This window comes from Pectinophora gossypiella, chromosome 12 (genome assembly GCF_024362695.1).
Source record: "Pectinophora gossypiella chromosome 12, ilPecGoss1.1, whole genome shotgun sequence".
NCBI classification, from domain to species: Eukaryota; Metazoa; Arthropoda; class Insecta; order Lepidoptera; family Gelechiidae; genus Pectinophora; species Pectinophora gossypiella.
The window spans coordinates 11,624,083-11,696,171 of record NC_065415.1 but is presented as its reverse complement, the minus strand read 5'-3'; the positions used below and the strand labels follow the sequence as shown (position 1 = coordinate 11,696,171).

The 72,089-nt window shown below is 36.3% G+C and overlaps 5 protein-coding genes across 5 annotated transcripts in view; all 5 read left to right on the top strand.

Annotated features, from left to right (window-relative positions):
• Window positions 1–27,378: 27,378 nt before the first annotated feature.
• Window positions 27,379–33,323, top strand: LOC126371627 (uncharacterized). The gene is made up of 10 exons (XM_050016942.1): window positions 27,379–27,491; window positions 27,894–28,113; window positions 28,371–28,504; window positions 29,040–29,195; window positions 29,729–29,868; window positions 31,338–31,416; window positions 31,509–31,719; window positions 32,025–32,158; window positions 32,603–32,758; window positions 33,143–33,323. Exons 1-10 carry the CDS (start codon window positions 27,431–27,433, stop codon window positions 33,292–33,294), a joined length of 1,443 nt encoding a protein of 480 aa, XP_049872899.1. The 5' UTR covers window positions 27,379–27,430; the 3' UTR covers window positions 33,295–33,323.
• A 657-nt stretch (window positions 33,324–33,980) lies between these two features.
• Window positions 33,981–37,281, top strand: LOC126371626 (circadian clock-controlled protein daywake-like). The gene is made up of 5 exons (XM_050016941.1): window positions 33,981–34,032; window positions 34,455–34,674; window positions 35,272–35,405; window positions 35,970–36,125; window positions 37,130–37,281. The coding sequence occupies exons 1-5, from the start codon at window positions 33,981–33,983 to the stop codon at window positions 37,279–37,281; spliced, it is 714 nt and encodes a 237-aa protein (XP_049872898.1).
• A 2,969-nt stretch (window positions 37,282–40,250) lies between these two features.
• On the top strand, window positions 40,251–45,534 carry LOC126371327 (circadian clock-controlled protein daywake-like). The gene is made up of 5 exons (XM_050016634.1): window positions 40,251–40,409; window positions 41,619–41,838; window positions 43,052–43,185; window positions 44,440–44,595; window positions 45,233–45,534. The coding sequence occupies exons 1-5, from the start codon at window positions 40,349–40,351 to the stop codon at window positions 45,382–45,384; spliced, it is 723 nt and encodes a 240-aa protein (XP_049872591.1). The 5' UTR covers window positions 40,251–40,348; the 3' UTR covers window positions 45,385–45,534.
• A 3,703-nt stretch (window positions 45,535–49,237) lies between these two features.
• On the top strand, window positions 49,238–56,277 carry LOC126371325 (circadian clock-controlled protein daywake-like). The gene is made up of 5 exons (XM_050016631.1): window positions 49,238–49,401; window positions 50,081–50,300; window positions 53,308–53,438; window positions 53,819–53,974; window positions 55,961–56,277. The coding sequence occupies exons 1-5, from the start codon at window positions 49,332–49,334 to the stop codon at window positions 56,110–56,112; spliced, it is 729 nt and encodes a 242-aa protein (XP_049872588.1). The 5' UTR covers window positions 49,238–49,331; the 3' UTR covers window positions 56,113–56,277.
• A 12,736-nt stretch (window positions 56,278–69,013) lies between these two features.
• LOC126371326 (circadian clock-controlled protein daywake-like) overlaps window positions 69,014–72,089 on the top strand; it is an 11,532-nt gene continuing 8,456 nt past the window's right edge. The window contains exons 1-2 of the mRNA XM_050016633.1: window positions 69,014–69,182; window positions 71,449–71,668. Of these exons, the coding sequence (XP_049872590.1) occupies window positions 69,116–69,182; window positions 71,449–71,668 (287 nt within the window). The 5' untranslated portion in view covers window positions 69,014–69,115. The remainder of the gene's footprint in view (window positions 69,183–71,448; window positions 71,669–72,089) is intronic.

Genomic DNA, 72,089 nt, shown 5'->3' with positions numbered 1-72,089 from the left:
TTATGTTGTGTTGTGTTTTATACCGTTTGTCGATAATAAACGTTAATTTTTCTTTAAAAAAATATGATGTCAGCTAATCCTATGCCAGTTCAGTCCATCAGTGTGTTTTGACTACATATCTTTCGGTGACAGTTTATCCAGTCAACTAATGAATGTTATCCGAAGTAAAGCTACTATAGGTCTATATAAAACCAATCTGTGACAAGAGCTCAGACACATTAATCATCTAACTTTTAATAATTTTACGTGCACACAAAAATGGTATGACATGTGCCCCGCACACCTAGCAATAAATGTCCAGTCATGAGCAATATCATGTAACCACTTTAGAACCCTGTCGCACTATCATATTTGACATTTAGTGAGACTTACTGTTTAATTTGTCAAAAAAGTTAATGTGACATGGTATCAAAGAGTATACATATTAATGCTCGTGGCCGTCCATGGCGAGGCAACACATGCAGCGCATTACATCTCCCAGTAACGCAGCAGCAATGTTTTCTAGAATATTCGAAAACAGAAAGAGTTCTTTAACTTTCGGCTGTTTCATCGACTGTTATCGACATCAAATCTGAACCCTACTTGCAGCTAAATTCGCAAGCACTTGTCGTGTCAAAGAACAGCTTCATAGCGCGTGCGGTTGCCTGCTATTACACGGTGTTGTTGGCGATTCCTTCTATTTTCGATTAGTTCTACCTGATAGGTAATTTTGAGGTGGTACCTCAAAAATAAATTCAAATTTCAACTATGGACGTAAAAAAAACCTAAATGTTTGAATTTGAATTTGAAAAGTTGAATATTGGAAAACTGTTCTTTTAAATTAACACTCTCCCTGTGACATTTGAAATCAAACAAATATAATTTAGTTCAAGTGTCAGATACACAGATTTCTTGCGGGAATGAGTAAAAACATAAAACATTACTCAATATAATTATAGAATATTCTGAGACATGGAAATTGAAGCAATGAACTGGAAACACTGAAATTTAAGAGACAAAGAACTCATAACAATTAAGTAAGTACAAATAAAATAAGATTTACTTCGACGCTAAAGTACATATTAAAACTAAAGGCTTAGAAATGTTCCAAGCGAACAATAGCGGTGCACATGATTCATTACAATAATCATTACGTACTCTACATTCAAAGGAACCCCACCATAAACCACTTTGGCCCGTAAAATCATTATAAATAAGCCCCAGCTTGTAACGATGGCAGTAAAAAATGACTAAGCTAGACTTATACGCTAATGAGAGTATACAGCTCAAGCCACAAGGTTTATTCTCTTCAATAAAGATACACAATATGCAATACTGATTGCGCTATAAAACATTCCTCGGCCTTTATAAGGTCACGCCGAATGAAGGGACTCGAAATCATAGGTACCTACATACATAAGTCTGAAGGGAATACAAGATTTAGGTCTTTTAAACTCCATATTCCCATTACATTTCACGCTGAGCTTCTCAGTGGAAAACTTTTAGCCAGATCAGACAAAAATTCAGGGAGACAAAAACGACCACAATGTTATTGCCTTTCCGCCAGAATAACATACCCGTGCACATTTAATAATACATCATATCATTCATCTCTTCAGAACAGTAATCAGAATCATTTATTCAACGTAGTTATCATAGATAAACTTATTGAAGGTCAATGTAACATTTTTGAATTTACGTCATTTCGCAAGGTGTTATTGCTAAGGAGAAGAAATGATAAGAACTGCAACGGCAACACATCTTTAGGGTATACATTACATGTTATTTAATAACTAGAGGAACACATTTAATACCAGACATTTTTATCATTTAGGTACCTAATCATTTATCTTATATAATAAGGTTTTTCAAATCCTCGACATTTCCACTTAAACATTTCCAAACTTTTAATTAACAAAACGTAAAAATAAATTAGCCAAGGTCTAACTGCTCATTTTGTTACACTATATCTCATAATATTACTAGGTATGTATCATGTTAACTTAGACGATCTAACAACAAAAGACATAAAGAGAGCCATAAAGCTCGACCCACACGATCTTTTTTCTTCTAAGATATGAAGACATTGACTCGGCCATTCATACTGGCTTGAAATAAAGGAATGTAGACGAAATGAAAAGGATTATTGTTTTACTTTTATCTTAATCTAACGATATAAGTGTTCGGTGTGGGATGGCGACAGACGTGTGAAAGGTATGGAGATTCATTGTATATTTTTATTTCTTTGTTTGTCTTCTACAAAGAAAAGCTATGTTGTTATTGAAGTCATAGTCTTCTGGGGCAGTCAAATAAAAACAGATAAGTAAAATGACTGTTATATTATGAATCAAGATTTTTATTATGAAAATGATGTTCATTCTACTTACGTATTATCTATCTTCGACCGATGACTTATGGCTCTGCCTACCCCAATATTATTTCTGTTTTATTAAGCACTGGACCCATCAGCATCTAAGCGTGTGCCATTATGGTTTATTCTAGTTTTAAGTAGGTACCTACCAATTTGATTTTATTTTCTTTTGTGTTTTATGTTTGTCAGCAGTATGGATGTAAAATTGTCCGAAATAAAGTTTTTTTTTATATAATTATTGCGAAACTGTAACTAAACCTACGTAGGTATATCTAAAGAGCATCCAAGAGACTCAGAGAAACATTTCTCACAAGAAAACTCAACCTGTTTAAAACAAAATATTAGAAAGAAAGAAAGAAACATTTATTACTTCCGGACACCACAGACACCGACAGACAGGTACATTACATTCAACACAGGACAGAAACCACACGGAAATCAATAAGTACGGTCACGAGCATTAATATGTATTATGTATATACACTTTGGTACCATGTCACATTAACTTTGGTACCATGCCACATTAACTTTTTTGACAAATTGAACTGTAAGTCTCACTAAATGTCAAATATGTTAGTGCGACAGAGTCCTAAAGTGGGTACATTATATTGCTCATGACTGTACACAGAAAAAAAAAACAAAATTAAAAAGAAAAACAAACCTAAATCATAAAAACAATAAATATATTAGACCCACTCCACACCTTCCTTAGCCTGTCGTTACTTCATCGTCAGAGTAAGACGACATTTCGTGGACTCTGTCATTAATTATACGTAGCTCTTTGTCCCACAGGCTCTCGGGTCCATTGTGACAATATTTGGGTCGCGCCTTTCAAACACAACCAACAATAAGCGTTGCATAGACAGATCATCACCGATGGGAAGGCAGGTAACTACACTTAATAAGATTAGAGCGCGCTTTGATTTCAGGATTTATTATAAGAAATGTTATTTTCTTTTAAGACGAATAAATCTGAAATAACGGCCTCCGTGGTCCAATGGTTGAGCATTGTGCTCACGATTCGGCAGTGCCGGGTTCTAATCCCGGTGGGGACAAATCACAAAAACCACTTTGTGATCCCTAGTTTGGTCAGGACATTAGGTACAGGCTGATCACCTGATTGTCCAAAAGTAAGAACGTGCTTCGGAAGGCGCGTTAAGCCGTTGATCCCGGTTATTACTTACTGATGTAAGTGCGTAGTCGTTACATGAGTCATGTCAAGTGTAATCCACCTCACAATCCATACGATAGAAGAAGAATCTGAAATAAAAAAGAAATATAAGTCACACCGGTGCTCAAACGGGGAGCGTTGCTTCGAACCCCGGTACTGGTACCGGACTTGCACCATTGAGTTATTAATTTATCTTAAGTGCAATTTTCAGACGTCGATGCGGCTCACTACCTATCAAATTGGTCGAACAGAAACTTCTTAACTTTCTACTTGTGATCTGTGCTGGAAGTAAGAAAAAGCACACGCTGTGTTCAGCTGTTCATCGTCTACAAGATAATTAAAATAACGTCCACTCCGCTACGATACGTAAGACTGAAACTGAAATAACAAGTCAAATGTTACCAAATAATCATAATAAATAACAATAAAGAATTCCTATTTTCCTGTTGTTCAAACACTTTGTCGTGATTACAGAATAGCAATCAGAACTTTCTGTTATTATACGGAAGATTACAGAAGAGGAATTTCGGAAGTTCCAGACTAAGTAAATAGACATTCTGAATTTAAGACGTGTTTTACAAAAGTATCCGTTTATTTTGAAGTATAAATATGTTTCGAATGGCATTAGTGCTTTACATATTCTTACTTAGCAGTTCAAGCATTAAAAAACAAATTGGCTCGGCTTCAGTCTTAATTCTGTAAAATTACGCCAGACATTAATGTAGATATCATAAGTTGACGCCAGACCATATTTCGGTCTATTAGTAAATATAACTAGCTGTTATCCACGACTTCGTTCGCGTGTAACCATAGCATTAAAACTAAATATAAAAGAATTTCATGCCAGCTTTGCCACTCGCTTATAGTTGAATTTCGAAAAATCCTGTCCTATTGAGCTCCTACGTCCTAAAAGCAAACCTTGTCCAAAATTTGAGACTCTCAGCACTTGTAGTTTCTAAGTTTTTTTCAATGAGTGAGCCAGTCAGTGACCTTTCGCTTTTATATACAGGGTGTTAGTGACATCGTACCGAATACTAAGCGGGATGATTCAAACCATAATTATGAGATAATATTACATGGAATTTTCCGCCGCAAAATTTACGTCTTTTTTATTATTTTCAATTCTATACTTTCGACTTGAAATCATCTCAGAATCATGGTCTGAATCATGTCTGAAAGTTTTCGTTACGATGTCACTAACATCCTGTATATACATAAGCAAACACTTTTGAAAAGTGTCATTACACAACTCGTGACCTTTAATTTATTAGTATAGAATAATTCTTAAACGTATGCCATGTAGGTGGTGTATGGTGGCTCAATAATATCCATCTTCTCTTCTCCTATCGTGTGGGTTGCGAGGCGGAGTACCAACCTCATCAACCCTGGTGTCAGGGTTACTATTGAGCCGCCGAAGGCCCCTGACATGGCTCATGTAACGACTACTTACTTACAGCAGTATGTAACCGGGACCAACGGCTTAACGTGCCAGGTGATCAGCACGTGATAATCATTTATGATCCGAACATGAATTCTAAAACAACTTCGACAATCATTGGTTTAGGCCTGTGCTGTATTCGAACCTGCGACCTCAAAGTGAGAGGCAAGCGTTACCAACTGGGTTACCACGGCTTACATCCGTCTGCATCCAGAGCATTTATAGCTTATAGTAGAATGTGGAGGTGTGTTGTTGTGTGGGTGGCAGCTATTAGCCGTAAAAACACCTCCACCAACCCGCAGTGGAGCAGCGTGGTGGAGTATGCTCCATACCCCTGAATTGAATGTATTCCTGTTTCCATTGAATGTGTTCCTCTAGTTATTAAATAACTTGTAATGTACCCTCATTGATTTAAAAGATGTGTTGCTGTTGCAGTTTCTTGTCATTTCTTCTCCTCAGCCATAACACCTTGCGAAATGACGTAAATTCAAAAATGTTACATTGACCTTCAACAAGTTTATCCATGATAATTACGTTGAATAAATGATTCTGATTCTGATTCCCCTCCGGTTGATTGAGGGGAGGCCTGTGCCCAGCAGTGGGACGTATATAGGCAGTTTATGTTATGTTATGTAGTAGAATGTGTAACATTACTAGTCAAACCATTTTGAACATGGACACTATCTGAATTCAGTATTACGTGCATGTACAATTAATTAAATGAATGAATAGGTCAGTGCAATAGCACTAATGAACTGGACAGTTTCAACTCGAATTAATAGTGATACGTGCCTCGAATAACAACGTGTCCATTTTTATTAGACCCCTCAAGTCCTTCTCTTCATCTCCTATTATGTATAATTTTCTATGAAACGAATGAGACAGAATATATCATTTAGAACTGGTAGTCACACATAACGCACATTTAGGTTAATATAATGTCAATGCAGCAATGGTAGCTGAAAACAAAATGGTTGATATAACAGTATTCCAGTTCTGTAATATAAAAAAGAGAGGAGCTCGGTGGCGCAGCGGTAAACGCGCTCGGTCTGCGATTGTTGAAGTTAAGCAACTTTCGCAAAGGCCGGTCATAGGATGGGTGACCACAAAAAAAAAGTTTTCATCTCGAGCTCCTCCGTGCTTCGGAAGGCACGTTAAGCCGTTGGTCCCGGTTGCATTAGCAGTCGTTAATAACCACCAATCCGCACTGGGCCCGCGTGGTGGTTTAAGGCCCGATCTCCCTATCCGTCCATAGGGAAGGCCCGTGCCCCTGCAGTGGGGACGTTAATGGGCTGGTGATGATGAATATAAAGAAAATAGATAAGTAATTTCACATTTTTATGACTTTATGTGAGATAGTGGTCGTACTTAAATACTATGCAAAGGAACCAATGTCAATATGGGACTGCCCAGGCTACGTTCCTCGAAAAAATTATAGATGGCGCTGTAAAAGAAATCCTTCGTTTAATCTTCTCAATTCATGGATAACGTATATACCATAGGTCCCCGATACCGACCCCGCCGGCGTGGTCGACGATTTCCCTCATTCAGCGCTTATCGCTATCGACCCACTAGGGTCGATTAATTCTTTCAAATATTTTTCCTCTCAGACGACGCCCTGAGCCGAGGTTCGCGCCCAACTGGGCACCCTCAGGCCTGTTGTCTTAAACGTTGTACCGGGTGAGAGCCTTCAGCGCTCCCCATTTGTCCGGCCAAGTAGTTAATGCCATCTGCGGCAAATCTACAATAAGTCACGTCATGACCGGATCTACCTATGGGCTGATTGGGCTGCAGCCCAGGGCCCCGGGGTTACAAGGGGCCCCAGATCCCGCTAAAAAGTAGACCATAATTTGAAAAAAAAAAGTCTGTCAAAATATTTTTTGCTATTAGTTGAGTATTAAGATAGGCCCCAAAGTAGTTAGCCCAGGGCCCCACAAATTCACGATCCGGCCATGTATATACGCATCTTTTATCATGGTTTTTGGGTATAAATGATGTCAATTTTTATTACCCAGTCACAATTACATCTTCCTGCCATTATCAATTGTTTGTTTATTTAAATTGAGTAACACTTACGGCCAACAAAAAAAGATATTTTTTTAAATAATTACGAGTACTTACATGATAATATCTAAGTTAGTATAGTCTAATTACAAGTCTCCACCTAATTGTAGTTAACTTCCCCATAATAAGTTAAATTATAAGTATTAAATGTTGCTGGCTCGACCATTATAGGCGGCGATACAGTTCACCACCTATCATGTTGGTCTAACAGAAAGCTTGGTAAGGTGTGGGTACTTAATTTCCATCTGCCATAGAGGCGCTCAATTAGCTCGCGGCACCAAACACTTGGACCCCGATACCGACTCCGCCGGCGTAGTCGACGATTTCCCTCAATCAGCGCATATCACTATCGACCCTCTAGGGTCGATTAATTCTTTCAAATATTTTTCCACTGACGACGCGACGCCTTGGGCAAGTTCGCGCCCAACTGGGCACCCTCAGGCCTGTTGTCTTAAACGTTGTACCAGGTAAAGCCTTCAGCGCTGCTCATTTGTCCGGCCAAGTAGTTAATGCCATCTGCCGGATCTCCAACAAGTCACGTCAAAAAAAAATAGTTTACTTACATCTGACTACCACATTCGGATATAGTTATGAGCTTTATGTTTATGTTACGAGTATTAAATGTTGTTAAAAAAGAATGTTTTAGTAAGTAAGGTACCTACTTGAGTATCTAAGGAGATATATCAAAGAAACTTCTCGTACACTTAAAAACAACATAAAATAAACCCGTTGCGCATTAAATTTGTTTAAAAAATGATTTCTATCATTAAAGCCGGGTGCATAATAAAAAAAATCTGAAATCTTTTTCCAAGTCACGTAGAAACGTAGCGTGCAAGACGGCGGGCGGCGGCATTAAAACTAGGTCGAGTGGACGTTATAGCGGAATATACTTTTATTTAAGGCTCATTAAAAAATGTACTGAGCGCGCCAAAATAAACCAAGTTGCCTGGTTATATGGGATGATATTTAATTCAAATTATTTATATTCCGTTTCTATTTCTTTCTACGGATCTATATGAGTGTGGGGAGTGTGTTTTACAGTTCGCTTATTCTCTCTGGTGACAACTCACAACCAGGGTCGAGTTCTCAGACGGCATTTTCAGCTCCCGTATAAGTAAGTCAGAATCAGAATCAGAATAATTTATTCAACGTAATTACCATGGATAAACTTGTTGAAGGTCAATGTAACATTTTGAATTTACGTCACTTCGTAAGGTGTTATGGCTGAGGAGAAGAAATGACAAGAAACTGCAAGTGTTAATATTTACACATAAAAACTCTTTAATGCGTACATTTTTAGTTTATTTAAAGATTTTATGTTCACAATAAAGTAAGTATAATAATTTATTTAGCGTTCGTGCAGATTGTAATCTTTATTTTTGTTCTCTGCTACGTCCTTTATGTGCAATTGTAAGCCATAAGGTGTGGACGTGTCAAGTAGTCTAGTACCACAGTAAACTTAAAACAATTTTAAGCGTTTCTTTACGTTTCTACGTAGCCGGACAAACGGAGAAGCATTGTAGGTAAAAAGCCTTAAGGCTTTTTACCGGCCATTACAATTTTAGGCTACTCAACTTTTTTATTGTAACTTATTGTAGAAAAGAAAATGTCTAGTGACAAACACTAAACGTCACTTATAGGGAAGTAATGATTGAGCACCATTTCAAATTTTATTTAAATCGCCGAGTGACCGATCATTCTGACGCTCACAATTCGGTCGTGTACTAATATGTATACACTTTGAAACCATGTCACATTAACATTTTTGCCAAATTAATCTTTAAGTCTCGTTAAATGTCAAATATGACAGTGCGACAGGGTTCTAAAGTGGGCAAGATAAATTATGAAATTCTGAATAATAAATAAAGTCAGATCTAAAACAAATGAAAAACATTTTCTTTTTTCTATTTAAATTATTTATGAATTTTAATCAAGAAAAACGTAATAATAAGTCCGACATTTTGTCACGTTTTTCTATGACGTCTCGAATTTTGTGTTTTGACGTTTAGTAAAAAGCAACCGATTTGACTAGTTGGAAACTAGCCTGTTCTAGACGATGCGTTTCAGTATATTTTTCAATTCGTTGCGTCGACGCAGCGGAGCCAAAACACCTGGTGGTCTCTCTTTAATCAGATACTTTTTTACGTGACTTATAGATTTGCCGCAAATGGCATTAACTACATGGTCGGACAAATGTGAGCGCTGAAGGCTCTCAACCGGTATAAAAGGCAACAGGCCTGAGGGTGCCCAGCTGGGCGCGAACCTTGGCTCAAACGTCATCTGAGAGGATTACCACTACAAAATGCCGAAAGTGTTGCTACCCATTGCTTTATAGAAAGGCTTGCATGGATTCTGAAAATGAATTAAGGTAATGTACGTCATAAAATTAATCTCAAACTTGTAAACTGCCAAACAATAAAACCATATCGGAATCACCTCTTGCGGTAACCGAAACTATTTCCTAAAACACAGGAATTTAATCATTATTTCGTAGAGGCATTCTGTGAAATGAAGGTGTATCGGTTCAACGATCTAACATGCGAAGGTAGTTTCATAGTTAGGTGAAATCGTACATGAAATCTATTTCCATTTTATTGAAATATATATAGTAGGATAACAGTGGTTACAGCCTGGGGGATTAATAAAGCCTCCTTGGAGCAATAAGACACGACGAATTCACTAAAAACATCATAGAAGGAAAGCTAGAAGGAAAGAGAGGAAGGGGAAGACCAAGAAGAGCTTACATGGAACAGATAAAAGAAAAGGTTAACGTCGTGTCTTATAGGGAAGTCAAGGAACTGGCCTTTGATAGACTGGAATGGAAAATGCTATACCGACAAGAGCGTGGCTCTTGAATTGATGATGATGATGGAGCAATGAGGGACATTCCAGGCTACGATCTCCAAAAACAATATAAATGGCGTTGTTCAAATTCAACGTTATAATTAGGTATATTCTTATTGCTCGGGTATAGAAAAATAATTGTCGCTTGATATTTGTATCAGATACGTATGGAATGAGGAGCTCGGTGGCGCAGCGGTAAACGCACTCGGTCTGCGATTGTTGAAGTTAAGCAACTTTCGCAAAGGCCGGTCATAGGATGGGTGACCACAAAAAAAGTTTTCATCTCGAGCTCCTCCGTGCTTCGGAAGGCACGTTAAGCCGTTGGTCCCGGCTGCATTAGCAGTCGTTAATAACCATCAATCCGCACTGGGCCCGCGTGATGGTTTAAGGCCCGATCTCCCTATCCATCCATAGGGAAGGCCCGTGCCCCAGCAGTGGGGACGTTAATGGGCTGATGATGATGACGTATGGAATTACGTTGCTATATATTGGTTTAAAACACATAATAACGGGTTCTTACCGCGTTTGAAATAGAGATATGAGACTCCCGATATTTCACAGTGTCGAAATATCGGGAGTCTCATATCCCTGTTTCAAACGCGGTTAGAACCCGTTATTTATGTGTTTTAATTATGATAATAACCGCGTAAACTTTAAACAATATATTGGTATATTTTGATCATAATAATAATGTTTGCAAAATGTGTTGTGCCTTTGTGTAATGACAAGGGTCATCATTACCCAAAAACAGAAAAAGACGCATAATATTTCTATTATCCATGAAATTATAAGGTTAAACGAAGGGAAGTCGGTACCAGCTATATTCTTTTGGGAGAACGTAGACTAGAAAGTCTCTCATTCATCTAAAAAACAATATTTATACACATAAGTAAAGTTCCCGCATGCCTACCTATAACATGACATAAACTGCCTATATACGTCCCACTGCTGGGCACAGGCCTCCCCTCAATCAACCGGAGGGGGTATGGAGTATACTCCACCACCCTGCTCCAATGCGGGTTGGTGGAGGTGTTTTTACGGCTAATAGCCGGAACCAACGGCTTAACGTGCACTCCGAAACACGGAATCATCTTACTTTTTCGGACAATCAGGTGATTCAAGCCTGAAAAGTCCTTACCAAACAAAGGACAGTCTCGCAAAGTGATTTCGACAATGTCCCCATCGGGAATCGAACCTGGACCTCCAGATCGTGAGCCTAACGCTCTAACCACTAGACCACGGAGGCTGTTCCTATAAATACAGGTTTTTATTTTATAAATAGCAACACAAGCTATGTGGAAACGACCTGAATGTATTTGAAGTGAAATACGGAAAATAGACACAGACGAAAACTAGGTTAAACTTACTTGTTTAATACCAATAACTGAAACCGACTATTTTACGTGACTCTCAAACTTCAGATGAACTAAAATGGAAAAGGTCAGAAAGGCCAAATAGTGTAACAACGTAGACCATTTCCAATATACAAATGGAAATCTTCAAGCTTAATAGCAGTGGAGCTGGCATGTTTTAAAAATAAAAGTTCCTAAAAATAAAGAGAAAAAGCTTGATAGCAAAACGAATGCTAAAGCTTCATTTCCTTGAAGGATACCCAAACAGGACGTCTTATGATTTTAATGTTATCTCTGTGTACTCTGTAAGAATACTCGAAATGAAACAGACGATTGAGTAAACAACGATGACAATAATAGTCCATAACAATTCGTGCGAAATTGTTTTCAACAGATTAAAGGACTGCTCCGTCTAATGCCGTCGACAAAGGCCTGAGGCTCTGTTTGTATAAATACTCTGTCAACCGCACGAATATTCCGACAATGAGCCGCTTTTGTGGGGTAAAAGTGAATATTACGGGGAATAAAGGAGAAACTATTGAATCTTTTAGTTTTCGTATGTGTGAGATTTTGAAATCAGAATCAATGGAATCAAAATCTCAATAGTAACTACAATAGGCGTACCATCATTGATTTATCAAAAAGCACAATAGGCGGCCTTATTGCTAAACAGCAATTTCTGCCAGACAACCTTAGGGTAAAAGAAGACATCAGAAATCTAAATCAGAATCATTTATCATGGATAAACTTGTTGAAGGTCAATGTAACATTTTTAAATTTTCGTCATTTCGCAAGGTGTTATGGCTGAGGAGAAGAAATGACAAGAAACTGCAACAGCAACACATCTTTTAAATCAATGAGGGTGTACATTACTAGTTATTAACTAGAGCAACACATTCTCTACCAGACATTTTTATCATTTAGGTAATCATTAATCTTATAATAAGCTTTTTTAGATAAAGTAAACTTCACATGAGCTTTAAATTTATTTTCTGACAAATTAAAATATTATCTGGTATTTTATTGCCAAAAAACGTAACGTTGAGTTATGTAGTTACGAAATACAAATTTGCTTTCATAGCCATTCAACGGTGATTTTTTGAATCTATACCTACCGTAATATTGAAATTTCTGTTAGCTTAAATGATAAAGTATATAACATTCTATCTTCACAATTATTTGATAAAATGAGCATTGCAATCATGTACTATTTTGTGGTACATTCCGAAACTAAAAGCTATATCAATATCCGATATTTTAAAGTTCATTATAAATTTGCTAAAAATAATGTGCAAATTATTACAAATTACTGAAATCAAATCATGCTTTTCACGTAAAATATTGAATTATATTATAAATTTGCATTTGAAGTTGTGCTTTGTCTTATAAAACCGTTCTCAGTCTACAATAATCCAGTCCTTTTGCCCAAAAATGAGGTTTGCCGAATCACAATGACGACTCTGACAAGATGAGTATTGAGGAAGTCGTTTCATACAAATCGGCCTATTTGCTCTGATAATGTTATTTTAGGATAACAATGCGTCGAATTATTATCCGGAGATACCACAGATTTTTGCCTTGTTTACCTACGCAGATATAGGTATTTAGATGTACAGAGGAGCTCGGTGGCGCAGCGGTAAACGCGCTCGGTCTGCGATTGTTGAAGTTAAGCAACTTTCGCAAAGGCCGGTCATAGGATGGGTGACCACAAAAAAAAATGTTTTCATCTCGAGCTCCTCCGTGCTTCGGAAGGCACGTTAAGCCGTTGGTCCCGGCTGCACTAGCAGTCGTTAATAACCACCAATCCGCATTGGGCCCGCGTGGTGGTTTAAGGCCCGATCTCCCTATCCATCCATAGGGAAGGCCCGTGCCCCAGCAGTGGGGACGTTAATGGGCTGGTGATGATGATGATGAGATGTACAGAACGGAAAATGATTGAATGAAAATAACAGATTCTTAATCTTCTTCTATCGTGTAGGTTGTGAGGTGGGAATACCAACCTCATCAACCCTGGTGGCAGGGTTATTAATGAGCGGCCAAAGGCCCCTGATATGGCTCATGTAACGAGTACTTACTTTAATCAGTAAGTAGTAACCGGGACCAATGGCTTAACGTGCCTTCCGAAGCACGGATCATATTACTTTTTGGACAATCAGGTGATCAAAGTGATTTTTGTGATATGTCCCTACCGGGATTCGAACCCGGGACCTCCGGATCGTGAGCCCAACGCTGAACCACTGGACCACGGAAGGCGTTACTCCGCTGATACTTAATATGTTCATAGTTTTTTAAATGGTATAGGTTACTTAGAAACAGTATCTGAGTCCTTAGGGTAACGCTATAGAGATTATGAGCTCTTTACAGTAAATTAAATTAACTGAAATAATATAATTAGGTACTCTACAAATATTATATTTAAAAATGTGTGTTATATCTATAAATTAAAGGCAGGCAAGTTATCTTTAGTTAGGTAATATTGATTGAAGCATAAATGTATAAGTAGTTTACATTCCATACAGTGTCAGGGATGAAACGAAAACATAGAACGTATATATGCCATTAATTTATCACAGAATATAATATAATATTATGTCTGTCTTTATAACACATAACTACATTTATTATATACTTATATTAACATTAATATTATACTGTATATTTCATATTCTTTATATCACGTAGGCGTGGGTCAGTTGGAAATATATTCATTAGATATAAGCTTAGCTGTGTACCACCTGTTTCACCCTTGCTTACAAATTAAAGAAGTAATGAAATCTGGCATATGGCTGCTTTGTCTATGCAGTCCTCAATGGTAACAACAATGAGCGTATCATCATGTGTTTACTTGTTTTATCAAACAATCAATCATTCAATCAATAATTCTTTACTGCACGAAACATATATTATAATATTATACATACGAATAAAAAAGCACAATAGGTGGCCTTATTGCTAAACTACAATTTTTGCCAGGCAACCTTAGGGTAAAAGAAGTTTATAAAATATCATATAAGTATATCAGAAAATACACCTCTATATAAGCGTCTACGTACTTGTTTCTGAATGGAGTATATCCATCGTAATGGGGCCAACGAGTAATATAGCTGCCTGCCTAGCCGGTGCATCTCACAAAAGGGATGTGAGCACTTAATCTATTTATCTCATACAATGAACAATTAGGGACATGAATGTCTAATCCTTTGTAGGAAGACGTTTAGATTATCAAACTGATGTGACAAAAGCTGGAATGAAGCGTAGAAATGTTGCGTTTGGTATAGAAATGTTTATGAATGTACTGTGTCGTAATGGACAGCCTCGTTGGTCTAGTGGTTAGAGCGTTAGGCTCACGATCTGGAGGTCCGGCTTCAATTCCCGATGGGGATATTGTCGAAAACACTTTGTGAGACTGTCCTTTGTTTGGTAAGGACTTTTCGGGCGTTAAGCCGTTGGTCCCGGCTATTAGCCGTAAAAACACCTCCACCAACCCGCATTGGAGCAGCGTGGTGGAGAATGCTCCATACCCCCTCCGGTTGATTGTGGGAGGTCTGTGCCCAGCAGTGGGACGTATATAGGCTGTTTATGTTATGTTATGTGCCGGCAAAAATAATATGTTAGCCAAGAAACATTTTATAGGTATATCTACTTTCTGGTCTTCAGACCTTTATTGTTAGACAGCTATCAACCCAACCTCTTTTTATAAATTACGAGTACGTAAACTTTACTTTCCTGTAAAGCAATAAAGCCGCCAATTGTGCTATTATCTTTCTTGATCTTCTATCGTGTGGGTTGTGAGGTGGATTACCAACCTCATCAACCCTCGTGTCAGAGTTATTATAGAGCGGCCAAAGGCCCCTGACATGACTCATGTAACGCCTACATACTTACATCAGTAAGTAATAACCGAGACCAGCGGCTTAACGTGCCTTCCGAAGCACGGATCATCTTACTTTCGTACAATCAGGTGATCAGCCTGTAATGTTCTAACTTAACTAGGGATCACAAAGTAATTTTTGTGATATGTCCCCACCGGGATTTGAACCCGGGGCCTCTGGATCGTGAGTTCAACGCTCAACCACTGGACCACAGAGGCCCTTATATATCTTGATTAAAATGTTTCTTATATTTTGTGTGTGCAATATAATGTAAGTATTTGATTTTCTTTTTCCCAAAAATGACACGATTCCAACTCAACACATATTCTACCAATGACCTCGGCGTTTCCTTTCTACACGCTAGACAAGGTAATGACATCGTGAGTAAAGGCGTAGGAATTTTATATCGTCCACTAAGTTTTGACTACATTATCGTGATTTTGATCTGTGGTGTAAAGGACACCACACACGACGCTGTCCTTCATCAATTAATCTATCTATCTATCTCATTTTATTCACTTTCATACCTGTGTAAGCACGACCTTTAAAATGCTTGTTCTGGGAAATAAAAGCCTGTCGTGAGCCTTTTTTGATGTTCACTTAATGAGTTCTTATGAATTTTTGTTTGTATGTTCCTCAAAGATCTGTTTACTTGCGTTTTAATGATGTTATTTCTTAAGATTACAGGTATTTTTGTATCATTTTCACGTGTAAAATTATATTGAATATAAAATACTTTAAAAATATTTTATTATTTACATTATATACATTTCTAGTTACATTTAGAGTTCCTACTAGCTCTGGTCATCGGTTTTATATTAAAAATTGTTAGGTGCTTACATAACAGCTAATATAGAATTTATTTCAATTAATAGTCGGTTACGTAACTCTGGAAACCGACTATTTATTGAATAAGTCGATGTAGCCAGTCTCTTCCTACCAGCAGATGTCATTCTAATCGGTAACCTCAAACACAACCGGATAACATCTTAACAAAACGCAAATAATACAACCCACCCCAACAGCCAAACTCTCTAATCACTATTTTCGGCTACAGCTGAAAGTCAGCCCCGTAATCGCTAGGCTATGGCTTTCGCTAAACTGCAACCGTTTCGGCATTATTTATAATTCAATTGTTAATTACTACCTCTAAACAATGTGTAAATATGTATTTTTTTGCCGAAATTTTTATATCTTACTTTCTATCTAGAACACGTGCTTAAAAAATTTACTCTGTCAATTTCTGGTGATTCTGTGTTGTGAATTTGCAGCCAGCTGGTAGTAGGTTTAAGAAGCAAAAATTTTCGCCATCTCACTCTTAAAATATTATTTACAAATATTTTAGCTATTATTTTGCCTTTTAAGCTTTAACATATTTATCTATGCACTAAGAATATATACGAGTATACGATTATGTATGCACTGAGAATATATAAGAGCTAATTGCAGAGGATCCTTTTCGGCTTAACTTATTGTATAAGATTAACTTCAAATAGCTTTCAAATAGTTTTCGTTAATGATTAAAACGTACTTAATTTTAAAACCAATTAATTTCTTTCGAAAGATATCATTCGTTACCAAAGACATGACTGGCAGTGCTGATAGACACATCTTTGTATCGTCAGACCTCGGACTTTCAGTCCTCCAAGCTAGGAGTTGTCATCAGATAACCAGACAATTGAAATCAGCCGCCGTGTACCCGCAAACTGCCAAATTGTTGGTCCGAACACGTGCGCAAAGAATCAGCGCCCTTAAGATCCTTGATAACTCCATGTTACGGGTAAACTGGAGAATATGCAGCATTGAAGCTTAGTTCCAACTTATTTGAAATATTGATATAGTCCGGCAATCTCGTGCGCGACCCTCCTGCGGGGCGACAGACGATGGCGGGGACGGGGTAGCTAAGATGTCAGCGGGTAGCAGGTGGTGTAGCGGGGAAGGGAAACGCGTGCATCTGCGCGTCAAGTACGGCAGTCTCGGCCGCGCAGTCGAAGCGGCAACACGTGCTTGATAATCTGTTTTACTTTGAGGGCGACGCACACGAGATTACTATCTGAGGATGAGTAAGGCTATCTCAAGACAACTGAAGGAGATTGTACATAAAGTGTACCAATTTTTTGAAAGGCGAAAAAATGACCGAACGTCGGCCGAATACGTAAACGACATTAATTTAGCATGGAAATGAAACATGGAAATTGATTTATAATAAAACAATCTATTAATATTTAATTTTTAGTTTTCCTAATAGTTGGTCCTCAAGCATTTTCCATATGACATGTAATATAACTATTACGAAATAAATGAATATGAATATGAATATGCATAATAATAAAAATAAAATAAAATAGTTCTATCTTTTTATTCACTCCTACATATATTACGTCACAAGTAAGTACAACTTATCGCAAGATTTATCCTGGCACACTTCTCTACGTGTGCAGCCGTGTTCTAGAATGTCAAGATGATGACGCGCTACCCCGTCCCCGCCACCGTCTGTCGCCCCGCAGGAGGGTCGCGCACGAGATTGCCGGACTATAGCAGTAATTTATTACTGCAGAGAAAACCCACCATATTGAAGAGAAAAGTCCTTTATAGGTTGTTAAACGTTGGATTTAAATAAGAACTTCGATTTTTATAAGCCACTATGGTCCTATGCCTATGGTATACCGACTTGCTTCTCACGTTGGTCGAACAGAAAGCTCTGTAAGGTATTTAGTTCATTTTACAATGGATTTACCTATGACTACCCCATTAGGATATAGTTGTAAGGTTATGTTATGTATTTTTTTAATGTATTGCGGCCCTGGTTATTGTACCATTGTTCGAAAAGTGGTATCTAAATAACAAAATTGAGGAAATTATGAAAACTAGACTACTAATAAAGAACTTAAAAAATATAACTGATGTTTAAAATTAGGTTTTTTTTGTACTTCCAGCAGAGCGAGTTAATATTTTGAAACAGTTGCATCATCCAAATCAAGTAATTACAACTTTAAACTGTTCTTAAACAGTGCATCCTTATCTTTCTCTCCAGTAGTTTAATCCTCAACTTATTGACCTAGATTACTGAGCGTGAAACTGACTAAATCAGACACTTTGAGAACCTCCCTAAATCCAAACTTGTGCTGTGTCTGCACAAAAACTTTTCTTACCTCAAAAGGGAGTTTATCGGCTTTCGATCTGAAATCTGTTCGGCACACATTTGTAGAACTGCGGTCTTATCGTTTGGATTAATCATTGAAAAAACGCAGAATCCTGGTAGTACGAGCAGCATTTTTTTTTAACTCACAGTTTCCTAAAACTTCACAATGTTTGTACAAGTAGAATAGATGTTATTGTTGGTTTCCAAGTACAATTGAGAATGGATTTTGCAAAGTTGACCTGCCTTTGACAAATGGTCGGATGAAATTGACGTTTCTATTGCTTTTAAATAAACTGTTTTTGTTAACACGGGTGCGAGCATATTTCGAGAAAGTTTTGTTAATTTATAATTATATTTGTTCTATTTCACGAAACGTTTGCTTCAGCTTTTCTTGTGGGTTGCAAGGTCGACAGACCTAACCAATCCTGGTGACGTCAGGGTAATGGGAAGTATGGGCAGTAGCTTATTTACCTGTTTCATTAAATGTTCCTTGTTTTCAACGCCCTGTGTTTATATAACAAAAAACACGGTGATGGCTGTGAAATTGTTGGTATTATTTTTTCTGGACAATGCGAGTCAGAAGTAGGCGTGTTTTATTTATACTGAGTGATCGTTGCACAATTGTGGATCCAAACAAAAAAAGCTTTGTGCTATTTTTGCGAGAGGCTGGTTTGTATCAAAACTAAAATAACTCAGACCACAAATTTGATTGAATGTTCTCATGATTGTAAATGAATTTAAGAATATTATGTTGCAACGTCTGAACAAGAAAGTATTCGATTACTGAATGTTATGACAATGTGCTACGAATATGTTAGGAAATTCGATATTCTATTCTGAAGTCCCGTGCCTTTATTGAAGTTATCAGGAATGATAAAAATGTGTTCCATCGATGTAACACTTATTTGAAATTGGAAGATGAGACGACGGTCGTGATGAAGTTCGACCATGTCTTTCAGTTGACAAAATATTAATCCAATAACAAAATTAGTTGAAACCCAAAATGCATCCATCAAAAGACTTAACTTTTTCCTTAATACCAAAAGGCACGTACGAACCATAATAATTCAAATGTATCGATAACAAAAACGGGACCTCACGTGCAATTCACAAATTCTAATTCGTTTTAGACCTCACAATACCCATTTCTCGTTACGCAAGTCTATTCAATAAACGCCTCTTGGGTCTATCATTTAATAGAGCGGGTCTTGCAACGTTAATAATGGCTATTTGCCATGCTTTGTAGATCTGGCTGAATGGCGAACGGAGGTGGGCGCGTCTGTCAGGCAAATCGATGCTTTTGGGGTTGGTAGTGTTGGGTTGCAGTGGGCTGTGAATATCGATAGACGGTTTTTGGGAGTTTCGGTGAGTGTTATATTTCTATACTTTACATGGAAAGATTATTGATATTTTATATATTAACATCATCACCATCATCAGCCCATTAACGTCCCCACTGCTGGGGCACGGGCCTTCCCTTTGGATGGGTATGGAGATCGATTGATGGTTATTAACGACTGCTAATGCAGCCGGGACCAACGGCTTATCGTGCCTTCCGAAGCACGGAGGAGCTCGAGATGAAAACTGTTTTTTTTTGTGGTCACCCATCCAATGACCGGCCTTTGCGAAAGTTGCTTTACTTCAACAATCGCAGACCGAACGCGTTAACCGCTGCGCTACCGAGCTCCTCAAACTTCCTTAAAAATTTAACATAACATAAAAACATAAACTGCCTATATACGTCCCACTGCTGGGCACAGGCCTCTCCTCAATCAACAGGAGGGGGTATGGAGCATACTCCACCACGCTACTCCAATGCGGGTTGGTTACATACTCGAAGTTAATACGGATATATACATAAAAATGATCGCTCGAATACTTAATAATTATATAATTTCAGAAAAGCCTGTACTTACCTTTGTTGCTATGAAATCAATACAGTTTTGGTAAAATTATACATTTCTACATAATTATACACAGTAAATTGTGTAATTACCAGTGAAGTATTTTCTCTATACTTCTTTTGCCAATTCAACAAAATGTAACTTAAAACGCATTCAATAAAGATAACGACCTCCGTGGTTCAATGGTTGAGCGTTGGGCTCACGATCCGGAGATCCCGGATTCGATTCCCGGTGGGGACATATCACAAAAATTACTTTATGGTCCGGTTTGGTTAGGAAAATACTGGCTGATCACCAGATAGTCCGAAAGTAAGATGATCCGTGCTTCGGAAGGCACGTTAAGCCGTTGGTCCCGGTTACTACTTACTGATGTAAAAAAGTAGTCGTTACATGAGCCATGTCAGGGGCCTTTGGCGGCCCTTACACCAGGATTAATGAGTTTGGTACTCCACCTCACAACCCACACGATAGAAGAAGAAGAACAAAGATACGTTCATTGCGTATGGCCTATATGTTATTTTTAACTGTATCTTGCCGCAATAAAATAAATCGTATTATTGTACTGTACCAAAATTACGCAACTATCATTTTCAAAAAGGAGTTTGAACAATTAAAAAATAAATCCACACAAATCTTACTAATATTATAAATGTGAAAGTTTGTGAGTATAGATGTTTGTTACTCTTTCACGCAAAAACTACTGAATGGATTTTAATGAAACTTCACAATGCTTATGCATCAAAACAACATACAGGCTTTAAAAATTCTAAAAAATTGGAAATTCTTACCGCGGAAACCGAAATCCACAAGGACGAAGTCGCGGCCGGCCGCTAGATAGACATATAAAGACTTGGAATAGTATGGATGAAGCGAAAGTGGTGTGTCAGGAACGTAGTAATTGGGATTCCGTGATCTCTGTCTTCACCAACGAGAAATAGGCGTTATCTTACGTATGTATGTTATAATTTCTAACAGATTCATAGCGAAGTCAATGAAGGGTTTCACTTCCAACTAGCCAAGGACAGGTCCGATTTTGATGATTTTTTTCGTTTGTAGGGGTAGTTTTTTTTTATATCATTAAAAATTAGAAACATCTTGATCGGCGCAAATAAATATTTCTTTTTTTTTCGAACAAAAAATAGACTTAAAGTACTTTTCAAATTCTATGCAGAGACTGCTTCCGATTAGTAGCCCTAAACCTCTGTCTCTGTCTGTCATGATATAAAAAAAAAACTATCCCTACAAAAGAAAAAAAACATCAAACCGGACCTGTCTCTGGCAAATTAGAAGTTAGTTAAGAAGCTCCGGCTTATTTGACGCCACTATCAAACATTTTTTTTTTATTTAGATAGGTATACCAACAGTACACATATTGTAAAGTTATAAAATGCAAGTCTTAAATTAGTTTTTGACAACAACATTTCGTCACAAATGTCCCTCGACCATCGACAGAAGCGCTACCCCTCCCTAACCTGCAGTATACTGTTCCCACATTTTTTGCAGCGCACAGGGATTAGCAAACAATGTTTATGGCCACACATCATCTCGCAAAGAGAAATCAGTTTTTGCCGGCAAGTTTAATGTGATTTCGCAATTTATTGTGAAATGCTTTTATACTCGTAAATAAACGATACCAATTTTATACACAGCATACAGCAAATGTGTTGATTGAGAATAACTGAGGTCGGAATATGCGTGGATTTAGCTTTGGAGGTAATAAAGTTTAGTGCTTTTGAACCTTTAGTATGTATAATATATGTTTAAAGCCGTGATAGCCCAGTTGGTAGGACGCTTGCCTCTCACTTTGAAGTCACAGGTTCGAATCCAGCGCAGACCTATGCCAATGATTGGCGAATTTGTTCTTGAATTCATGTTTGAGTCATAAATGATTATCATGCTCTCAGCAGTGAAGGAAAACATCGTGAGAAAATAATTTTCGGAGGTATGTGATAAATTATTATCATGCGCTCAGCAGTGAAGGAAAACATCGTGAGGAAACCCACATTCCCGAGAAATTAATTTTCGGAGGTATGTGACGTAACCTGTATTGGGCTTTTCTCTTCGCGTGTTGGAAGGTGAGACAGGCAGTCGCTTCTGTAAAAAACCGGACGTGTCAAATCGTCAGGTTAGGTGAGCGGACCCTGTCAAAAACGGGTTAATGCTAGGGAAATAATGTTGACTATATATATATATATATATATATATATATATATATATATATATATATATATATATATATATATATATATATATATATATATAGTATATATATATATATTATATAGCTCATCGGTATTAATGCTCTAGACCAGATCCTATACATATTTGGCCTACATTCCATTATTCTTTTTTTACTTTTATACCACCCCACGAGTTAAACATTTTGTCGTCATAAAAAAATAAAGTAAGTATACGAAGTATTGATATATGGCTTGTCAGTATCCTGTGAAAGCATAGAAAAACGTGTCTGTTTTGTGTCACCTTAAGACCTATCTACTATATTCAGTAACCTGAATTTCATAATTTATCATTGACCTATGAAACGACCTAGTTGTAAGTTTTATGACGTTATGTTACACTTATTTAGATTTTTCCTTTACTCTCACTCCTTAAATTGTTATGCAGGTATGTACGTATGTATGAATGTTATGTTTGTTCATACCTTTATTAGCATGTGTAAAGTAAACGCCTGATAAAGTAATCAAAAGTTTACGCAAAATTAAACCAGTTAACGATTCGACAAAGCGCCTTGTGAAACTTTACCGCAATGGAATAAGGTTGTGAATATTGATTTTCTTAGCGCCTTAAATTTTGCGTAAAGAATGTGTCCCGTAGAAACCTTCCGTGCGTCGTAGTTTAGCGGTTTTCTAACAGATGGCGTTAGGCTGCAGTTTATTCTTATTTAAAACGGTGGAAAGCAAAGGTCACTAGAATGTAAACAAAATTCAAAAATCTGTACTTATTTTTACGGATTAAGTATACGTTTTTTAAAGAACGATTGTATAGGAGTTGGCCTACCTTTCAATACTTACGCCTTCTGTGCTAATGAAAAGTTTATATTATGTTAATAAACTAATAACGAATGGTACAAAAGTACCTACTAGGGTGTGGAAGGATTAAGAAAAACGCAAACGAAATATTAAAATTCATGTTTGGATCATAAATGATCACGTGCTCAGCGGTGAAGGAAAACTCCGCGAGGAAACCCACATTTCCGAGAAATGTATTTTCGAAGGTATGTGACCTAACCTGTATTAGGCTGGATTTCCGTTCGCGGGTTGGAAGGTCAGACAGGCAGTCGCTTCTGTAAAAAACCAAACCTGTCAAATCTTCAGTTTAGGTAAGCGGACCCTGTGAAAAACGGGATAATGCTAGGGGGATGATGATGCAGCTCATCGGTAATAAAAATAATGCTCTGGACCAGATTCTATACATATTTGGTCTACATTCCCGGCCAAGTAGTTAATGCCATCTGCGGCAAATCTACAATAAGTCACGTCAAAAAAAAATCCACTATTATTATTTTTCTTTTACACAACGCACCCCACGAGTTAAACATTTTGTCGTCATACAAAAAAATAAAATAAGTATACAAAGTATCCTATTGATTGATATATGGCTTGTCAGTATTGAGTAGATAGACCCTTTCTCTTTTTTTATTATTTCTTTTTTCTCTTAAAGATGCTAATAAGTAAGTACCTAATCACTAAGAAAGTATTGCTTAGGTATCTCACTTACATCAAACAGCTAACATATTTTATCAAATGTCTAAAAGTCCCCGCAATCTTTGAGAAAATCTAAATCAAATATAAGAAGTCCGCTCTGAAATGGGTTAAAAGATTTAAACTTTTTCGACCTCTGGTCACATTAGTCTGTCCGATTCACCTTTGAAAGTATTTTGAAGTATAAAAAGTTAAATTGAGATGATTATAGTCTGGTTTCGACTAATCAAATACCTATTAAAATATAAACTTTGGGTGTTATTGTTCAGCGGTAAATTATTCATATTCTAGAAAGGGGACTACTCGTACTTGTGCAAAATATAACAGCCTCCGTGGTCTAGTGGTTAGACCGTCAGGCTCACGATTTGGAGGTCCGGGTTCGATTCACGATAGGGACATTGTCAAAATCACTTTGTGAGACTGTCCTTTGTTTGGTAAGGACGTAGCAGGCTTGAATCACCTGATTGTTCGAAAAGTTAGATGATTCCATGCTTCGGAGGGCACGTTAAGCTGTTGGTCTCGGCCTTTGGCTGTATGTTCATTACAGCTAGCTCGCAGTTGCGCAGCGTGATGGAGTATGCTACAAATCCTCTCCAGTTGATTGAGCGGAGGCCTGTGGACATTATAGGCTGTTTATGTTATGTGCAAAATATATAGAAACAACCTGGTATCGGGCGCACGTCATCAATGTCATAAGATATTGATGGACAAAAATACCTTTAAACTAACGCGCCCGCCAGCCAAAATGATGTGCTTAGAAGAGGTTACATCATCACAAGACATATAAAAAATATACGATAGCAAAGTCAGGAGTAACCACAAATTTCAAAGAAAATCAGGTTGGCATAATATATTATAAGGAACATCTCGTACCAAACTTCCAAGGTAAACATTTTTGCTAAATTAATTCGTAACGCTAAGTAATTTCAATTTGATTTTATGAGATACAGCTGGAGCGATAACTAATTAAAAACCAGTGGTTTACATAAAGGGAAAAGTTAAAGATAACACCCCTAATGTATTTCGCGTAACAAATTCCCGGGAAATCTGATAAAAGTCTCGATCCATTTTGTCGGAACTTTCGTTTTATCTCACCGAGTGGGTTAGCCGACATTTGGACCTACACGACTTCTGCTCGCCCCCAATGCTTTTCTTCTTTATGCCTGCTGCTGAATTTAGCATAATGTTGTACTTTTTGTTTTTTTTTTTCCTCTTTTTTTTAATAAAGGCAAACGACAGACGATTCGAACGGCAGACGATATAGTGACTAAGATTGAGAAGGGAATGTTAAGTTGGTTTCGACACAGAGCGGATGAAGGATAATAGGATTACGAAAGCGGTATATAAAGCAAAGGTTGGTGGTGGGCTGGCAGAGGAAGACCAAGAAGGACATACATTGACCTGGTGTGCGTGTATGAAACGATTGATGAATATGGAGGAAGCAAGAGAAATACTTCTCTTCAGGTCGAAGCAAATGGAATTCCATAATCTCTGCTTACCCCGGTGGGAAATAGGCGCGAGTTTATGTATGTATGTATAAATGCAAAATGGGTTATTTTCTAATCATTCCGAACAGGTCGAAAAAGCCATCTTCAACTGAATTGGCTATCTGTATGAAAGATCGGCTGATGACATTCCTGTTAAGGTTTATCAATTCCACTTAGATATAACATAATATAAGTCCACGGTTATATCTCCAATAAATACCAAGTGTGGCTTAATGGTTGTATAGTGGCATCTCTTCGATAAGATTTGTGGGTGTGATATTTGTCTACTGTTTATCTATCAAAACTCTGATAAATAAAATTAAAAAGTTGTATTAAACTACTAAGCTAATATTTGTTTGTCTTTAATATGTCTGTAATTAACATTACCATGTAAGTTATTTTAATTTGAAGGGAGTTTATTAGTTTTAGTTTGAACATGATTAAATAATGTGTAATTGACAAGAATTATTATGTTAAGTCATAAAAACATTATTATTTTTATTTTAACCTTATTAACCTCAGTTATTTTTATATATAAAAATTTAACAAACACAAAAATAAAATATAAAAATGAGATAAAAATAGCGATAAAGCTATTGCATACATAGCATTTTTATCAACTTATGCAATTATAATTATTTATTTATTTTATTTATGCAGTATTTTTTTTCTTTTTTTTTCGTCGATATTAATTCAAGTTTCATCATCATCATCACTTCTTCCAGCGCGCCACACTGAGGCAGAGCGCTCAAAACGCTGGCAGCATTTCCCCTCTGAACTGCCAGGCCTATCCTCTGCGCAAAAAAGCTGCCAACTCTTGGATCGCAGTTTGACCTTGACTTTGATCGAAAATATGCGTGTTATGTTTTTTTACTAAAGGCAAGCTGTAGTTTTCCGTTTAGGTCGTCTATAGTATGAAGAAACAGATATATAAAATATACCTACATTTTATCGCCGGCAACTTTGCCAGGTCCTATTTTATATTCAATCTTTCTCCAATGTACATAGCAGATAAGAAAAAGTAATTTTCTTATAATTATATTTCCACATAAAAATTGTTTGAAGGATACATTTAAGTTGTTTGTTTTTATTTAATGCTTTGAATGTTATAATTAAAAAAATATATATATGTGCAGAATTTTTCGACCTTCTTTCTCATTCTGCTCGTCCAAACTTTATCACATTAGTGAAAATTCGCTAAGCTTATAATCATCCCCCAAACATTATCCCGTTTTTCACAGGGTCCACTTCCCTAACCTGACGATTTGACAGGTCCGGTTTTTTACAGAAGCGACTACCCGTCTGACCTTGCAACCCACGAAGAGAAAACCAGCCCAATACAGGTTAGGTCACATTATACCTCCGAAAATGCATTTCTCAGGAATATGTTTGCCTTCACCACTGAGCACGTGATAATCATTTATGATCCAAACATGAATTCGAAAACAAATTCGACAATCATTAGTTTAGACCTGTGCTGGATTCGAACCAGCGGCTTCAGTGTGAGAGGCAAGCGTTCTACCAACGGGGCTACCACTGCTTGTTAAGCTAAAAAATTCGCTAAGTTAAATTGGCAAAATACTTACTTACGTATACTTAAAAAAGGTAACAAATTAAACTCATAAATGTTGAATACAAAGACCCCAACGCACCTCTTTAACCTTGTTGCATGACTCTGATTATGTGTCGATTACTTTATAACGCATGTATAAATAAAAAATCTGGAAAAAAAACATCCATTTTATGAAATTAAATGTGACTTTGTTTGATATATGTGAAGTTAAGTTCTTTAATTATTCTAAAATTAAAACACTTAAGATCCTTTTGGCTATTCATGTATATATGCAGGTAATAAAAGTCTTATTCCTTTTACAGTAGGTAGGTACTATTTTTGTTTTTGCTGACTTACCCATGTTATATTATATTCTCTCGTACCAGTTTTATTTCTGGTTCAATGTCAAATCTTATATGAATAACTATAACTTTGTCAAACAAATTCTATAAAAGGAGCATCTGGCAATATTTTTGGTAATCTAATCTAGATTTTCAAACAGAAATCATCTACAGTGAGTTGCAATACGAACATGTTTTTAGTAAACACTTTTGTCCTTGTTTTGTGCATCGGTGCTTCCTTTTCTGATCCCAGTAAGTGCTTACACTTACCATTACACTAACACTTACTTTAGCATAAAGATTTTTCATAGAGGCGGCCAATCAGCTTGCGACAAATAACTTCAGGATCACGACTACGACGCCGCTGGCATGATTGACGTGTTTCCTCATTCAGCTTATCGCTATTGGCCCACTAGAGTCAATCGATTCCTTCAAATATAATCCTCTCCAACGTCGTCTTGAAGTTTGCGCCCTACTGGATAACTTCAAGCCTGTTGTAACAAAACATAAGCTCACAACTATAGTTGGCTTTTATGACATATCTGGGACGAAGAGCGGCTGAACGCCTTTCATTCTTTTTATTTCAAATTTCTTTAGATACTTACTACGCTAATTTATTAGTCACCAATTTAAAGAGTTACGTATTTTTTTCAGTTCAATCAATAGTACCGTGCCATAAGAATGACCACGCTTGCATGACAACATCGGCTAAGGCAACCCTGCCCATATTTGCCACTGGATTTCCAGACTTTGGAGTGGAATCCTCAGATCCTCTGATCCTGAACGAGATTATCGGAGACTTGTCCACTTTGAAGTATAAGTTCACTGATACCATTGTCACTGGACTCAAAAACTGCGATGTTCATGATGTAAAGTAAGTCTATTCAGACGCTTGGTTCTTTTAAGTTTTTAGCTTATGCTACGTTATTAATACAGATCATCTAAACTGACTTATACAGTTCGAACTCCACCAGTAAGTTATTGTTTTCGCTAACACAGTTGGCTCGACTACCATAGACGGTGATACGGCTCATCACCTATCACGTTGGTGTAACAAAAAGCTCGGCGAGGTGTGGGTACATTGGGATATACTTAGTCGTGAACTTATGTTATAATGATATTACTTTTTAGGTTGAACTTAGACAACTCACATCTACACTACGAATTGACGTGCAAAAATGTTGTGATGCGAGGCCAGTACATCATAGGGGGTAAACTCTTCGTTTTACCCGTAGAAGGAAAAGGCGCGTATGAAATACATTGCAGTGAGTGCACCATTATATTATGACACATGCATATAATAGCATATTTTAGGGTAGTAGGCACATTCTGCTGTTATTTTCTCCTTAACGTCATCTGCAATCAAGTCATTACATACTAGTTTTTCACTGCGTGGAAACGGCCTCCATGGTTTCTCGATCTGGAAGTTCCTGTGGCGATTCCTGGTGAAGACATATCACAAAAATCACTTCATAAAAATCATTTTATCTGTGATCCCTAGTTTGCGAAGGATATTGCAGGCTAACCACCATACAATCACCAGAGATACGGGTATGGGTACTAAGTAAGTAAGTGTGTAGTCGTAACAAGAGCCATGTCACGGGCCTTTAGTGGATCAATAGTAACCTTGATTCCAGGGTTTATGACGTTGATAATTGAACTCACAACCCAAAGGATAGAAGAAGGAGTTACGCCTCTTACAGTACTTGCTGAATAGATCCAACTGATAGCAGCTGTCAAACGCTGTCGACTGTTGTTAGTATTAATGGATTTAAGCTAACATTCAAATGTTTATTTCAGAAAAATACGAATTTGTAATAGACGCTGATGTAAAACTAGTAAAAGGAAATGACGGCACACAACACCTAGCGATAAAGAAGTACAAATTCACCTCTGACGCTCAAGAGGGCATCGTCTACGACTTTAAAAACTTGTTCAACGGACAAAAGGACTTAGGTAAGACTGCTTTTTAATCATTTTATAAGTCCTCTTTATTTATTTGTCACAAAAAATATATATGAGTCATTATTCATCAAACATTGATATTTCATATCTATGAGAAAGAAAAACAATAGTTAGCAAACAACTGCGATCAAAAAAAATCCAGGATGTCTAAGGCTAATCCCACATAACGCGATGCGTCGCGAGGCGAGGCGTGTCCGTGTGTTAGTCATCAGCGGATTAATTACATAATACAAGTCAGAGCGATCATGCCGACCGCTTCATCAAACGCGTTTGCGTTTGCAATGTCGTGTGAGAATCGAATTATAAACCGGCGAGCATGCATAAAGATTTTGATGAAAGAGAAAAGAAGCGAAAGTGGTGTGTCAGGGTCGTAGTAAGTAGAATTTCGAAGTTTCTGCCTACCTCAATTGAAAAGAAGCTTTATCCTACGGAAATATCTGTGAATTTAATTACCATGATGACTTGAGTTATCTGATATCGATTTGATTTTTCTGATTTGATTTGATCTTTTCTTTTATTTTTAGCTGAAACAGTTCTGAAGTTTGCCAACCAAAACTGGAAAGAAGTTGCTAACTTTGTTCAAGAGCCAGCAGTAGTAGCTGTAATAAAGAAAATTACCGAAAACCTTAACAAGTTCCTGAAAATCATACCAGTTGACAACTTAGTTTTGAATTAAATTGGAGATTGAAAATAAGTAACGTATTTACTTTCTTATGGATCCAATGTGGGTAAAGACTGCATATTTCTCCTATCAAGTGTCGCTGCTGTTGAGTGTTCTTACATTTTGACAGTTTCCCATACTATTTGAGTAAACAAACTTATTGTTTAGTAATATTTTTACAATATAACTCTTAGCGCAGCGTTTAACTTCAAAATGATAGATCGGAAAGAAGAAACCTTAGAAAAACTTGTTTTCAATCAAAACTGGTGGCTTTAGTTTTTTGTAACTCATCATTCAGACGAGATACACTGCACTTTGATCCACATTTTATAGCAACTTATCGCGAATTTTAACTGGACAATATTATTATGAAGAACTGTCAAAATATAGGAACAATCGACAATGCTGCTTCCTATATTTGAGCTTCAAGTTTCTATAATCATTCCAAACATACACTTTAACGATACTTTTGTATCGTTGACTTGGCTTATTTTTACAAATTAAAAACCAAAAAACAATAATTTACGTCGCCAAAGTACTGGGATCCAATCTTATCTTGGTGAAATCCAAAAATATGCGTTTCCAGATTTTTTCAAAGTCGGTTTTTGAATCATAATTATATAAGTACAGAATTTTCGGGCCTTTAAAACATGGCACGTGTATTAATACTAGGTCACAGTTTCTAATTTGGCAAAATATAAGAAAGTAACGGTTGACAGCAAGGTTTGCTGAACTCTTGTGATAAATGATAACCTAAAAACTACTAAATATTTAGATGCTATAATGAAGAAGACAACCAGGAAGTAAAGATAAAAATTACACTTTATTATTTTTATAACGGCGCATATAATAATTCAGAGGCTTTTTTTATAATTTGACCATGGTTTGATTCAGTATGGCGTGCTAACATGTTGTTAAGTTAAAACTCAGCTAACTTGCAGCTGTTACTATCGAGATAGTATTTTTTATTCCATATAATTTTCACATAATTAATTTTGAATAGATTATTATAGATTGTTTATTAAACGTTTCCTTATTAGTTTGGTACTTAGTGCATAAAAATAAAAAAAAAACATTTAAAAAATCGTCTTAGAATATTATTAATAAATTAGATAGGTAAAACTTTTCCATAGTTGAACAAATAAATTATTTGTCCTGCAGCTTTGTCAGCAAAAAATCTGGGATATTCATTTTTAATTTCCTAAGAGAACTGTTATATTTTACATGGGAAATCCAATATTTATTTAATATAATCGATCAGCAGTATCCTAGCAGTGAAATTATTATCAAAATCTGTTTGTTAATGTAGGAGACGCGCTCAAACGAACAAACATTTTATTTAATCCTTAGTATGTATGTTATAAGACAGATTTCAATCGAGATTTCGTCGTTTATCATTATGAGAAAGTATAACTGTATTTTTAGTGCAAAATATTTAAATAAAAGCTGCGTTCACTTTTTTTTCGTGTCAGTTTAGTTTGGTCAAAAAGACGCCCACCATGTTCCTCTTGAAATTGTGTTTTGCTATCATTTGTGTGACTAGTATAAAAGGTAAGTTTAATCAAATACATTTTAACTTCTATAAACGCTCCCATTACAGCTCCTATCGGTAACTTTATAACTATACTAGTATTTTTTTCTAGCCCAACCATGCAACGTTTATGACCAGGGATGCATCACCAGATCGGCAAACAGGGCGTATGCAAAGATAATAGCTGGTATACCTTCAGCGGGTGTGAAAGTTTTAGACCCAATGTATCACGAGATGATAGAGGGTGACTTGTCAGTCTTGAAGTTCAAGCTCACCAACAGTACAGTCCGAGGATTTAAAGATTGCTTTTTAAATAATGTGAAGTGAGTATCTTCATTCCCTATACAGCGCAGAATTGGGATAGTCTACCATAGTCCACAGACAAGCTTCAAAGCTTCGAGACCATTCAAATGACAACAAGACAATACAAAAATCATAATTGTTCAATGATAAACACAACAAATAGAAAATTACATAACAGACAGAAGAAGTAGAATCAGTGGCCTTCCTTAAAATACATTTCTTCCAAGTAACCTTATGGTAAAATAAGTATAAACTGGAATACGGAACGGAGTATTCCTATTCAAGCAGAATTTAAGAAGTAATGAACTTAGTTTTGAAATTTCAGGATGGACATGAATAAAATGAACACGCAAATTGACATGACGTGTCCGTGGATTCAAATTTCTGGACAATATGTGATAAACGGACGCCTCATCATGCTCGATGTTCAAGGAGATGGAGACTACAGCATGAAATCTGGTGAGACTCGTATAAACGCTGTCACAGTACATTCATTCATATTATTCATCTTTGGATTACGTATCAAGAGTGGCAGGTTGTTTTTTAATTACTTATGGCTCTATCTAGGGGTCAGAGGTAGGTACAAGTCGTCGTGAGTCTAGATAAACTATTCTAGAAGATTTTCGTTCAATGGCAATTCAAACAAATGTATTTCTCAGAGATTTCATTCTGAATCTATAATGATTAAAGTGTTTACTAGGAACGTTTGAGAATGTGGTCAAATGCACCACATGAATCAAAAACGTTCATGTGCTGAACATTTTTAATTTGAAAATAATTATGACTATTGTACTTAGTACAGTTATATTTAAAAAAAAATAGGTAATTCGAATTTAAAAAGTTAGTTTGCACATAAATTATGTGGTAAATATATTGAAATAATTATTTAAAATATTTCTACAGGACGGTACCGTATAGGATTGGACTGTGATATCAAAAAAGTGAAATGCAAGGACGGGAAGGATCATCTCAAAATAAAAAATTTCAAATCGAAATACGTTGCTGAAGAAAGAGTCGAATTTGATTTCAAAAACTTGTTCAATGGAAATAAGTTGCTAGGTGAGTTTTATTTTATTTGACATAATTTAGTATTTAACTTCCAAAAGGATGATCATTACTTCAGTAAGAACGGACTAAGGGCCACATCTAACTAAGACACCATGGTGACGCCATCATGCCTGGGCGTAACCTGGAAGCGTATAATTTATAAATTACCTTATCAATTAGCAAGTAGGTACGCAGTATCAAGACGTGCCGAAGTATATGTGTTGCCTATTCCAATCCTGGCACTTTCACAAGTCGGCTTAATTTTAGGAAGTATCTAAAAATTTAAAATATACCTCGTCAGGATTATGCCCTCGGCATCACGCAATACTTTTATAAGAGAAAGGTTAGGAAAAATCAAATTACAGATTCTTAAAAGTTTTTTTTTTACTTTTTCAGGTGATACTGTTCTTAAGTTTGCAAACGGAAACTGGAAGGAAGTTTCTGAATTCCTGCAAAGCCCAGTCATGAACGCACACATCAAGAAAATTATGTCCAACGCCAATAAATACTTCAAGACGGTTCCCTTGGAAAACATGATTACATATTAATCTATTACCTAACAAGTCAAACGGGTCTAAAAAGGCCATACTGAAGCAATGCAAAAGGCAATATTGCTTTTTTAGATAAATTAATTCAATGTTGTCTGTTCTAGGACAATGCTAATAAAGAATATAATAATGTAATATTTATTTTTTATTTATTGGATAAATTAAGAAATGAAATAATAATGCCTTGTTTATTATTTATTCTCACATGAATTAAATTATCCTTCAATGCAAATAAAATATATAGAGGTATTCTTGCAATAAAGACCTACTGCTTCTTATGGCATAGGATTGTTTTTACTTACGAGGTGCGTGTTGATTTTTCAAACTTCCCTTTCTCTCTCTCTCTCTCTGTCTCTCTTAAACGGTCGAGTTTTTGTTTCAAAAATTTACTTGAAGTTTCCTGCAACATCTTAAATAATATACACGGCAGATTGCATGAGTTTTTATCTTTTTTATAAATTCATTGTTAACAGTCGCGTCGTGATGTTTAAATTTATTTTAATATTTGCTTTTTGCATCTTTATTACTTATCTTAAATCTGCCCTTCATATCACGTATATTTTTTAATCCTGCCGTCTTAATAATTTTTCAACATTTTGTTTTTTTTTCTCTTATCTTATTCAAATAAAAACCTAGTTTGGTTTATTGGACGTGTCAGTTCAGTTTTGGTCGAAAAGACGTTGAACATGTTTCTGTTGAAGGTGATTTTCGTCGTTATTTCAATAATACGTTTAAAAGGTAAGGCTAATAATACTATGCCAAAGAAAAATAACGTAGACCTTGAAAACCACCTTGTTGAAAAATCTGATAAAACCTAAATGTACTTATTCGTACCAATGATTGAGCCAATTGTGTTATTAATAACTCATGGATGCAAGTCCGGTGCTGGAATACCAACCGGCAATCAATAGTACCTACATCTCATAATGATACTAAAATTGTAATAAAAGTGCTTTCTTTAAGGCTTTGTTATCTAACGCTCGCTACGGTAGGTGCCAATTCCATCCATTTCTTGCTTTCCGGATTTTCTTTGGATTTCATTTCACCAGAACTTTATTTCATAAACAAGTAAATTGTAAATGTATAATTATCTTCATCAACTTCATGATACACACATTTTACAGTGCACACTGAATAACCACATCTTCATATTATTTCAGTTGAAAGTATCCAGCCATGCAAAACAGACGATCAGACGTGCATCAACAATTCGGCGAACGCAGCATATGCACAGATCATAGATGGTGTACAATCAGCAGGGATCGAACGCATAGACCCTATGGTTATTGACACTATTGATGGAGACCTGTCCGGTTTGAAGTTCAAGCTTACAGGTACTATCGTGCAGGGATTCAAAGAGTGCGTCTTAAAACATGTGAAGTGAGTATTTAGTAGTGTCTTTGTATTTACCTTTAGAATGAAACAGATTTATATTTCTTGTTTACTAATATGCGTGTCCTTCGAGATATGTTTTTTACCTTAAAAAAGTATCTACTTGGCGTTCTAAAAAAAAATGTAAATTAAATCTTCTATGGTTGGTATCTGCTATATTGGTGATCAGAAATATTTTATTCACTCCTTACTACTGGTTACATTATACTCTAGGGACGGTAATATTTATGTATCCTTAAGCGTTTTTTGGAAGATCGATCAGGCAGTCGCTCACTTCTATAAAAAATCGGACCTGTCAAATCTTCAGGGGCCCTAGGCAAGCGGACCCTGTAAAAAACGGTATAAAGCAAATTAATTTTATTTCAATGTTTAATTTTATTTAAATATAAATTTATTTGATTTTTTGTGCTTCGGAAGGCACATTAAACTGTTGGTCCGGACTATTAGCAGTAAAGACACCTCAGCGTGGTGGAGTATGTTCCATACTCCCTCCGGTTGATTGAATGAAAGCCTGTGGCTAGCAATGAGACGTATCTAGGCCGTTTATGTTATGTTAATAATAATAAAATGAACATAACATTTCAGGTTGGACTTGGACAACATGAGTTTGACAATCGACATGACGTGCCCTTGGATGTCGATGACAGGACATTATGAGATGAGTGGACGTCTCATTGTGCTAGAAATCAGAGGTGAAGGGGACTACAGCATCAAAAGTGGTAAGTTTTGTTACTATTTGTGTAACAATAATAATTTTACTTTCACTATGATGACCATAACATAAAATATCATGACCTCAAATTAGACCCTTCTGTAGACGTAGGTAACAGATTTCTCATCTGAAAATTAGTAACAAATACAAGTACGAGTAGAATCCGATGAAAAAATACCGTTATACTTTACTTACCTACTTATAACTAGATATACCCATTTTCCTACTTCTAACTTACTTACAACTAGATATTGTAATAACTACTGTACTGTAACTATTGTACTGTATTCATGTGTTGTGTCTGATTGTTTAAATGTGGTTCTGTGCAATAAAGTATATTTGATTTGATTTGATGTGATTTGATATTGCAACAATGTACCGACTTTGTTAATGATTAAATATTTATCATTTTCATTTGCACTTAAATGATGATTATTATACTTTATTGTACGCAATTGATTGATTGATTGATTGTTTTAATTTTGATAATTAAGCTTATTAAGCAAAAAAATAAAGCAATAATTAATATACAAAAACTGTATCTAAATATTACTAAAAATAATGTTTCCAGGGAGATACAACATAGGTCTGGAATGTCAACTCAAGAAAGTTAAAGGTAAAGACGGCAAGGAGCATCTGAACATCAAAACCTTCAAACCTACATTGACGGCCGAAGAACCAGTTGCATTCGACTTCAAAAACTTGTTCAACGGTCAGAAGGAACTAGGCAAGTATTTTTTTAAATATACTCGTACATAAATAAACCCACACAAAAAAAAAACACAAATAATTTGCAACTTCTATTTAGCACAAAGTCCTGGGGCTTGAGACAAATTGCAAGCGATTATAACAATTGACAGAGAAGGTGATAGAAATGTGTGGGATTGAGTTGAGGTGACGTATCATTCTCATTTATTTTTATCACTGTCAAAATCATAATCGGTTGCAACTTAGCTTAGCTAAGGTGGATATGATAAATAATATAGTGATAAGACTGACAAGTTATCTTCACATCGCTCGCATGATAATTATCTCAGAATAATTAGCCATCGCGTAGAAGAAGACTTCTACACTTGTTACTTTAACTAAATACCAGGAATGCTTCGCAGCTGAACTATATTCATGTTTATATAAACTCACGCCTTTTTCCCAGTAGGGATAACCAGACACTACGAAATTGTAATCTGCTTCAATCCTGACATACTTACTCTTACTTACTCCATATTTATTCATCGCTTCATAGTATAGTAGCCCATTTGTAAGAAAGTTTGATTCTTACTATAAGGTCACAGGTTCGAATCGCAGCACGAGCCTTAGTCAATGATTTTCCAATTTGTTTTCAAACACATGTTTACTACGTGCTCAGCGGTGAAGAAATATATCCTAAGGAAACCCGCATTCCCGAGAAATGCGTTTCTGAAGTATGTCACATAACCTGTATTGGGTTGAATTTTTCGTCGCGGGTTAGGTTTAGTCTGACGAAAGGTTTCTGTAAACGACCGGCCCTATCAAATCTATAGGTTAGGTAAGCGATAGTGCTAGCGTTGATGACATGCGTTCTAGTGCAAAAATACATCAAAAATACGTAAACCTTTTTTTAAAGATGTAATCAATAAGTACCGTTTAGTTTTTCTGCCAGCCTTACCAGCAAATTCAACTTATTGTACGATTTTTCTTTACTCGCCTTCCAGCAGGGAATGAAATCAAGTCAATTATTGTGCTCAATTTCAGCGGATGCCGTTCTGATGTTTGCGAATGAGAATTGGAAGGAGGTCGCCGATCTCCTGCAAGGCCCTGTATTCAACGCAGACTTCAAGAAAATCATCAGCAACACTAATAAGTACCTGAAAACCGTTACTTTCGAAGATTTATTTATACAGTGATATATTTATATTTTATGTAATTTATTAATATCTCAGACATTAAAAATCAGAAATCAAAAGTATTTGCGATGTAATTATCATGTGGGCCGAAGGCAAGAGGGAAACCACTGCCCTATTTTTTCATACACCGACAGGAGCTCTAGCCAATCAAATAAGTGGTGAATTGTCATGTATCTACGTCATTTCACATGGTGTTATGGCTGAGAAGAAGAAATGACAAGAAATTGCAAAACTTCTTTTAGATCAATATAGCTATACGTTACAAGTTATTTAATAACTATATTAAGTACCAGGCATTATTATCATTTAGGTAATCATAAGGCTTATAATAAGCTATTTTACATTAAGTAACACAAAGTGTCAAAAAATTACAAATTAAAACCTACCAAGGGGGTCAAAAAGGCCACGTTGAAAGAATTCATCTAAGAAAACAATATTGCTATTTGACATTTGTTGTGATTGCGCAATTACTTTTTATATGCGCAAAAAGCAAATTGCCATATTGCTTTTTAGATGAATAGTTTAAATATGGCCTTTTTAACCCCCTCAGTATTCTTTTTTAGTCTATGCCAGTAGCGTCTTCACTCTGTTCATTGTGTCGTAAACGTCGGTCATCAGCCGAGGCTGTCGATCGTGTGGCTTTGGAATTGCACCTTTACGTAAGACGACTATGAACACCCTACTTTGGACGTGACGTGTCGTAGATTTGCCTCATACTTTTTTTTTTGACGTGACTTATTGTAGATTTGCCGCAGATGGCATTAACTACTTGGCCGGACAAATGGGAAGCGCTGAAGGCTCTCACCCGGTACAACGTTTAACACAACAGGCCTGAGGGTGCCCAGTTGGTCGCGAACCTCGGCTCAGGGCGTCGTCTGAGAGGAAAAATATTTGAAAGAATTAATCGACCCTAGTGGGTCGATAGCGATAAGCGCTGAATGAGGGAAATCGTCGACTACGTCGGCGGGGTCGGTATCGGGGAGATTTGCCTCATACATTACATATTTTATCTATCTTTATCTAAGTAAATGCCGTCAGAGGCAAATCTACGTAAAGTCTAAGTCACGTTCAAAACAAGTTCAAAGTGACAAGTGATGTGACGGACGATGTGCTAGGTAATAGTTGAGCCAATATTTCACAAAAATAATGGTTGTCCTTATGATTATTTTCTTTTATTTGATATGATGATATTATAAACAGCTGTGTTATATAATTTTGTTACCTAATTACTTAATTTTATAATATTTAGTTAGATAATGGTGCTAATTCCTGTAAACACCATTTAATTTTATTTTAAGTTATACCTGTCATTTTCTTATCCGCCGGACGGGTAATCGACGAGCATAAAATTTATGGAACATACGTCAATTTTAAGCAGAAATCTAAAACAACCGTCTAAACATTTTACATCGACCAATAACCCGACAGAATTGTGTTGACAGCACACGTCAAACGGTTTGCATGCCAGCGAGATACTTTTTGATTCGCCCGGATTATTCATTCATTTACTCATTCTTCCTAAAATTGACGACTGCCAACCATTCGTCTCTTTCCTTTTCAGTGAATAAGAAGATGATAAGTATAACTTAAAGTAAAATTAGGAGGTGTCTGCAGGAATCGGGGCCATTATCTCATAATATTATTATAATGATCGTGTAATAATCGTGTCACCTCTTTTATATACTCGTTTGCAGAGCGTCACATGTACCATGTCACATTAACTTTTTGACAAATTGAACTGTAAGTCTCACTAAATGTCAAATATGTTAGTGCGACAGAGTCCTAAAGTGGGTACATTATGACTGCTCTTGACTCATGACTGTACCTTCTTACTATGATGCACCTTAATTAAATTATGTTTGTGACTTGCAATAAATTAATATACGTATGAATAATCAAATAAATTAGAACTAAAAACCAGTTTAGATGTAAATCTCTTTGAATGATTTGTAATGTACGTATATATTTACTTACGTACGTCATGACTTTGACTAATGATAATGTTATTGATAATGTTACTGTGTTTATTGGTAAATTACATCGGTTATTATTATGCCGGTAAACTCGTTATAAATGTACGGAAATCAAAACAAGGCTAACACAATATTTTGTTTGGCTGTTTGTTGATGTTAGAATGTTTTGTTTTCTAGTGGCAATAATAGATATCAACAGATAGAAATGGTTCTATTTCACAGTATACAGGGCGTTAGTGACAACGCAATGAAAACTTTGGTGGATGATTCAGACCATTATACGGAACTGATATCAAGTAGAATTTTCTATCGGAAACAGTAGGAAAAGCCACAGGACAACAAATAATGATGCAAAGTCGATTCAAGACATTTTCGAAGAGGATTTTGTTGGAAAGAAGTGACCAGGAGGAGCCAATAGCCCTGAAAGAGTGAAAACGTCGATCACACCTGCACGCGGGGGTTCGAGGCGAGGGGGGTAAAATAACCACATCGAAGCAATTCATCTAAGAAAGCAATATTGCTATTTGACATTTATTTGCATTGAGCACTTACTTTTATATGCGCAAATGTAAAATTCCAATATTGCTTTCTTGGATGAATTGCTTGAGGGTCTAAAAAATGCCACATTGTTGCTAATCTTCTAAAAAAGCAATAATGCAATGTGACATTTGCGCATATAAAAGTAAGTGCGCAATGAAAACGAATGTCGAATAGCAACATTGCTTTCTTACATGAATTGCTTTGATGTGGCCATTTTAACCCCCCTGTCTGTTGTATAACATTAGCAAATACGTACTATTAGGTCCAACTAGATACTATTAAAACGTAAAGGAAAATTTATTGCATCTGATCTGTGTGTAATTTTCAACGACCTTAGTATCAACTTGTGTAATTATAACAATGATTGATCGCGTGGCTGCTTATTATGTAGCGACACCTTAGATTATCTCCGGTGTTTGCCTTATAACCTAGAAGTAACCACCGTTTTTTTAGATTTGAAAGATACGTTTTCCTCAATTAATGTATTCCAAAGTGTGTGCTTATTAGCATCCTCGCAGCTCAATGGTCATCAGTTGGGATTCAGGAGTCACACAATGTTGTCTTACAATTTGCTTCCTAAGTTTATTCTGTTTGTTTGTGTAACAAATGCTGCAGGTAAGTCAAAAGTGACGTCCGCACAAGGCATGATCCTGCACGCGCTTCTAGACTTCAACAATAATACATGACAGCAGAAGGATCTGTGAGAAGGATATTTCAAAAAAAGTTAAACATTTTTTTAGTAAAATTCATAACAAGAATTTGTTTTATCTCTAAATATTACAAATTTGCAGCATACATATGCAGTTACGGGACAAAGTTTATAGACTGTTCATGTAATGTTCACACAATTTTCTTGCAATATTAAGACATAGAAATATATCAGGGTGTTAGTGACATCGTAACGAACACTGAGGAGGATGATTCAGACCATATTTCTGAGTTCATATCAAGTAGAATTTTCCGTCGCAAAATTTATGTACTTTTTTTAATTTTCTTAAATTATTTTCATTTCTATACATTTGCGATGGAAAATTCCACTTGATATTAACTCGGAATAATGAACTGAATCATCCCATTTAGTATTCCTTATGATGTCACTAACACCCCGTAAAGTACATACGGTAGCCATACAAGTAGGTACCTATGGGTTTTAGTGACACCGTAACGAATACTGAGGGGGATGATTCAGACCGTGATTCTGAGTTCATATCAAGTGGACATACATACATAAACTCACGCCTATTTCCCACCGGGGTAAGCAGAGTCTATAGAATATATCAAGTGGAATTTCGTAAAATATAAGAAAATTTTTGTGTTTTTTTTTAATTATTTTTAGTTCCATACTTTTGCGACGGAAAATTCCACTTGATATCAACTCAGAGACATGGTCTGTCATCATCATCAGCCGTACGACGCCCACTGCTGGGCATAGGCCTCCCCCAAGGATCTCCACAACGATCGGTCCTGCGCTGCCCGCATCCAGCGGCTTCCCGCGACCTTCACCAGATCGTCGGTCCACCTTGTAGCGGGCCTACCCACTGAGCGTCGTCTGACACGCGGCCGCCACTCCAGAACCCTTCCGCCCCAGCGGCCATCGGTTCTCCTCGCTATGTGTCCTGCCCACTGCCACTTCAGTTTTGCAATTCTCCGAGCTATGTCGGTGACTTTAGTTCTCCTGCGGCATGGTCATTTTATTACAAATAAAACAACCGTACAAACAAAAGTAGCCTACTACTTTACATTAATGATTAAATTTCAATTAACAAACACCAACGAGCTATGAGCTCCTGACCACAATTACTACATTTCTCATAACAATTTTAGGTCAAATAATCCAACCGTGTAACATAGACGATGAACCATGCATCGCCAAGTCAGCGAATATAGCGCTGAAGAAAATAGCTGACGGTGTACCTGATGTGGGAGTGGAGGTGCTGGATCCTCTGCATGTAGACAAGATTGATGGAGACTTAGCAAACCTGAAGTACACTCTCACTGACAACACCATCAAAGGGTTTAAAGACTGCGAGATCAGTAATGTGAAGTGAGTATACTTAACTAACCCTGATACTTCATCAGCAAGTGTTTATAACAGGCTTTTTATTATATTATGTTTTATTTTTTAATAACGTTACAATGTTGACAAAATATATAACATAGTCAAATTAAATACCTACACTAAAATACGTCAAAACACAAATATATAACTTAATTATTCTATAGTCACATTTCATATAAAACACCTCCGACACTACATTGTGTATCTGACGCCATACGATTGAAGACTAAAGTAAAACCGAGGGAGTGAGAGCGGAGAGTTGACGTTCAGTGCGTATTATTATTCCTTATTCTATGCCATAGCACACCGCGACCACTTCATACAAACAACCTCGTATTACACAGACACCACACATTGACGTTACCGTACACGCGCATGTGTGTGTGACGTCTGTCTCCATACGATTCAAGTCTAAACTATGTTCGAGAGGGGGTGAGGTAAACCTAGCTCAGATGCTGGTGGGGAGCGGAGAGTTACCTTTCTATATATTGTTCCTTATTCTATGGCCATTATCACAGTGCTTCCATTTTTGAAATATATCTCGACAATCATCGTGTCAAAAAAATCAATTTGAATTCAGAACTAAGTACGTACTTTATTGTTGTTTTGTTTTGATCATGAACAAAACAATAAAGTTCTTCATTCAAATTTCTGTTACACGAAAACTCTAATAATTGATGAATATGGAAATTAGTATTTGTTTGACTTTGGAAATGCGATGACTGCCGAGAGATATAAAAAAATAGTAGCACTGGAAGTTTCCGCGTCCGTTGGAGCGGAGTTGGTATGTGTGGAGTATCAGAATTATTTGCTTTGTATGGCTTTTGTAGCAATGCAGACGTCATAGCTATTATTAAATGCTGACGCTCCGTACTATCCGTGCACTGTCTCAAATCAAGTGCAAGCTACCTCGTAACATGCTGCGTCCATATCGTGAGTAACTAGATAAATGAGCCAACCCTATTGCTTACACGATAAATAAACCTATTCTATTGGCTTGGTTGTAGGTGATCAGCCTGAAATGTCCTAACCAAGATAGGGATCACAAAGTGATTTTTGTGATATTCAAACGGGATTCAAACCCGAGACCCCCCAGATCGTGATCCCAACGCGCAACTGGACCACGGAGACCGTAACTTTATCTAACTTATTGAAACATAAAACGATTATAATCAATACATTTTCATTTTTCTTTCAGATTGGACTTGGACAATATGAAAATACTTTTCGACCTGGAGTGCTCTAACCTGCGTATCAACGGCGACTACGTCATCAACGGCCGCCTCATCATCCTACCCATCGAAGGAGAAGGAACATTCTCCATTATTGCCAGTTAGTTCATACATATCATAACATAAGCTCACTTCTATATCCCAATTGGGATTGGGAACAGAAAGATCGGTGAGATGTGGGTACTTTCGAGTAATCCATCGTAAGATGAATTAAGTACACACCTCATCGAACTTTCTGTTAGACAAACGTGATTGCCCAGGTGGTGAGCCGTATTACCGTCTATGTTAATGAAAAACTCTACTCAACATACATTAAAAAATCATTGGTTGAAGTCCAGTACGGGAGTTTGACCCGGCGCTCCCTGTTTGAGAAGCAAGCCGGTGAATGACAATCACAACATATTATAATTACAATTACATATTGAAGAAAGCGGAGGCGGAGGACAGGTATCCTAGTACGGCTTTGAAATAGGCTACTCTGGGCGCCATCCCACTCGCGTTAGAAAGAGTACTGCGGGGCGGAAGGCAAGAGGGAAACCACTGCCCTATTTTTCCCTAAATACTAATGAGGAATGCTATACTGACAAGAGCGTAAACCTCAAACATTGTATAAACAGTTCTATTATGAATTTATAACCGGTTATTGAACAGAACAGAGTATCACACCTGTATCCATGGAGGGATAGGCAAAACCGTGGAATGATAATAATATCAAGTGGAATTTTCCGTCGCAAAATTCATAACGTTTTTGTTTTTTTTTTAATTATTTTCAATTATATACTTTTGCGATAGAAAGTTCCACTTGATATCAACTCAGAATCATGGTCTGAATCATTCGTCAGTTTTCGTTACGATGTCTCTAACACCCTGTATACACCCAGTCCTCGCCAGCTATGTTTAAGTCCCATGTATACGTCATTGCAAATAATCATGTATTTTTGTGCATTAACTCATGTTCTGTCTACACTTGTAACAATACTACCAGTGACCGCACAAGGTAGTACATAAATATGTCTTAATTGGTAAAAACAGGTTACTTTTTTTACTTAATGCCTTTATCCAAATACGAAACTTTACTACCTACCCCCTTCACGTATTTTAAATTTTACCACAGAATTAAAGCCATACCTTAAAGCCCACGATGCCCTTCAAAAAACAATTTAATAAAATGATTCATACTCACGGATTATATTGAAAGATGAATCGGTTTAAAATTAAACGCACATTATTTCTCGAAAATAATTTATATTTTTAAGACTTCCGACAAGTTTTATCAGTGAAATATTGGTGATAAAAAATATTAACATGTTTTGTGTAAAAATTTTGTTAAAGTATTTATTTTATTATTTTGCAGAAAAATATTTTATAACAATGGACACAGATATTAAAAAGGTCGCGGGGAAGGATGGAAAAGATCATCTGTCTATTAAAAACTTCAAATCTACTTTAGAAGGCAGAGATGGATTGACGTACGATTTCAAAAATCTGTTCCATGGACAGAAGGATCTATGTAAGTTACAACTACGTAGTACTATTTCTAATCATGTGGTAATGGTGCACGTACAAATGAATATGATCAAAGCTTTTAAATAGACGTCATTAAAAGAAAAAAAAACAAACGCTCCTCAATAGATTTACTGAAGATTCAAGAGGGATACGAAGTTCATTATAATCTCATGGTGGATGTAGGATCAATAAGATAAGGTGAACTTCATCCACCTTTGTAAGTTATCATTCGGCCACCTTTTTTTTGACGTTACTTATTGAAGATTTGCCGCAGATGGCTCTCACTGAGGGTTCTCACCCTTTACAAAATTTAACACAACAGGCCTGTGGGTGACCAGTTCGGCGCGACCCTCGGCTCAGGGCGTCGTCTGAGGGGATCTCATATTGAAAGAATGAATCGAACCTAGTGGGTCAGTAGCGGTAAGCGCCAAATAAGGGAAATCGTCAGGTCTGCATCGGGTTCCTGAAGTGTTTGTTGTCGCGAGCTGAATGGCTATTTAAACCACCAAAGCTTCTCTTTACATCAAGCGGACTCCCAAATTTGCAGACGATGACAAGTTTAACTCCAAAAAATGTGATAGGTACTACGCCTTAGAAACAAGGAAATACCAATATCATAAACGTTGTTCTTCATTTTCAAGCTGATGCCGTCCACAAGTTTGCAAACGAAAACTGGAAAGAAGTGGCTGATTTCGTCCAGGGACCCGTTCTTAACAGCTGTTTGAAGAAAATCATCAATCAGGTGAACAAGTACCTGAAAACCGTACCTTATGAAGACCTTTTCTTGCATTAGAAATCATGTTTTGAATAATATTTTTGTTGTGGCATTGAAAGTGTTTTCATTTAGGTTCAATTTTGTCATATTAGGTTACATGTTAATATTTTTTTATAAAAAAACCTATTTTTGATACCTAAAGTATTAATAAATAAACAAGTATTTTTACTCGTTTTAACATTATTTCTTTCTGAAATTTCTCTGTCTAAAACTAGTTTTGTCGTCCGAAGACTCTATTTTTGTATTGTAGTATCGGCTTTAAAAACGACAACGGGGGTCTAAAAAGGGCCATATTGAAGCAAATAAATAACAATCTTGCAATTTAACATTTGCGCATATCAAAGTAAGTGCGCAATGTCAACAAATAGCAATATTGCTTTTTAGATAAATTGTTTCAATGTGGCCTTTTTAACGCTTCAGGTCCCTTCTAATGCTATAAAAAATGAGATGATGTAACCTTTTGTTATGACTTTTTAACTCCCTGTCTTGTAAGAGGTTAGTACTCTAACGTCTACAATTAGTACTTCACATTTAGATAGGTCATGATCTTTATAGTTTACTTCTACGATATGACCGACACGATACGCATCACGGTACGTTCTAGATTTTTCGTTATCTGTGGCAATGTATCTATACACAGTTTATACGCATATGCATATGCGTACGTATATAAGTAAGTAAGGTAACTATTATTATTATTTGAAAAAGAAAAGTCTCGAGCCGAAACAGCCCAAATAGTCACTGCGACCTTATAAGATCTCTAATGACCAAATCCCTAATTTAGAAGTCCTCCCATAGACCAATCCACTTGATAAGATTTAAGGGCTTTTTGGGAGGAAGCTCTATGACATCCTGAGGGTCCATTATATGGCCCACCAATGACCGGCATTACTGTGTACAACAGGTGTACCGGCATCAAATTTTCCTTTAGGTAAAATCTGCATAAAAAGGACCCGGTTAGCTCCATCTAATGTAAGTATCTAGTATCTACCATACGTACATAACATGACGTATCAAATCAAATTATTATTTATTGCACATATACGAAACATATTAAAACATACACAGGATTGCATTATATACGGAGAAAGAAACTCAATTTTTACTAACATATTTTTGCTGTTATTTTTCTAGCATCTAACACCTGACGTGGTATTTGAAAACCTGTTCTATATTCGATTTGTATTTAGAAAAAGAATATACAAAAACCGTCAATACAAAAATAGGAAAAGAAAATATATTCAATGCACGTGCAGTTGATTTTATTAAGTGATAAGGAAAAATCTACATTTTTATAAACAGAACTAATAAGAGCGAGGCCACACGCACGATACGTTATAGTTCCGATGCAACGTCGAAGTGGTGAAGCTAAAGCTGTTCAAATATTGCAAAATTATGGATATTCTGCATGATGTTATAAAATCATAATTGTATTAGTAAAGGAATGACATAAAAATTACATGCGACAAAAAAACTAAGAAGAGAGAATATAAAAATTAAGCTTATTATCAAATAATGTTTGTTAAGACCTAATGTCTGTGTGTGAGCATACGCATTAGGCGATGTATGAAATATTAATACGTCACGATCCGACGCCGCAACGGAATGACAATAATGCCCGTCTGACCTCTCTCTTACTCACAAAGTTATAAGGAAAAATACATCGGAAAATCCTTTTGAATTTTTAAAGTGGAACAGACATCATGAATATTATTATATCCTATTTTTTTTTTGTAAATTCTTTATTTTGGTTGCTTTCTTTATATTAATCTGTATTTTAAAAACCATTTTGTCTATGATATATTTTAATTAATAAGTATACATATTTTTCTGCTGATCCCGGGCCTTCATACCGGGTTACCATTTCGTTAAAGAAATATAACAATTTTAAATGAAGGAACTTTTCATATACAGTAAATGCACTTGCTTTGTTTCTGCACATGTTTCTTCTACCCTAACAAACTAGTTGTAGTGTATTCTTATAAAAAGGTGACGCAAATCGATAAGAAATAAAAATAAAACTAATCAATTTACATACGACATGGAATATTTTAATCTAAAGAAGAAAAGTCAAGTACTCTGTCTATATTTAAATATAAACTTGAGCTTTAGCACTGTGTTATTGATCCAAACATTTATCGATCCAAAAACATATCGAGCATAGATTTATAATGAAACAGACACGTTAATGTTTTTTTAAAGAATATATCATTTTTGGTTTGTGTTTTAATCTTCGATCAAATTTCAAAAATTTTATAGAAACCATACATCTAGTCGTTATATCGGCATTCCACTTAGCTGAATATTTAGAAGAAACATGTTTAACTAACAAAAAACATAATAACTAATATACTTATAAAAATAATGTAATATTAGACACTAGGGATTCAATCCAGCCTTGTTTGTTTCTTAATTCCAATTAATATTGATTATCAATGTAATTGATATGAAAATGTTAGAATCACAAAAGTAAAATTTTACACGAAGTGTGAGTCCTTATAATCTAGTAGAAAGTAGAGTCGTTACATCAGCTATGTCAGGGGCCTTTGGGCGGCTTAATAATAACCCTGACACCAGGGTTGATGAGGTTGGTAATTCACCTCACAACCCACAAGATAGAAGATCTAATAGAAATCAATGAATAATTCTTTATTGCACTTACAACATATAGGACAGTAACAACCAGATAAAATAAGCACAATATAAATAGTAATTGTTGTTCGAAAATTTGATCTATAATTATTATTTTGTTCCTATCTGTCTATTCTAAAGTACTTATATGAAAACATAAAGAGATTAAAAAAATAACCTTGCGAATAACTTCGAGAGCTTCCAACTAGTAACATAGCTATAAATAGGATAATGTTATTTTTTAAACAAATTTTTGTTTGGATATTAGATTACATTTAATAGTAATAAAAGGATCTCCGAGAGATGTACAATTTCGCCTCCAATACTTTCGATTTCAAAACATAATACAGCAAAAAGAAGGAAGATAATAGATATTAATGAATTATAAATATATTAATATGAATTAATTTAAATATAAAATATATTATATTGTTAGTGACATCGTAACGAAAACTTTGAGGGTTGATTCAGACCATGATTCTGAGTTGACATCAAGTGGTATTTTCAGTCGCAAAAGTGTGAAACGGAAAACAATTAAAAAAATCACTTAATTTTTTTATGAATTTTCCGCCACGAAATTCCACTTGATATCATTTTAGAATTATGGTCTTAATCATCCTCCTCATACGAACTTGTATCGAATACTGAGGGGGCTGATTCAGCTGATTATTCTGAGTTAATATGAAGTTGAATTTTCCATCGGAAAAGTATAGAAGTAAAAAGAACATGAATTTTGAGATGGATAATTCCGCTTGATATTAACTCAGAATCATAGTCTGAATCATCCTCCTCAGTATTTGTTACGATGCCATTAACACCCTGTATTTGAGCTGTGAGCTCTGAATGAGGGAAATCGTCGACCACGCCGGTGGGATTAATATTGGGAGACTCAAGTAATGACTACTTACTTACATCAGTAAGTAGTAACCGGGAACATTAGCTTATATTATATTAATTTTCAATCAAGTTGTTCGAAATAAATGAATGTTATGCTATATTGATTTTTATTAGAGTGTTAAATAAACGTTGTCCTGTTGACAATATCAAAAGTAAATTTACAACCACTACAAATAAAGCTTTTTATGAAGCTAATTTACATACACATGCTATTTCTATAGCAATAACACAGGTAATAATGTTCATATAGGAAACAAGTTTGCTTTTGTATGTATTAAAGTTTATTTTTAAATAAACAACGAGCAAAACTTGTTCTGTGAAGGGTCCTTAAAAATCGCAGAAATAAAAAGATAGACCGAGCTAGGGTATCGATCATATCGTATAGACTCTGAAATCGGTCGCTTGTGTTTTGTGATAATCTATAGTAATCTATAAAAATGTGTGAACGGTATTTTTACATTTTTGCGTGTATTTTGGCGACATCCAGTTTTGTAAACGCTGACTTAGGTAAGGCTTGCGTTGTTTTAACCGGTCTTAGCCAAGTTGCTAACGATTATGTTGATTGTCATCAACAGTGACTTTGATAAAAATGTATGGGATTGACACACGGTGATATGAGGTGACATGACAATCCAATATATTTCTAACACTGTCACTTTCGATTGTTATAATCGTGTCACTGTCGAATGTTGCCCGGCCAAGTAGTTGACAACCATATACTGCAAATCTACAATAAGTGAATACAAAAAACTGTCGATTGTCATAATCGTTTGAGGCTTAGCCAAGACCCCTGACAAGACTTATAGTGAATGCAAATGTACAAAAAGCTGGTAACAGTGAACAAAAAACGTTAATTGCTAAGGATGAACAAATACTCGACATAATTCTATTGTTTGCACGACACATTCCTATTTTAAGTTAATAGTCTAGTCTGTCAATTAATTTACAAAGTAAAGCAACTTCCCTCCTGGATTGAGAGAACTTATAGATTTTTAACATAAACTCACGATATGAATTATTTATTACAAGTATATTACAATACAAAAACTCTTTTTAGCTAGCTTTTTCATGTTAGGTGCATAACATAACATATTCAGTGGTGCAATAAAGTATATATTTTTACATAACGTAACAATTATTTTTTTTGCACACACGGGAAATACAAAATGCTACTTTTCTTTTCCAGCGCCATTCCTAAAGAAGTGCCACGCGTCGGACTCGAAATGCGCTAAAGAAGCGGCGCAAGCGGCCATCCCTATCTACACAGCGGGGTTGCCAGACCTCGGCGTGGCTCCCCTGGACCCTCTGAAAATTGACAAGCTGGACGCCAGCACCCAAGGCCTCAAGCTGACCCTCACCGACGTCACTGTCACCGGACTCAAAGGCTGCACTGTCAAGAAGTTACAGTGAGTTATAGTAACATAACAATAGCTCACGACTACGTATATTCCAATTGAAAATCGCGTTCAGCTTATCGACAACCGACAGAAAAACTTAACAAGTTGTCACCTTTCTAGTATTCATCATCAGCCCATTAACGTCCCCACTGCTGGGGCACGGGCCTTCCCTATGGATGGATAGGACGATCGGGCCTTAAACCATCACGCGGGTCCAGTGCGGATTGATGGTTATTAACGACTGCTAATGCAGCCGGGACCAACGGCTTAACGTGCCTTCCGAAGCACGGAGGAGCTCGAGATGAAAACTTTTTTTTTTGTATTATGTGATCCTTATTAATTATAATATTTATCGAAATCTTCTGATTGCTTGTGGATCTGCTCTCTCTCTATTAGAGAATTCATACATGACAAAAGGCCATGGAAAATATATATCTTTTTTTTTTTTCAAATTTCCTAGTTCAATTCTGGGGAGTTAAAAAGGCTACATCGAAGCAATTTATCTAAAAAATCAATATTGCTATTTGACATTTGTTTGCATTGCGCACTTACTTTTATGTGCGCAAATGTCAAATTGCAATATTGCTTTTTTAGATGAATTGCTTCAATGTGGCCTTTTTAACCCCCTGTTCAAGTTTCTCACGTATAATTTTCCTATCTTTTTCAACTGCTAGTGGCTTCGGCTTATAATTATGAGAAAGCTTACAGCACAGAAAAATATTCAAAATATGCACCAACGCCTTGGGTATTTTTACATAGCATAGCATCACGCCTGTATCCCAAAGGAGTTAGGCAGGGGTGTATAGTATATATACACCCGCTCTTCGCTAGCTATGTATGTTACATACTTGTTGTCAATGTGTGTTCTATGTATAATTTAGATCTTTCAAAATAGGCAATATAGATCTTTCAATATAGCTTCTACATCTATATACTGGATATATTATATATACATACTGGTACCACTATGGTGGTGGTTATTAGAAGTTTCTCGAAACTTTACATAACTCGTAGGAAAAATTATGCTTACGTAACCTATCAATAATGAGTCATAGAGATAATAATAACTGAATTAATTAGTTGCGGTTTGTTACGTCATAGTTATTGGAATTAGACACGCTAGGAAGTAACAAACAACCTTGTGCCATGAACTTGATTTTGTTAGAGATTACATAAACATTGATGACATTATGACCAATTTGTTTAATATTATAATGCTATTTGATTCTTTAAAAATAACTTCCGCAGAGCTCTCAAGGGTTCTTTTTCTTCCATCGTGTGGGTTGTGAGGTGGAATACCAACCTCATCAACCCTGGTGCCATGGTTATTATTGAGCAGCCAAAGGCCCCTGACATGGCTCATGTAACGACTACTTATTTATATCAAGGGTTCTAAAAACACCACATCGCAACAATTTCTCTAAATCCCAATAATGCAATTTGATATTTGCAAATGTCAAATAGTAAAATTACTTTTTTAGATGAATTGCTTCAATGCAGCCTTTTAACCCCCGAGATTTGTTAGCGCCGTACAGAAGGTGTAATGCTAATCTCGATGAGCAAGTGTGTCATCTTTGGAGGATCTAATAACACACACTCCTAAGCCCATGTGGTGCACCTAACTAGCTGACCATCTAAAACATAACACCGGAGGAGCCAAAGCTCAAAAAAGCTACTTAACCGCGCAAAGTCCCCGCCTTGAAACCACCCTTGATATCGAATAAAATAAACTATTATAAAGATAGATGGCAGGTGAAGCGAATTACTTTCCACTTAGTCCTACAGAGAATACCTACGTAGATGCCCTAGTATAATGTCTTGAATTTCAATAATTAATAATTAATATATAAGGTTATGATTATTATTCATTATTTAGTTACAAGACATTATAATAATATTCCAAAACAGTGATTATAAGGTTCAATATGCATAGGAATATTACTCGTAGATATAATAAAATAAACATGACTGCCTTAACTGATCAAAAAGTAAAATAAAATTGATTATAAACAAGTTTAACGCACCTGTATGATGCGTCAGTTTTCTTAGAAAATATTAAGTTTGTTTTGATCAAACTCAGTCTTTAATGAATTTATGTAGGTATATAATATACACATGAACTACCTATAGATAATATTTAGATAAACGTTCCCTTAATGCAGCAATCCAGCGAGTTCTTTGTTTAGATTACCGTAGTTTTTTTACTCAATCAGCTCGCGACAACAAATACTGCAGCAGGGTCTGCACGAGCACCGCGCCGAAAATATATCGAGGGTTTCGACCAATAAACGCAGCGAATGCTATCTATGTGGATACACGTCGTATGGCTATTGGCCGGATAAAATATTCGATAAAATCCGCGTCTCGCACAGTGCAGTTGCTGTATTTATATCCATCCCAATTTAATCCCTGCTCGGGTTTCAACCGCTGCATCCGACTTTGTGAGTTTGAATGTGCGTTTGGATCATAGATAATTGATATCACGATTTATAGCAATGGGCTCGTCCCCTATAACATGGGACTTAAATATAGCTGACGAGGAGTGGGTGTAAAGGTGTCATTCTATATTATGTAGGTATATACAATGTATACGTTTTTACAATAAGATTCTCATTGACATTCAGAATTTGCCTTTCAACTGCTTTAAGATAATAGTTAAACAAAAACTTTCCAAAAAAGGTTATTATAAAGTTAGTGATTATTGGAAGATATGAATGCATGGGATTAACTGTCTGAGAACTGATATTAGGCAGCTAAATTACTCAATTGTATATCAATATTTTATGTTTATTTTTATTTTTTTAAAGAACGTCTAGGGCCCTGTGCCGAGATTTTTCTCGCAGCTTCTTTTCCCCGGCTATACAGGTTGTGAGAAGCTGCAGTAGTTTTAGGCGGATGAGACGTTCGTTATGTAAAAATTGACGATTCAAAGTGTAACTATGTTACCTACTGAATAAAGATATTTTTGAATTTGAATTATAATAATTATGTAATTTTGAAAACATTTCCGTTACAGGCGCGATGCTGCGAAATGGAAGTTGTTCGTGAAGGTCCTCTGCGACATCAACCTCGAGGGTACATACGACATGGACGGGAACCTACTCGTCCTGCCAATCCAAGGAAACGGACCCGTGCATGTCAAACTACGTTAGTATTTCCAGGAAGAAAAAATATTAGTTCTAGTTATTGAAAGTAGTCTAAGCCTGTCTGTGAACAGGAGTCAAGTTTCTTAAAAACGCCACATCCTTTATTGACATTGCGCACTTACTTTCATATGCGCAAATGTCAAATTCCAATATTGCTTTTGTAGGTGAATTGCTTAAATGTTTTTTGACCATATAACAGATTGGACAGCATTCGAACATTTCAAACCCTTAGCTCTTGCAGACAGGACGAACGTATTCTCATGATAACCATACTCACTATTCAGACTTTTTCAATCTTTTCTCTGGACTTTTCCCTAAGCACAGCCAAAAACTAAATAAATATATCAATAAAGAACCGATATATCATTTTCTCACTTCCAGGCCAGATCCAGATCACGGCAGAAATTGACTTTGAAGAGAAAACCCAGAAAGACGGACAGGTTCACTGGCATGCCAAAGGCTTCAAACACTCGTACGAACTGAAAGAGAAGGCTGATGTCGTCTTCGAAAACCTCTTCAACGGAAACGAAGTATTAGGTACGTTGTTCATTTTATCATATTATAAATAGTCTTAGTCGTCCATCTGCGGGTCACTGGTAGTCACTGCGGTGCTGTGGCAAGCCGGCTTGCTTCTCAATCGGGGAGTGCAGTTCGAAACCCGGTACTAGACTTGCACCAGTGCAATTTTCACTAACACAGTTGAACATCCATCAGTTGCTTCTTGCAAAGCTAAACTAAAAGAGCATTATCTATCACACAATATCTAATATATATGTATTACGTGAGGAGCTCGGTGGCGCAGCGGTAAACGCGCTCGGTCTGCGATTGTTGAAGTTAAGCAACTTTCGCAAAGGCCGGTCATAGGATGGGTAGCCACAAAAAAAAAAACATCTCGAGCTCCTCCGTGCTTCGGAAGGCACGTTAAGCCGTTGGTCCCGGCTGCATCAGCAGTCGTTAATAACCATCATGATGGTTTAAGGCCCGATCTCCCTATCCATCCATAGGGAAGGCCCGTGCCCCAGCAGTGGGGACGTTAATGGGCTGATGATGATGATGTATTATGTATATTATTATAGTATAAGTTATTAATACATATATACACTTGTATTTATTTATATATTTGTATCTGTATATACGTCTATAACTGTTTTAATATGTTTTGTTACTGGCTGGAAGAGATCTCTTTCAGCCTTTTGTATCCTTTAACTTTTGTATCTATATTTTTTTTCATTAATTATGTAGTACTTAATATGTACAAAAAGAGTTCAAGATCCAGTATTCCAATACAATCATAAACGTAGGTCAATGCACTGCACGGCTCCGGCCATCTGAGGCAAATCTACAATAAGTGACAAAAAAAAAACAAAAAAGTATTGCAACGAAAAATGTGCTAAAGTAAAAACAAGTCGTACATAATCGCTGTATTTGGTCAGTTAAACAATCATACGAAGGTAGTCAAGTGCATATATATACACTCGAAATCACTGCCGTATTGTAGTTCCGGTTTGTGCATATTACAATTTGAAGGAAACTTAAATTATTTATTGAATTATCATATCCAAAGTCAACGTGACATCAATTTTATCTATAATCCTAAATAAAATAAATTCAAACTCATAAAGTCGAATTCAGTGGTAACTACTATTAAAGACAACGACTAGCTTAGAACAATTAGTGATTCTATTTCAATAAATATAACATTTTACATTAGATCTGTGAAACTACGGAGGCCAGTGTTGTGACTTTCATTAGCATAGTGATTGTATCAGTCGAGATTAGGTCAATAAATTATTTTCTATCGAGCACTACATACCTAAATAATATTACAAGTAATATTATTGTGTAATACTTACTTAGGTCGTTTGTATTATAACACTTCACTTCATTTCTCGTAAACGGTTTTTTACTGTCTGTGGTAGCTTGTAGTTAGCTTTTATTAAGATTTTGAATGCGGAAATTATGCTGTAAATTAAAATAAACAACATACATAATACATAAACAGCCTATATACGTCCCACTGCTGGGCACAGGCCTCCCCTCAATCAACCGGAGGGGGTATAGAGCATACTCCACCACGCTGCTCCACTGCGGGTTGGTGGAGGTGTTTTTACGACTTATAGCCGGGACCAACGGCTTAACGTGCCCTCCGAAGCACGGAATCATTTTTACTTTTTCAGACAATCAGGTTATTCAAGCCTGAAAAGTCCTTACCAAACAAAGGACAGTCTCACAAAGTGATTTCGACAATGTCCCCATCGGGAATCGAACCCGGACCTCCAGATCGTGAGCCTAACGCTCTAACCACTAGACCACGGAGGCTGTTAAAAAAAGAAATAAACAAATAAAATAATGATTTGTGTTTAGGTTAAGGTATTTAATGTATGCCTCAGTTATAGTTTTCTTATGCCTAAGATACTGGTAAGATTCATTTACCTCGTTTAGGCATCACAAACTACTACTCTTAGGAAGTTTCTTTTATATGTTTTGTTTTTTTTTATTATTATTTATATGTTCTTCCACCAGGTCGCGCAGCAAGGGAACTGATCGCCAGTAATGGCAACGACATCATCACAGAGGTCGGCCCGCCGGTCATCAAGAAAGTCATCACGAAACTCCGTGACAACATCAACTCTTTCTTCCGCAAAGTGCCCGTTGAAGACCTGGTCTTAGACTAAACTTTATGTTCCTAAATTTATTTATGAAATTTTAAAAAAACTGACTCAAAAAGGCGGTAACTTGCGGGCGAGAATATTTATTTATTCGATAATTAAAATTTCGAATCATCGATTGAATTTATTTAAGTACTCGAGTTAGTATTGTTAGTACATAACTTGACTTGATATCTTGCATTTTAATTTAACTTACCATTCACCTTATATGTAGGGGAAATACTTACGTAACTAGGAAAATGAGTGTGTCACAATATATTCAATTGAGGGACTTTCCAGGCTACGTTCTCCAAAAATAATATAGATGGCGTTGTCCAGATTTAACATGATAGTTTCCTATTTTCTCTTTACTTGGGTACATCATCATCACCAGCCCATTAACGTCCCCACTGCTGGGACACGGGCCTTCCCTATGGATGTATAGGGAGATCGGGCCTTAAACCACCACGCGGGACTTGAATACATAATTATTCAAAAATACAATGTAATATAAAAATAATGATTGATTGATATTTGGATCTCGTTATGTCTAGAATTATGTTGCTACCTATATTGGTTATCTTTATTTTGATGGGTGGAAGACGCAATTGTGCCTGGGTGTAATAAAAAAGGTCATCATTTATACCCAAAAACAAGGATAAAAGATGCATAATGTGTGTTATCCATGAAATTAGAAGGTTAATCGAAGGAAAATCTACAGCGCCATCTATATTGTTTTTAAGGAACTTAGCCTGGAAAGTACCTCATTCCCGCTTCACAGACTGGAATGCTCTCGGGACCGCTTCTGTGTATCGACTGTAAGATAGTGATAACAGAACACTGATTGTGATGGAATACAGACAAAATCCTATTGATATATTTTGTAAGACAAAATAAAGTGTTTTATCATATCTAGCCTATTCGATTCCACTGCTGGGCAAAGGCCTCCCCTTAGATTTTCCCCTTGAATTTCCGCGATCTCCAGCCAATCCCTCCGAGAAGCATTCAAGTGGTCATATCGTCTTTTACGCGGTCTGCCTCGACTTCTATGCCCGCCTTGAGGTGTCCAGTGGGTAACTCGTGCCCATCGCTCCCGATGCATCAGGAAAATAAAGTGTGTTTTTGTTTTTATTCATAATCGTAATCGTTCATTGCAAGTCACAGTTTAACATAGGTGGTATACAGGATACGGTAGGTAAATTATTATATTTAGTACAGTCATGAGCAATATAATGTACCCACTTTAGGACTCTGTCGCACTAACATATTTGACATTTAGTGAGACTTACAGTTCACTTTGTCAAAAAAGTTAATGTGACCTGGTACCACAGTGTATACATATTAATGCACGTGACCGTACATTGTGACGCTCTGCCAGCCCACAGCAACTTATGCATAACGTTTGTTAAGTGGTCAGTATTTACATTCATACAATAAGCTATAAACAATTATCTATTCAACAATTATTTATCATTTTTAATTCCATACTCAAAACCATGCTGCTTCTGTAAAAAGCCGGGCCTGTCAAATCTTCAGGTTAGATAAATTCTCCTACGACCGACTCGCCATTGGAGTATTCGTTGACAGGACGATACATATTTTATTCCATTTTCTCAGGAGAGTCTTTCGCCTATGGACCCTGTGAAAAACGGGATAATGCTATGGAGATGATGACTCAAAACCATGCTATGGCAAGGGCACTTCTATCACTTGGAATCTTAGACATTGGAAATACAAAAAACAATAATATAATTATTATAATTTATAAGGAAATAATTAAGGAATTAATAGCAGTCCATTTGTTTTGTAAACATTTTTTTTTAAACAAACGGATACGAGACGTAATTCTTCCGTATGTACAGCATTTTTTTACACCATAAATCATAATTTTAAGTTTTTTTCTATAAGCAATCTATACTTATAATAAATCTGTAGAGAGGTCAATTCTGTACATTAAATATTTTTTCAAAATAACTATCAGGGGGTGATAAGTGATCGATACTGATGCCAAAATCTATACTTATAATAAATCTGTAGAGAGGTCAATTCTGTACATTAAATATTTTTTCAAAATAACTATCAGGGGGTGATAAGTGATCGATACTGATGCCAAAAATGCAATCAGTAAAATTTTTGTCTGTCTGTCTGTCTGTCTGTCTGTCTGTCTGTCTGTCTGTCTGTATGTTCCTTATAGAAACAAAAACTACTGGACGGATTTTAATGAAACTTGGTACAATTATTCTTCACACTCCTGGACAGGTCATAGTATACTTTTCATCACGCTACAATCAATAGGAGCAGAGTAGTGAAGGGAAATCCTTTTGTATGAAAAATCTAAACCACTCAAGTTAGACGTTTGAAATTTAGCATGCAGGTACCTTAGATACCGTAGAGGTGCACTAAGAAAGGAATTCCCGAAATTCCTACGGGAACGGGAATTAGCGGGAAAATCCTTTTGTATGAAAAATCTAAACCACTCAAGTTAGACTTTTGAAATTTGGCATGCAGGTACCTTAGATAACGTAGAGGTGCACTAAGAAAGGAATTCCCGAAATTCCCACGGGAACGGGAATTAGCGGAAAAATATTTTTGTATGAAAAATCTAAACCATTCAAGTTAGATGTTTGAAATTTGTCATGCAGGTACCTTAGATACCGTAGAGGTGTACTAAGAAAGGAATTCCCGAAATTCCCACGGGAACGGGAATTAGCGGGAAAATCCTTTTGTATGAAAAATCTAAACCACTCAAGTTAGACGTTTGAAATTTGGCATGCAGGTACCATAGGTACCGTAGAGGTGCACTAAGAAAGGAATTCCCAAAATTCTCACGGGAACGGGAATTAGCGGGAAATACCTTTTGTATGAAAAATCTAAACCATTCAAGTAAGATGTTTAAAATTTGGCACGCAGGTACCTTAGATACCGTAGAGGTGCACTAAGAAAGGAATTCCCAAAATTCTCACGGGAACGGGAATTAGCGGGAAATACCTTTTGTATGAAAAATCTAAACCATTCAAGTAAGATGTTTAAAATTTGGCACGCAGGTACCTTAGATACCGTAGAGGTGTACTAAGAAAGGAATTCCCGAAATTCCCACGGGAACGGGAATTAGCGGGAAAATCCTTTTGTATGAAAAATCTAAACCGCTTAAGTTAGACGCTTGAAATTTGGCATGCAGGTACCTTAGTTAACTTAAACCTTAGTTGCAACAGGATATTGCAAAATTCCCACGGAAACGGGAGTTAGCGGGAAAAAAACATTTGTATGAAAAAATCGAAACCGCGTAAGATAGATGTTTTCAATTCTATTCAATTAAATTATTTATTGCATTCCATGTAGTACAATGGGGTGTTACATAGGCATAGGAACTAAAACATGGACCCTGTAGGGCACAGCAACGTTGAAGGGAAGAGAGGAAGTGTGTATTAAAATTAAAACTCAATGAACAATCAATTAAAAAAAATCAATTCAATCAATTGATTCAATCTAGCATGCATGCATACCTTAGTAAATATAAAGTTTATTTTTGGCTGTATTTTGAAAAATGGGAGTTATTGGGAAAAAAATTGTATGAAAAAATCTAAACTGCATAAGTTAGATGCTTGAAATTTGATATGCACTCCCACACACACAAAGATCTCTCTCTTATATAACACGCCACGCGGACGAAGTCGCGGGCAAAAGCTAGTAAATAATAAATTCACATAATTAAATCCACCACAGGCTTCGTCAAAAAGGAACTAAAAACAAGAATAAACCATAAATCCACAAAAGTTTCGTTTCTATAAGTATATTTATTATTTATATGTTATACCAGAAAAATCTGGTTTTTTTACTTGGCTTTCTTAATAGACCATATTAATACCCACGGCCTTAAAGTTTGTATTTATTCGTAGCCTTAAAGCTAAGTATCACACTAATTCAACAATCAAGCCATTTAAATAAATGAATAATTATAAAACCAGTAAAAAACATATTTGGATTATATTATTTTTGATGGTTACTAAGACAATGTTTTTTTTATGTATTTTTTTTCTTAAAAATATAATAAGTTAGTAACGACTGTACTATTTAATGCATCATTATTAAAACCAAAGTTTTCTAAAAATAGTCAATTTGCTACTCTATACCCACACTTTGGAACAAAGACTGATTAGTTATCCAATTTGATACCAACATCTCAGCTCGCAAACAAAAGCATCTTACGAAAGCAGTAGGTACATAGAGCGAAGGTTGGTGATAGGGCTGACAGAGGAAGACCTAGAAGGACGTACATTGACCAAATTGGAGATGTCCTTAGAAAAGGTTCAGTACCATCTACTCTGAACCGGCGTGCGAGTAAAAATCGATTGAATAATGAGGAGGAGGCAAGAGAAGTGTGTCAAGATCGAACCAAATGGAATTCCATAGTCTCTGCTTACCCCGGTGGGAAATAAGCGTGAGTTCATGTATGTATGGGTATTTCAGCTCGCAGTGGTGTTTTGTACGGCCAAGTAGTTAATGCCATCTGCGGCAAACCTACAATAAGTCACGTCAAAAAAAAATCGCAGCGGTCCCCGACGCGGCAATAAATCAATATTCTGGTAACTATCTCTCTCTTTATTTAAGAGCTACGCTCTTGTCGGTGGAGTAATCGCCTCCATTTTCATTACTCCATAGATAGGGCGTGTAGAACGGCTGGCAACCCGGCGAACAAGCTGGCTGGTAAGCATAAGTAGACGATTATTATTTTTCGCTTTTTAAAGCACGTTTTTTGTGTTAGGGTTTTTTTTACATACCTACTGAAAGCACAGAACACACAAAGAGGAGTAGTATTGCAGCGCCTGTTTTTTTTACTTATCATAGGCTTGCCGCAAATGGCATTAACTACTTGACCGGACAAATGGGAAACGCTGAGGGCTCTCCCCCGGTACAAAATTTAAGACAACAGACCTGAGGGTGCCCTGTTGAGCGTGAACCTCGGCTCAGGGCGTCGTCTGAGAGGAAAAGTATTTGAATAAATTAATCGACTCTAGTGGGTCGATAGCGATAAGTGCTGAGGGAAAACGTCGACCACGCCGGCGGGGTCGGTATTGGGGTTCATGTAATCCTGCACACCTCGTTTACTGCGATTTTCCTCTATTAAATATCTATTGGCGTTAAAAGTTACAACGTACGATAACAATCCACGGAATTTGCCTTAAAACCTACTTAAATATTTTCTAAAATCTGACTAATATGTAAATGAATATGACAAAGAGTTTAACTATGTGACCTTACAGTATTTTAGCTGTAAATTAAGCAAATCAATCATGTCTAAACTATATATTTAGCTCACTCAAAACAATACAGTGTCGCTGAATAACATTAAATGGCTATTGCACTATGTGCCAGTCTGGGTTCTATATACAGGGTGTTAGTCACATCGTAACGAAAACTTAGAGGGATGATTCAGCTGATTATTCTGAGTTCATATGAAGTGGAATTTTCCACCGCAAAAGTATACAACTGAAAATTTTAAAATACTAAAATTTTCATTACTTTTTCGACAGGAAATTCCACTTGATATCAACTCAGAATCATGATCTGAATAATCCCCTTCAGTATTCGTTACGGTGTTACTAACTCCCATGCGTACTGTATGGCTACCTGTATGTACTTGTGTGGGGTGTAAGTGCCATCGTAATAAATTCTGAGAGGGATGATTCAGCAGCATTCAGATTTGTTTACAAATATACAGGACGTTAACGACATCATAACGAATACTGAGGTGGATGATTCAGATCATGATTCTGAGTTAATATCAAGTGGAATTTTCCATCGCAAAATTATAGAATTATAAATAATAATTTATAAAATATTATTAATTTTGCGACGGAAAGTCCCACTTGATATTAACTCAGAATCATGATCTGAATCATCCACCTCAGTATTCGTTATGATGTCGTTAACGTCCTGTATATTTGTAAACAAAGAAATCGTAAAACTGTATGGAAATGTCACCGAACTTAAAATTAGTTAGAAAACTTAGTGGGACGTGGGTAACTTAAGTTCATCACGCGATGAATGTATCTACCTCTGACTACGCCAATCGGTATTGTAGGGAAGCCGCTGGATGCGGGCAGCGCAGGACCGATCGTCGTGGAGATCCTTGGGGGTGGGCTATGCCCAGCAGTGGGCGTCATACGGTTGATGATGATGAGTAAATAAATGAATAAACCGGGCGTGTGGCTACAGGAATCGGGGCCAATAACTACTCATGTGTATGTTTGTCTACGCTATGTAAAGGGTTAATGGCCTCCGTGGTCTAGTGGTTGAGCGTTGTGCTCGCGATCCGGAGGTCCCGGGTTCGAATCTCGGTGGGGCAAAACACAAAAATCTCTTTGTGATCCCTAGTTTGTCTAATCTCTCATTAATAATTCATTAATCGGGTACATCATTACTCCAAAATACAATGTAATAGCAGAAGCATATAAAAAATAATCACATTTTGTGTAGAATTATTATTTTGCTACCTATATTGTTTCTGTTTATTTTGACCAGAATAATAATGGACGGTAGATGTAATTGTACCTGAGTGGAGTAAAATGGGGGCATAAATAATGACATTTATACCCAAAAACAAAGACAAAAGATGCATATTATGTCTGTTATCCATGAAATTAGAAGGTTAAACGAAGGAAAATCTGCACGGCACCATATATTTTGTTTTTGAGCAAAAGTATACAATTGAAATTAATTTTAAAAATACTAAAATTTTCATTACGTTCCAACAGGATATTCCACTTGATATCAACTCAGAATCATGATCTGAATAATCCCCTTCAGTATTCGTTACGGTGTTACTAACTCCCATGCGTACTGTATGGCTACCTGTATGTACTTGTGTGGGGTGTAAGTGACATCGTAACAACCTGAAGTCCCTCATTATACGGCCACCATAGTAACGTTTCAAATTCAATTCAAAATTCAAATTCAAAAATATCTTTATTCAGTAGGTAACATAGTTACACTTTGAATCGTCATTTTTTACATAACGAACGTCTCATCCGCCTAAAACTACTGCAGCTTCTCACAACCTGTATAGCCGGGGAAAAGAAGCTGCAAGAAAAACCTCGGCACAGGGCCCTAGACGTTCTTTAAAAAAATAAATGAATATAAAATACTGTTATACAATTAAATAATTTAGCTGCCTAATATCAGTTCTCAGATAGTTAATCCCATTCATTCATAAGTCACGAGTACTAATATGTACGTATATACTTTGAAACCATGTCACATTAACTTTTTTGACTCCAGGGTTGATGAGGTTGGTATTACGCACAATCCACACGATAGAAGAAGAGTGGTAGAATACTTAGTATACGTAATATAATAACAACACATAAATATAAACTTGCGTTGGCCTTAAAAGGGTCACCTATCCAATAAATGGTGCTTCTGAGGTTTAACCTTGTTACTGATTGGTTGCTACGGGTAACCGATTTTGGCTACAGGTTGCTCGAGTTTTTATGTAATACATATTCAAAGTCAAGGTTGTGGGAAGTCATTTGGTTAAAAACTTAAAACTAACTTATTCGCACTCGTAATAAAACAGGATCGACTGAGAGTAATACAAATTTTAAAGAACGTCTAGGGCCCTGCGCCGAGGTTTTTCTTGCAGCTTCTTTTCCCCGTCTATACAGGTTGTGAGAAGCTGCAGTAGTTTGAGGCGGATTAGACGTTCGTTATGTAAAAATTGACGATTCAAAGTGTAACTATGTTACCTACTGAATAAAGATATTTTTGAATTTGAATTTGAAAAGATAAAACCAGAGTACAAGAAAGAAGATTTTACAACGGGCATATTCCCACTTTGGGAAATTTACCTCGTCGCAAATTATTAATAAATATTAAAAGTTTTGTCTAGTTTGTGTTTTGTTTCATAAATATACAGTCAAATTAATCTACAGGAATTTGTTTTTAATATTTTTATCCCCACTGTCCCACTGCTGGGCACAGGCCTCCCTTCAATCAACCGGAGGGGGTATGGAGCATACTCCACCACGCTGCTCCAATGCGGGTTGGTGGAGGTGTTTTTACGGCTAATAGCCGGGACCAACGGACCCTCCGAAGCACGGAATCATCTTGCTTTTTCGGACAATCAGGTGATTCAAGCCTGAAAAGTCCTTACCAAACAAAGGACAGTCTCACAAAGTGATTTCGACAATGTTCCCATCGGAAATCGAACCCGGACCTCCAGATTGTGAGCCTTACGCTCTAACCACTAGACCACGGAGGCTGTTAAATTCTTTTACTAAAATAAATTAATATCTCTCGCAGTGGGATATTTCATTGATAACTATTTTACTTGGGAAGTCTAATAAAACGTATAACTTTTCAACTCATCGATTTATTACACAGAATGGTTTCAACTTTTGTTTACAATTTCACGAACTTTGACCCTTAGCTGATCAGTTTGCTTGACCCCCTGGAGAAATGAAAACTGGATAGAGTTTGCGTTTGACAATTTATTTCACTCGATTGATATGAAAAATTCAACATATAGGATGGAAGAAACTTATTGAACACAACACATAACATACCGTAAACTCAGACTGTAATCCAATTGGGGTAGTCAGAGGTACATCCATCGCAAGATGAATTAATCAAATCAAATCAAATATGCTTTATTGCACACAACATACAAAACAAATTCACACAGATGAAGATAGATACAGTACAATCTGGCGGCCTTATTGCTAAGCAGCAATTTCTTCCAGGCAACCAGTAATTAAATACACACACCTCACCGAGTTTTCTGTTAGACCAACGTATTAGGTGGTAGTGGTGGTTTATTATTTGTTATCGGAATGGTCGGCTACAACAGCCTTGAAGCTAGAAGAAGGGTAGCACTAGTAACGTACGTTTTCAAAGTGTTCCGTGGCTGGATAAGCAACCCATCGATCTTGGAGTCAATTGGTCTTCTGGTTCCAAATACGCGGTTGCGACGCGAACCGCGAAACCAAACTTTCGTGGTCCCGACATGTCGAACAAACGTCCTTCGACATGCTCCGATACCTACTGCATTGCGTTTGCTTAACGAGCTCTCAAAAATAATTGACGTCTTTAATTGTTCTTTGGTCAAATTCTCAGAAACAGCATTAGAATTTGTAACGTCTGATAATGATGTATGTAATTGACAGGCTTAATTTATTAATTATTTGTATTTTTATTAATGGTTAATTTTGTTTCTGCGGACATGTGTAATTTATTGATGTTAATGATTTTTATCTTGATTTTTATTTTTGATTTTTATTTTAAATTTTAAATTTTTATTTGATGAACATGTTAGCTAGGTAAGTGTTAATTATTTTATATTATTTTAACTTTTCCTTTAAATTTGAAGTTAATAGCTATGAATGTTATTTTTAATCTTAACTTGACATAAGTTAGTTTTATTTTATTTTTTGTTTATTGACATTTAAATGTTATTGTATTGGGAGTTATGCCTGTAATAATAATATTTTGGTCTGTGTAAATAAATAAATAAATAAATAAATTATAGAAGGATGTAAACAAGCACCATAAAACACAAAAACAACAATCAATAAACAAAGCAGCAGAAAAAAGAAAGATAACAAAACAAATCGAACGTTTTCGTTTGAAATCGAAATATGAAATTAATGTAAAAGGATACATACGCCATGTAAATTTTGACAATATCCCGACAAGATAAGAACGTGTTTTATATAAATAAATAAATAAATATTGTTTGTTTGCTCCCGAGCATAGATCACGATGAAAACCACGTAATTTGATTTTACAAAAAGGCGCTTGTGATTTTTGTAATAGGGATGTGATTTTTGTTAACAAAACCTCGCAATAAATACGCTAGTTTCAATCCATGTAAAAATTAATGGTCTCAATTTTTTACCCAGAATGAATTTAATCGATTTTTTTTTTGTTCTTTTTTCTTATTTCTTTTTATTTTGGTGCAATAAAGTGTATTTGTATTTGAAGGAACTCGAGGTTCTGCTGAAGAAGAGAAGTTTTTTTAAAAAAAAACGCTTTATTGTTTCCCTCTATAAGGCGACGCTATGGAAATTAATCAATTCAAAATTAATGTTTATTGCTTCCAGGTCATTGAATTCTTTGCAAGATGTCGTTGAAGAACGTGCTATGAGTAATTAACAGGTTCCAAAGTTAAAAGTTTGTTTCACTCGACGATGCACACTTTTGTAACGTGACTTGAAAACCAATTACGTTTTAAATATGAAAAGTATTGGGAAGGAATAAACAGAAGCATTAACGGCCGCCGTGGTCCAGTGGTTGAGCGTTACGCTTACGATCCAGAGGTCCCGGGTTCGAATCCCGGTGGGGAAATATCACAAAAATTACTTTGTGAATAGTTTGGTTAGAACATTACAGGCTGATCAACTGATTGTCCGAAAGTAAGATGATCCGTCCGAGCTTCGGAAGGCACGTTAAGCCGTTAGTCCCGGTTACCACTTACTGATGTAAGTAAGTAATCGTTACATGAGTCATGTCAGAGGCCTTTGGCGGCTCAATAGTAACAGTGACACCAGGGTTAATGAGATTGGTAATCCACCACACAACCCACACGAGAGAAGAAGAAGAATACTTTAATAAAATAAGAAGTCCGCCCGCGGCAGTTTTTTCCATTCCTTGAGGGGTGATTTCCGAGATGAAAACTATCCTGTGTTCTTCTCTGAGTCTCATACTACCTCCTTACCAAATTTAATTAAAATTGGTTCAGCGGTTTAAGCAAGGCAGACGTACATAGTTACTTTCGCATTTTTAACATTAGCATGGAGAGTTGCGAAAGATGTTGCTTATCTTTGTCATAATATTATATTAATAAAAAGCCAATGACATAAGGGAATATCTTTGTATCTCTTCCGCGGATCATATGCGTCAAGAGTTTATAGATACGATTTTCATGACACATGATTCTTTTCAGGTTATTGACACGCCAAAACCTGATGACCTAATAAAACATCTTCACTTCATCAGACCACTTGAAGACTATACGGTTAAAACTGTCCAGAATTCTCGTCAAGGCAAGGCCCCGTTTCCACTTCAGATCAAGTGCGTTTCCATTGAATCGTAGCGGAGAGGTACGCATGCGCAAGCGATTAACCGCAGCGTGCGATAAAGTGAGAGAATAGAGGCTCTCTCCCTCACGATGGTTAGTTGGTTGTGATGACGTTCCGAAGGTCAACATAGAAGATCCGTTCTGAACATACGTTCTAAAAGTAGTCTAAAATCATAACTGTTTGTATATATTCATATGCAAGCTCGTGTATCGGATATGAACCCGCAAAAACTAAATGACCTCGGAGATAAATCGGCAATATGTTCGAAAAAAGAACATATACAGGGTGTTAGTGACGTAACGAAAACTTTGAGAGAGGATTCAGGCCATGATTCTGAGTTGATATCATGTGGAATTTTCCTTCGCAAAAGTATGTAACTGAAATTAATTAAAGAAAACACTAATATTTTCATGAATTTTCCGACAGGAAATTATACGTATACTTGGTATCAACTCAGAATCATGGTCTGAATCATCCCCCTCGGTATTCGTTACGGTGTCACTAACACCCATACCTACTAGTATGGCTACAGTATGTACTTGTACGGAGTGTAAGTGACATCGTAACGAATGCTGAGAGGGATGATTCAACCCATTATTGGCCATCGCAAAAGTAAAGAATTAAAAATAATTTAAAAATACTAAAAAAAACATGAATTTTTCGCCGAAAAATGCCACTTGATATTAACTCAGAATCATAGTCTGCTGAATCATTCCCCTCAGTATTCATTACGATGTCACTGACATCCTGTATATTATTATGGATGGAACGAAAACTACTAACAGTATCAGCCTAAATTCTGTTGCCAAGGTAACGAGGTAACTGATATAACCGGCTTTAGCTTTTTTGGTACTATTATAAAACTATCAAATGGCCGAATTTTTTATCGGTAGCAATATTTATAATTAGCCTAGAACTACAAATAGAACGGATAATTCAAATTGCGTATTTATTTTTGTCACTAAGATACGTTTCACCATACTATTCATCTGTAATAATTCATCTATATAATAGTTTACACGACGACATAAACAAAACACAATTTTAATAACAAGAAGCGACACAAAAATTACAAAAAATAAATATTTAAAAATCAATTATTATCAAAAAAAAAGAAATAAATATAATTATTATTATACATTTCTTCCAGTAGCTAAGCCTGGTAGTTCGAGAGCCCTTAACCCTCCCCATTTGCCCGGCTAAGTTCATATGATAGGTATGAACATATCTACAATTAGTCGCATCAAAAAAATTACAATATTAGGTTGATGAAACGACTAAAATGTTTTGCATTGCGTCGCCGTCCTTTGTTTCAGATAGAAAAATAAAAATATATCCGATTAGGACTTCAACTAATAAAATAAAACAAAAACATAAATGAAGGATGAGGAATGAAATAATTATGGTTGTACACTATTCAGTGTAACAATAAATCGCATAAAAAATTAAGTGGTATATACATAAATTGATCGCAATATTAACACTAGCACGAGCACTTGTCCTTCACATCCAAACCAAAACCAAAAAATGTATCAACTGGTTAAACATGTTTGGCTCTAAAAATTAAAAATAGTAATTGAAATAAAAAAACGGTAAAAAACTATGCAAAATAATTTTCTATACGAGCAACCTTCATAGCAGCGCGAAATTAAATATATTCTTAATATTAATAAAAAAAACGCGTGTCCAAAACTTTTTTTTTGTTGGTTTTTCGCAAAAACTACGTAAGTACCTTCTTGTTAGTGGGTAACAAAAATTTTACCCTAAAAACTTGTTCGGTGGCTACATACACAGATAAAGAGTAGGTATAAATAAGCAATGTACCCGTACCTTAAAAACTGAGACTTTTGATGGGTTTCGTATATTTGAGTTTCGTCAGTCGTCGCGAATAGCTGTCTTTTAAATTAATATTTATTTTAATTTAGAATTATTTAAAAATATTAGTATTTAAAATGTGTTCGAAATTGTTAATAGCTGTATGCCTATTGGCGTACATTAGTGTTGCCACCGCTGCCTCAGGTATTTTTTTTGTGTTTTAGTTGAATCTAGAGATTGAAAAGTAACTTAAATTAATAAATTAGTCAGGGGCGGGCTTTTTGACGAGTGCAGTTAATAGCATTATTTTTGTAAATTATTTATGTCATTTCGTATTACTTGTCTGTCACATATATAAAAATCATTAAAACTTAAATTTATATTGGACAAATATTAATAAATCCCGTTTTCAGAGGGCCCTGAAAGTTTTGTCATTCTCTGTTTTTTTATAGAACATTATGAATAAATAAATAAAAAATGTATTTAATATTTTAAAACAATTAAATTCGACCGTATTGATACAATTAACCAAAAAAACAATAAATAAATTAAAATACAATAAAAAATGGCAATGGGCTCGCCCCTCATAACATGGGACTTAAACAAAGCTGGCGAGGAGTGGGTGTACGGTCACGAGTACTAATATGTATACAATTTGATACCATGTCATATTAACTTTTTTGACAAATGAAACCGTAAGTCTCATTAAATGTCAAATATCATAATGCGACAGGGTTCTAAAGTGGGTACATGTTATTGCTCATGTCATGACTATACTACGCACCTCCGTAATGCTATGTAACATCATAAATTATACACTTCTCATCAAAAAAATCGAAACACTTCCGTTTTCATTGTTTCTGTCCGAATTTAACACAAAAAAGAATTCATACGATGAAAAAAAATACATAAATGTATAGCTGGCAGTTTGGCCATTACAGTAATAAGCGAAAATTCTAAATTCAAAATTAGAATTTCATTTGTTTATCTTATAAACGAAATGAATCACTGTTTTGAGACAAATGTGTGTTTAGGGTTGGAGTACATTTAGCGTTTAAAAACTAAAAATTGGCGCCTATCCTTAAACTTTTTGTTTTTTATTTCAATACTGTGACTTTGGGACGTCTGAAAAAAGGTTTTTTTTCTAAAACGTATGGATACTTCGCCCACAGAAGCCGCCCAAGTTGTGGCATTGCTGGATTCTGGCCTTAGTCAGCGTGTTGTGGCTGCAAGACTGCATCTAAGCCTGTCATCTGTTCATAGAGTCTATAAACGTTATCGGGAGACTGGTTTGTTCACGCGCCGTTCAGGATCTGGCAGGAATCGGGTCACTTCTGAGCGAGATGATCGATTTATTGTAACAACTTCTTTAAGAAATCGACGCCTTAACGCTTTTCAACTGCAGCAGCGGCTTCGTGTTGTACGAAGGGTGGCTGTAAGTGACTCTACAATTAGAAGAAGGTTGAAGGATCGTGGACTGGTACCGCATAAGCCAGCAAATGGGCCGAAATTAACTGCAGACCATCGAAGAGCCCTCCTTAACTTTGCACGTGAGCACCTAAATTGGTCATACCTACAGTGGAGCAAAGTTCTCTTTTCTGATGAGTGTAAAATTATGCTGTATGGTAACGACGGAAGGAACAAGGTCTACAGAAGAGACGGAGAACGCTATGCACAATGCTGCATTGAAGAAAAGGTCAGCTATAGTGGCGGTTCGTGGACGATTTGGGGAGGAATCAGCGCCGACGGTAAGACAGAGCTTGCTTTCGTGTCTGGGCCACGTCTGCCTGCACTAAACTGTCATCGGTACGTCGAAGAGTGTCTCGAGCCTCATGTGATGCCCTATGCACATTTTATTGGCAACGGCTTCATATTCATGCACGACAATGCTAGGGCTCACACCGTGGGCGTCGTACGAGATTATCTTAACGAAGTCGATATCTCTATTATGGAATGGCCAGCAAGAAGCCCGGACATGAATCCCATTGAACATCTGTGGGATGAATTAAAGAGACGAATTCGAGCAAGAGATCCTGCCCCAGAAACACTTAGCCAGCTGCAAGATGCAATCCAAGAGGAATGGGACAATATACCACAGCATGTGATCGTGACTCTCATCCGATCGATGAAGAACCGTATGGAAGCAGTAATTAGAGCTCGGGGAGGGAATACAAGTTATTAAATAAACGTTTTTTAGCTTTTTTTTTTCATTTACGTGTGTTGTTTTATCCATTTCCTTTATACTCCATACGGAATAAAAATGACTCATTTAACAAAATACGAAACCTATGAAATATTCATTTAAATTTAGAACATTAACATTAAGATTTGATAAGCTCATATTACTCACTATTAAACGACATTTAACATTTATTCCTAAATGTACACATTTTTCTGATAATCCTGACAAAACGTAAACTTGCAAGGTGTTTCGATTTTTTTGATGAGAAGTGTATATTACTATTCACAGCCTCATTTATAAAAAAATGCAAATGGGAGGATTCAACTTGCATCAAAGAATCGACGCAAGCGGCTATTCCTGTCTTCGCTGCCGGCATCCCAGAACTCGGAATAGAGAAGTTGGATCCTCTGCACTATGACAAGCTGAATGCCAGCTCCGAGACCTTAATTCTGCTGCTTGAAGACATAGTCATCACTGGAGTCAAGGATTGTCAAGCCAAGAAGATCCAGTGAGTAATTTAGTAGTAATTTTCCTTCCTTAAAAACCTTAACCAATTTATTTGATGAGATCGTGTCGCGTATTTTTTTCTGCCTCCTTTTCGTCCTCTTAAGGGTGGTTTCTAGATATATTTTGTCCTCCTCTGGGTCTGAAATTATCTCGATACCTCATCACAATCGCTTCAGCAGTTTAGGCGATAAAGTTACATAGAGTTTATATGAAGCAGTGGGAAGAAAGTAACAATCGAATAATGAAAATCAATTATTTTGTACTATTCACCGTGCTTATTTTATGCAACTCAGATCGTTGTAGTCAAATGAGATTTAGTTAAAATGGAAATACCTACCATTAGTAACTCGACGTAATTCTTAAAATGATTTCCCAAACGTTCCAAATAGAAATTAAGTCCCAGAACTTGAAGCTATTCGGAG

Excerpts from the sequence above, each read along its gene's own strand:
- LOC126371327 (XM_050016634.1), top strand. The coding sequence starts at position 40,349 with ATGTTGTCTTACAATTTGCTTCCTAAGTTTATTCTGTTTGTTTGTGTA. Across the intron at positions 40,410-41,618 it reads TTGTGTAACAAATGCTGCAG|GTCAAATAATCCAACCGTGT; the intron begins GTAAGTCAAAAG and ends TAACAATTTTAG. Across the intron at positions 44,596-45,232 it reads CCATGGACAGAAGGATCTAT|CTGATGCCGTCCACAAGTTT; the intron begins GTAAGTTACAAC and ends TTCATTTTCAAG.
- LOC126371325 (XM_050016631.1), top strand. The coding sequence starts at position 49,332 with ATGTGTGAACGGTATTTTTACATTTTTGCGTGTATTTTGGCGACATCC. Across the intron at positions 53,439-53,818 it reads ACCCGTGCATGTCAAACTAC|GCCAGATCCAGATCACGGCA; the intron begins GTTAGTATTTCC and ends TCTCACTTCCAG. Across the intron at positions 53,975-55,960 it reads CAACGGAAACGAAGTATTAG|GTCGCGCAGCAAGGGAACTG; the intron begins GTACGTTGTTCA and ends TTCTTCCACCAG.
- LOC126371627 (XM_050016942.1), top strand. The coding sequence starts at position 27,431 with ATGTTTTTAGTAAACACTTTTGTCCTTGTTTTGTGCATCGGTGCTTCC. Across the intron at positions 31,720-32,024 it reads TGCTTTTTAAATAATGTGAA|GATGGACATGAATAAAATGA; the intron begins GTGAGTATCTTC and ends TTGAAATTTCAG. Across the intron at positions 32,759-33,142 it reads CAATGGAAATAAGTTGCTAG|GTGATACTGTTCTTAAGTTT; the intron begins GTGAGTTTTATT and ends TTACTTTTTCAG.
- LOC126371626 (XM_050016941.1), top strand. The coding sequence starts at position 33,981 with ATGTTTCTGTTGAAGGTGATTTTCGTCGTTATTTCAATAATACGTTTA. Across the intron at positions 34,675-35,271 it reads TGCGTCTTAAAACATGTGAA|GTTGGACTTGGACAACATGA; the intron begins GTGAGTATTTAG and ends ATAACATTTCAG. Across the intron at positions 36,126-37,129 it reads CAACGGTCAGAAGGAACTAG|CGGATGCCGTTCTGATGTTT; the intron begins GCAAGTATTTTT and ends GCTCAATTTCAG.